Below are 62720 nucleotides of genomic sequence, written 5' to 3' on the forward strand. Positions count from 1 at the left end.
TTATGAGTGACATCACTCCACGCTGATAGAACATCAGACAGAAATATGTTTTCGTTTGCAATTTCATGTAAGATAGTATTGCTGATGTTACATTCAAAGAGTAAGGAGTCACCATATTTTTTTAGGATTTTCTGGTAGAATTATTTCCATTTACTCGTATTGGTATAATCTAGGTATCTTTTAACCCAGCTACATTTGATTGCATTCAAGAATGAGTCAATGTTCGTTAATTGGATACCTCCATTTTCTACAGATTGAATTAACTGAGTTCTTTTTATTTTATCAGGCTTACCGTCCCATATGAAATTAAATATTGCTGATTTTATATCGTTAATAACATCATTTGGTGGATTTGGGAGAACTGTTAATACATATATTAATTTAGGAAGTGCAAACGTTTTTAATACTGTGTTTTTTCCGATTAGTGTAAGTTTACGATGATGCCATGATTTTAAGCAGTTTTTAAAATTCTGTAATTTAGGTAGTATGTTTTTAAGAACTGTATCCTTTTCATTATTTGTGAAAGTAATTCCTAACGTTGTGGCTTCATCGGATGTCCAATTAAATTTCATTTCTTTTTTATATAGAACATTACTTTGTTTTAATTTACCTACTCGTAGCACGGTACATTTACTTTTGTTTAGTTTAAGACCCGATGTCATTCCGTAAAGGGTTAGCGACTCTATTAGGTTATGGAAAGAATCGTAATTGTCGTTTAAAAAGTAGGTGGCGTCGTCAGCAAATAGGGATTGTTTGATTTCTTCGTCAGGCTCTAGTGATATGCCTTTTATGTGTTTATTTGATTGGATGTGATGTGATAGATACTCGATGCAAATAATAAATAGCGATGATGAGAGTGGACATCCTTGTCGAACCCCTCTTTCGATGTTAAAACTGTTTGAAAAGAAGCCATTGTTAATGATTATACTATTAATATCGGTATAGAATAGTTTGACCCATTTAATGAGACTTTCACCAAAGTTCATATTTTCTAAGCAGGAGAACATAAATGAATGATCAAGCGAATCGAATGCCTTTTCAAAGTCTGCAAAGAATATTAGACCAGGACTATTTGAATTGTTGAAATAGTTTATGCATTCTTGGATAAGACGAACGTTTTCACCAATGTAGCGTCCTTTTATGAAACCAGATTGAGATTTTGAAATAATTGATGGTAATATTTTTTTTATTCTGTTTGCTATACTTTTAGTTGCAATTTTATAATCATTGTTAAGTAAACTTATCGGGCGCCAGTTTGATAAGGATTCTAAGTTTTTTCCAGGTTTTGGAATAAGTGATATAATACCTTGTATTTGTAGCGTAGTTAAGTTTTCGTTGTTAAATGAATAGTTAAGTGAATTAATTAGATGTGTTTTTATATCATTCCAGAATATTTTATAAAATTCGATTGTGATGCCATCTGATCCTGGGCTTTTGTTGTTTTGCATTTCTTTTAGGGCTAATCCACATTCATACTCATTAAGTAATCCGTCGCACAGTTGTTTTTCCTCCTGGTTTAAAGCGTGATGTGTATTTTTAAAGAGGGTGTTATTTTCAACATTTTTTCGTTTATAGAGGGTTTCGAAAAATAAACGTTGTTCTTCTAGTATTTGAGTTCTGTTTGTTATATCTTTGCCATTGACTACTAATTTGTGTACAGTTTTTTGTTCACTTCTACGTTTTTCAATGTTTGCGAAATATTTTGTGTTTTTTTCATTGTGTTCAACATGATGAGCACGCGCTCTAAGTATTATTCCATTGAGATGTGTATGATAGATTCCATCTAATATTTGTTTTTTTAATGTTATTTCATTTTCAATGTCGGTGGTATCGTTTGTGTTTGTTTGATGCAATTGTTTTTCAAGTGTTTCAATGGTTTTGATGGTTTCAGTTTCAAGCTTGTGTGTTTCTTTTTGTTTAAATGATGTGTATCTAATTGTTGCGTTACGTATATTTCCTTTAATTACTTCCCATAAGGTGTTTGGGTTTGCATCTTTATTATTTTGAACTGTATTTAATATTTCCTGTTTTATTTGTATTTGATATTGTGTATCTAATAAGACGCTGTTGTTAATTTTAAAGTATCCTGGGCCTCTTTCAGGTTGTATATTGTGCAGTTTAAGTTCAACTAGAGAGTGGTCAGTCATAAATCCTTGTTTTATGTTACATGTGTCAATAATGTTGCAAAGAGATTCAGATATTAAAAAATAGTCTAATCTACAAAATATTGTTGGTTTTGTGTTTGAGTGCCAGGTGAATTTGCTTTCGTTTGGATATATTGTACGCCAGATGTCTATCATATTGTAGTTTTCAATTATGTTATTTAAACTATTTCTATTTTTAGGATGAGTATAAAGGTTTCCATTCTTTTTGTCTAATAATGGGTTAAGAACAGTATTAAAATCACCACCGATTATAATGTTTTTCTCTTGGTTATTAATTATGAAGGATTGTAATGTTTCGTAGAATGTGGAATCATCTATGTTAGGGCCGTAAACATTGATTAATGTTAATTCTGTTTCGTGTATTTTGATATCTATACTTGCTTGTCTGCCAATTATTATTTCGTTAAAGTTATTGACTGTGATCCCTATATTATTTTTTATCAGAAAGGCAATGCCTTGTTTATTAGTATGTTGTCCACTAAGATAGATGTCTCCGTCCCATTCATCTTTTAAGGTTTGTGCTAAAGTATGTGTCAAGTGACATTCTTGTAGTAGGCATATACTATATTTTTTTTCGTCTAACCATTTGAAGATTTTAATGCGTTTGTCTTTATTTTTTAGCCCTTTTACGTTCAGAGTGCATAATTTAATCATTTAAAAAGAGGGAGGGTGTGTAAATGTTATTATGTGGGTTTGTCCAGTAAGTTTCTATTTTCAAGATGTCCATATATACATACAAAAATAGAAAGCAAAAATTAGAGATACAAAAATATGAATATTCTATAGACATGAAGAAGTGAGAAGAAATAATCACAGAAGTGAGAAGAAAACACAATATAAAACTTGTCCCCAGTAGAGACATACAAAAAAGGTCAGTTAAATACAACATGTGAATATACAAAAACAAGCAAATGTGCTAATGCAAGGTAAATTGCCCTTAGTGTAAGAAATAAATTATATGTATCTTATGTTTAATTATATACAATGATTTCTCAGATGCATACGTATAACTAATTTGCAGGATAAATTTTAGCAATTCATTATTTATTTTATGTTGTTTTATTGTATTAGTTATATTTATTATAAATACGTATATACATTCTTATACACACATTTATATATATACTTATATGTGCAATCATTTAAAAAATAATTATTTATTTAAACATTATAATGCTTTTAACTATAAGAGTTGGTTCAGTAAACCGCCTTTTAAAATGACATTACTTTGATGTTACTACCCCGTGTACATTTATTCTCGGGGACCACAGAAAAATTTCGAAGGTAAACAGTATATGTTTTTAAAATAACCACAGTTTCTGTCCTTAATAACATTTGAGATTTTACCTTAAAATCATACATTACACAAAAACGGAATGCTCGTGCAGGAACTACTGCTTGCCGTGAGTGAAACATGGTTTCGTCATTTGTCATGTTTAATATTGCACAAAAACAAAATGGTTGGAAAAGTGTAAGATAAAGATATCGGGTAACTGATGAAAATGCTGATCGAGATCTCTATTTTACGAGCGTTATTTTGCATAATTTACATGATACCATCTTATCATTATCCATTCGTATTATAAGCGAAGACATTTTCGTTGCAACACCATATATATATATAATAGTGTTCTCATTTACTGCAGTCAATACACAATTCATTTGATATTCAACCAAACAAACAGGCATTGAAAATTTAACACAAACATACAATGTAAACAACAACATTTAAAACACCATATATATATATATATATATATATATATATATATATGGTGTTTTAACACCATATATATGGGTTAAAACATATATTTTAACAAAAACATAACAGCAGGTCAAATTAAGAACGATAAATTGCCCTTCATATTAGATAATACGGTGTGGTTGCTTAGCAATTCAATATGTAAAAAAGAAATATATAATTATAAAAAATAAGCAAGTGTAGTAGTAATCATTTTCACTTGTCTGTGTAAAGAAAGTTTTATTCATAAGGTTTTTTAAAACAATTTTACTTTCAGAGGCTATTGAATAACAACAGAATGCTAATATTGGTATAAAATTTTACAAACACAAAAACAAAAAAACTTTTCACCATTGCTTTAATAGCTGTGAATATGAAGTAGCACTCCTTTAATCAATTTAAAACTAACAACAAGTACAAATTAGCTGTGTAAAACAAGAGCAGCAATGTTTTGAGACAGAAAAATATGTACTATTGATTTTGACTTGCAGAAACGAAAAAAAACTACGAGTTGAGTGTGTTTTATCATCCGAATTGATACAGATATATATGTACACTTAATTTTAGCTCGTCAAAATAGTCTATATGCAAGAGTTGAGCATGTATTTTATGTATTTTATGATTCTGAATAAAAGATACATATTATACCTGGCACACATTTCATGACAATCAAGAAAAGGCCATTCTGTATTTAACAATGCAATAAAATACTGATCAATTAATTATCTGTCATCGGTCTATGCTGTTATAATGATTTGGTACCTTTTAACTATTAGAGTAGGTTCAGTCAACTTTAAAAAAACGACCTATCTTTGATGTTACTACCACGTGTACAGTTTTTCTCGAGGACCACGCTGAATTTTAGGAAGTTAACAGTATATCTGGACAAGAATCACAATTTCTTTCCTTTATACCATTTGGGATTAACACCTAAAAATCATACAGTACATAAAAAGGAAGGCTCGTGCAAAAACTGCTGCGTGCCGTGAATGAAACATGTTTTCATCAGTTGTCATATTTGCTATTGCATAAATCAGAATATATAGAAAAGTGTAAGATATGATACAGGGTAACGAATGAAATGCTGATTCAGATCTCTATTTTTACGAACGTTTTGCATATGTTATATAACCCTTAAACTTGATATTAAAACGTTTGTAAACAAGACTAGTGGTTGCTATATCTATTCTCTAAATCTTAAAAAAATGTTTTTGGTTAATTTCTCAAAAACAAATTACCTTTTTGTTGCTGGGTTATGTTTAAATGTGTTGTCCCATTAAAATGTGCAGGCTTTTATTTCTGATCAATATGCAAACTAAAATAGACATCTTTAAAGCTTTTGCCCGCAACTAAGGTCGCACCTATAATCATATTACTATACATACTTACTTGCATTTTCGTTCAGTTACAAGGGATGTTTAAAAAAAATAAGTGTAAACTTCACTTAAAACATTCTAGAAGTCCATAAATATGATGGTACTTGTTAAAACACTTGATACTTACCATTGTCATTGCACAACCTGACATCGAAGGCACGTATTGAAGGCTTATGTATTTTGGTTTATATTTAATATAAATCAAAATAATATATCAAATGCATTTAGTGTATTTTGAGACCGACATATTTGATGTCCGCATTGGTAAATAGATGTTTTATTCATGTCATGCCTCATACTATTCACATTTGTTGTTAAATGGGTAATAATTTAATTCTACACCGTAAAATTATACAAGCTGGAAATTTAAACGTGATACTTTGAAACACTAACACACGTTAACAAAACGGTCATTGAATATTATTACAAATATATTCACAAACGCACCAACAGGTTTCATAAGGTGATTACTTACATATGTAAACCAAATGTCTTTGGTAAAATGCACAAATTGAGCAAATTTTTACAACTTAGCATTAAATTTCAACCTTACACATTTTTACATCAAAATGAGGTTTATGGATGAGCAGTATCAGGGTGCAGGATCACGTGACTTTATGGGGTAAACAATTAAACATTAATGGATGTACACAAACCGGGTTTTTAGCTCCACTGGCCAAAGGCCAGCGGGGCTTATGTCATGGTCCTGTGTCCGTTGTGTGTGCGTGCGTGCGTCCGTGCGTTTACTTTTTCTTTAAACATCTTCTTCTCCTAAACTACTGGTCCAACTCTGATGAAATTTTCTCAGGAATGTTCCTGTGGTGAACCTCTTTCAAATTTGACCCTGCCCCGGGGGTCAAAAAATTGAAAATTTGCTTAAAATAAGGCCTATTTTATGCAAACTTTAAAAATCTTCTTGTCCATAACCGTATGGCGTAGGGCTACCAAATTTGGTATGTAGTGACATCTTATAGTCCTCTACCAAGTTTGTTCAAATTATGCCCCTGGGGTCAAATTTGACCTTGCCCCGGGGGGTTAAAAAATTGAAAATTTGCTATATAAGGCCTATTTTGTGCAAACATTAAAAATCTTCTTGTCCATAACCATTGGGCCTAGGGCTACCAAATTTGCTATGTAGTGACATCTTATAGTTTTCTACCAAGTTTGTTCAAACTATGCCCCTGGGGTCAAATTTGAACCTGCCCCGGGGGGTTAAAAATTGAAAATTTGCTTACATAAGGCCTATTTTGTGCAAACTTTAAAAATCTTCTTGTCCATAACCATTGGGCCTAGGGCTACCAAATTTTCTATGTAGTGACATCTTATAGTCTTCTACCAAGTTTGTTCAAATTATGCCCCTGGGGTCACATTTGACCCTGCCCCGGGGGGGGGGGGGGGTAAAAAAATTGAACATTTGCTTATATAAGGCCCATTTTGTGAAAACTTTAAAAATCTTCTCGTGCATAACCATTGGGCCAAGGGCTACCAAATTTGGTATGAAGTGACATCTTATTGTCCTCTACCAAGTTTGTTCAAATTAAGCCCCTGGGGTCAAATCTGACCCTGCCCCGGGGGGTCAAAAAATTGAAAATTTGCTTATATAAGGCCTATTTTTTGAAAACTTTAAGAATCTTCTTGTCCATAACCATTGCGCCTAGGGCTACCAAATTTGGTATGTAGTGACATCTAATAGTCCTCTACCAAGTTTGTTCAAATTATGCCCCTGGGGTCAAATTTGACCCCGCCCTGGGGGGTCAAAAAATCGAAAATTTGCTTATATAAGTTCTATTTTGTGCAAACTTTAAAAATCTTCTAGTCCATAACCGTATGGCATAGGGCTATCAAATTTGGTATGTAATGACATCTTATAGTCCTCTACCAAGTTTGTTCAAATTATGCCCCTGGGGTCAAATTTGACCGTTCCCCAGGGGTCACAAAATTGAACATATGCTTATATTGGGCCCATTTTGTGCAAACTATAAAAATCTTCTTGTCCATAACCATTGGGCCTATTTCTATCAAATTTGGTAGGTAGTGACATCTAATAGTTCTCTACTTAGTTTTTTCAAATTATGCCCCTGGGAACAAATTTGACCTTGCCCCAGGGGTCACAAAAATGAACATATGCTTAAATAAGGCCTATTTTGTGCAAACTTCAAAAATCTTCTTGTTCTTAATTATAGAGCCTAGGGCTACTAAATTTGGTATCTAGTGATATCTAATAGTCCTCTACCAAATTTGTTCAAATTATTCCCCTGGGCTCAAATTTGACCCGGCCCTGGGGGTCACAAAACTGAACATATGATGTTTACTAGTGGAGATTACTGCAGCCGCTTGGCTGTGACCAACAACAACATCAGCATCTTGTAAACATGAGATTAAGATTAAACCCTGTCATTTAGTGCCATTTTAGGTCAGATGGTGACTGCTTACAAAGGCGTTGAAGTATGAACATGTATTATGAATGTTTTTCTTATAAACTGAAAAAAGTCGGGTTTTATTTAAATATGTCGAAAGTGACCATATATCCGGATGAAAATATTTTGGATGACATGTTAATTTCATGTCTTTTTTAGCTCCACTGGCCAAAGGCCAGAGGGGCTTATGTCATGGTCCTGTGTCCGTCGTGTGTGCGTCCGTGCGTTAACTTTTCCTTTAAACATCTTCTTTTCCTAAACTACTGGTCTAATTCTGCTGAAATTTCCTATGAATGTTCTTGTGGTGAACTTCTTCCAAATTTGTTCAGATTATGCCCCTGGGGTCAAATTCGACCCTGCCCTGGGGGTCACAAAATTACAATGTCCTTATATAAGGCCTATTTTGTGAAAACTTTCAAAATCCTCTGGTCTATAACCATTGAGCTTAGGGCTATCAAATTTGGTATGTAGAGACATCTTATAGTCCCCTACCAAATTTGTTCAAATTATGTCCCTGGAGTCAAATTTGACCCTGCCCCGGGGATCACAAAAATGAACATATGCTTATATAGGGTCTACTTTGTGCAAACTTTAAAAATCTTCTTGTCCATAACCGTAGGGCCTACGGCTACCAAATTTGGTATGTAGTGACATCTAATAGTTTTCTACTTAGTTTGTTCAAATTATGCCCCTGGGGTTAAATTAGACCCTGTTCCGGGGGTCACAAAAATGAACATACTCTTTATATAACCGTGGCCCGCGAAATCTTTCCGCATTTTACACTGGTAGATTCTGCCTTAGCATTTTTAAAACGAGCGATATAATTGGCTGTAGTTTCTTCCAATCTTCCAATTAAAATCGATTTCTTAAAATGTGTTTGGTATTTCTGAGCTGATTCGTTTTCACGTTGCGAAACGAAAATTAAGATTACTGAATGACAAATAGCAATGGAATTAACGACTGACATCATATAGTTTGATAGGAATAATGAAATGTGTTTTTTGTCAACGAAAAAGATTACGTTTTAGATACAAGATACACATATTGTGTTTAGAAATGTGCAAAGTGAATTTGCGTCACGGAAGTCGGTGTTTGCAAATTGGAGTTCACTCTACTCGCGAAGATAACTAATTTAGAAGAGTATCTTTCGAACTTGGAAATAGACAAACATGATTTGATTTATATGTTAGTGGATCTGTGTTTAATCAGATTCATGTGCATATTCTGCTTTATTATGTTTGTCACGCTGTTCAGTTAACTGGAATAGCATTAAACTGAAGATGTGAAATGCAAGATATTGAAAGGTAAATATATTGTGCCTCGTTTTCATACTTTTGTGTCTCCTGATTGGATTCGTGCTCAATTAAATATGTCATTTTCGCTCTCGCCAAATATTTCACGTGATTCTATTCAAGTAGATCGAGCGTTTACAATTGCTGACTATTTTGTCGAGAAAATGCGATTTAAACAAGAAATATCCCACTCAGATGTAGATATTGCTTAAATTGTGGCAAAAATATCATTGCACCGAGTATTATTGCATTATAGATCGCCAGCACTTAAAGCAAAAAAGTTTGGAAACTGTTTGCAAGTGGCAAAAGTATTTCTTTGGAAGGCCACGCTCTATTTAATTCAGAGCACTGAGAGGTACCCGGCAGGGTATTGTAACTCAATATGCAGGACGCGCGAGACAATTCTGTATCTGTTCAAGTACGTAGAAGGACCACTTTTGGTATGTGTCTACGGGGTAATTATATTTCAATTGACACGTTTGCATGGTTTCGTTGAAAGTAACCATGGTTAAAATTATTTACAGCCCTGCTCTTATTTGGAAATAAATCGTTACCATCATTAAATACACACTCAATGGTGTCTCAGAGGATATTGCAATCTGTTCTTAAAAAATAACTTCCCCACTTGGAGCCCCATTTAGAACGCGGTCAAGCGAGGAGCAATAATCTAATGAGAGTAATCTCGGGATGATGCAGACCGTTGGCCTTTACCTTCACGAGTTAAAAAAAATAGTAAATATGTAAACAAAGGCGATTTTCAGGTGGTTAAATACTGAAATAGTATTTTATTGTGGATATGAAAGTTATACAATGCTAAAAATACTTGTCATTGTATTCGCATGCGCCGTTTGAAAATAATACGCACGTACCTACTTGAAGCGGTTGCATTTTTCCCGCAATTACTGAAAATATTGTCTCAACCCTTATCCCCTCACGTTGTAAGTAATTTAACATTTGTCTTGTTGAAATATGTTCCTGCGTTATAAGCAAATGACCTGTGCAACAAATCCCGGGCTTTTTAGTCTGTTTAGTTAACACCGTAGTAACGTTTTCCATGTATAAAAATGCTCGCCCTTCCAACTTTAAGCGCCCAGTGGGACGAGGGATAAATAGAGAAAGTCACTTGCTTGGGTACATTTCAACCCATGCGCATTGCACGCTTTTTTTCGCACAAAAAAACAGTGGAGCGATACAGGGCCATCATGGCCCTCTTGTTCGAATACCTTTTTAAAACAATTTATCTGAAGAATTTCAACTAGTGCATAATAGACAGAATTTTATACAGCTGATGGCTATGTGAAATACATCAGAATTACTTAGTTTAAGCCTGTGTTCTAGGCCAATAATTCGATTTGTACAGCATTCATGTACACGGGTAGACTGCACGCAACGTGAAATGTTGGCACCGATGCAAAGTAAAGTTCTTATCAGTGTGTTTACATTCTGTCAAGCCCATGTGAACCCCGTTGATCATGCGCCCTGAATATGTCACATTTGCACAAAGTTTAAATTTCAACAGACAAAATATCTGCAATTATTAGCACACATGTAACACGCAATCATTGAACAAATTGTAACCAAATTTTACATTAATGGGAATATATACAATTGTCACCACTGAGCATTGAATTTCATCTGTACAAAATTAAACATCAACATGATGTTTATAAATGATCAATATGTCACATTTGCATCGAGATTCAAATTTCAACAAACAGAATATCAACACTATAAACACACATAAACAAGATTTTTTTTAAATCATGTACATACCACGCGTAAATGTTATTTCTGTCATTTTTGTAACACGCACAAGTTTGGCAAATTGTCGACACTGAACATCAAATTTCAACTGTACACAATTTCACATCAAAATGATGTTAATAGCTGAGCAATATGTCACATTTGCATTAAGATTTGACTGCCAACAAAATCTGAAACTGTAAGCAAAAACACATATTTTATCATCTATTTACATTGAGAAAAATGAGAAGAGAAACTTTCTTTAAATGCAACTCTCAATAATGTTATGACAATAAGACTTTGGATTTACGTAGTTTCATTTTAAGATTCCCTATGTATAACAGTAAATTAAATGCAAATATGCCTCAATATGGGAACCTGTACATTTATTTCGCGTACTTTATTCAAGCTTTATGCATTAACAATTTTCATACACAGTTTTTAAGTACCATTTGTGCGAACATGTTATCAGGAAAAAAGCGTCTTATACCCATTCGTACCAAGGGCCCGTCGTATTAAGTATCGTACAACACACTTAAAAAACAATATTATCAGATAAATACTTGATTAGAAGAAATGTTTGCGATTATTTAAGTTCTGTTCTTGTAAATTGCACCGTTCACATGTTATGAAGTTAGGAACATATTAATTTGCATATTTCTTATTCATTCATATGTAAGTAACCTTGATCTTCATTTAGACACGAAACAAAAGTATAGTCAAAGTCAATAAATTACACTAATTTACAACAAGCGACGTCTTTGAGACCAGGCCGAGGAATCCTTGTTGCATTTGATAACATGTGAATGGAAAACAGACGTTGGGTCTGTTAAACAATAGATGGCAACTTAAACTTCTTTGTAATTTCTAATAAGTGTTCGTCCAAAATGCAATGCCATTTATGTTTCAAACCATAAGGCATGTCTTTTAACCGTTCGTCAATATGGTGTTTAAGTTTGTGAATTAACTCCAACGACCATTCTACATGCGACAACTTAGTTTTGTTTTTGCGCATGCGCTCCAAGACCATAAACAGCTGGTAACACTGCTCCCGAACGTTGCCATGGTGTTCAGTTTCAATCCGTTGAATGGTACATTCATCTACAATGGTAATTTAGAATGTAATAGTCATGTGATCACATTTTGCAAACACAAATTCGCAAATCCATTAAACTAGAAGAAGAAAACATCAAATGTCCGAATCTGTTGTATATTAATAGAAATATGACGCTTTGTGCGTCTGCGACAGATCTGCATAATAATTTTTAAGACGTTAAATGCTCTGTGGATGTTTCAGTGAACGAAAAAAGTTACACTTTTCCGAGAATTAAACGGCATTATATATATTGTTATAATGCAATAGGTACGCAATAAAATACTTTTTTTAAACAGTCATTTTAATAGCATGTACCTATTTCCAACTGCCGGAAGTACATCTTGAATTCTTTCGCTGGTAAGATGTCACTTAGCTCGACATACGCCGCTGCAACTGAATGTACAATTTTTCATAACAATCGACGTAAATAAGCTGCTTGCAAACCTTTTGTGAAAAAGTAAATTAAACGATAGTCTATAAAAAAGTTTATGTAACAATGCTACGTACACACATACACACATATATAACACAAAACGAATGCATGTAGTAAATATTTATCACATATAAGCAATTTACTATAAATATACTCACGAAACATGTTCCTGTGATTTTCTATCCCAGCCCATGAAACAGCTAAAAAGAAAATTTAAAAACGCGATATACGCATTTTATAATCCGTAATTACGTTATAAACAATATCTTAAATGTTCCATTTATAAAAGAAAAAGATGCTTTCCGAATGAATTTTTACAGAAGAAGTATATATTAAATATTGTTCGATCTTCAATTGCTATAAAGTTTAGATTTATTCAAACATACAACAAATAAATTGATAAAAGTGCTAGTAAAACACTGGACGATCGATTTGGGTGGCAATTGTCAACAATTTTCGCTTTATAAAAAAATTAAACAGTTCGATACATTAAATGATTTAGTTAGTTCCAGTCCCAATCTGTAAGTACAGTGTGAGTTGGTTTTTGCAAAATAATATTTTTTTGTAGATTGCATCTAATTATATAGAATGAATAAACATGTCATGTGCTTTCATGCGATTTCAGAGGAGTCTAATGCGGCATAAGAAAAAAAAGGCGAGCTATGCTTGTTTTTGTTAATATAATTAAATGAACATTCAAGTGAAGGCAACTGGAAATAATAAGTATAATATATCTTACGATTTCGGCTTTCTTCGACATCATTGAACATTCCCTGGTTTGCTTTGATTTTATGCACTCGTTCGCAATACTTGTTAACAACGAAGATCAAGATCGACCGATTTGCTCCTTTTGTCTTCTTTCGTCTGCAATACCAACATAAAGCGAAGATTCCAACGACAGTTAGAATCAATGTCAGACCTACACCAAGTCCGAGCATCAATTCATCATGGCCATCCATTGCTACCACTTGTGGAGTCTCTAATGTTGTTATTTCTGGAGTCACTGGTGGTGTCGGAGTGCCAGTGCGATGGTGAAATGAACCCATCAGCATGATAACACAATATCCAGCCCGACACATAATTACACATGCATATGTGGGTTGACAAATTATTTTACAATTATATGTACATACCGTTTGGTGAGAGTTTAACACAAGTAGATGCAATTCAAGAAAATGGTGTGTGTTTAATGATAGCTGTTTATTGGTTTTGTTTTGAAAAATGATAATTTCCTGATGGCGAAAATAATTATAAAAATACAACAAACTATTTGACTATGTAAACCCATTAGTTCAATACGTTTCTTTATTGCAGTTTCAGAGGGAGTGCCTTTTAATACAAGTCGTGTCACCCGATGCGACTTATGACTCCAAAGTGTATGCGTTTAAGAACGACAGAGCAGTATTAACTGAACAAGGAAGTTAACCAAATTAAGCATTATACGTACGTATAGCTATCCTTTCAACATGGCTTGAACTATGAATTAGTTAATATTTCCTCATTATAATATTGAAAACTTAATCCTTAAGAAAATCGAACACATGACCTCCCTTACATATGCCTTAATAATGCCTCTATAAATATTCGTCATATTATACTGTACCCATCGGCTTGCGGTGACTGTACAATGTGCTTTCTTATATACAAAACGATTTTTGACGAATATTTTTTACCAACACTGCATTCCTGCATTTTCTCACGACCAAAAGGTTGTTTTAAATTTTTATCATATCATAAAATTTCAATAGTATTCAAATCAATAAACTTTTTAAATTTGAGATTGGGGATATATATACATATATATATATATATATATATATACATCACAATCCAATTACTAGCATATGTAAGATATTTGTTCATATCAGTGTAAGATCGTTTGTTATTTCTATTATTTTTCTATGATCACGAGTGAAATAACAAACGATCTTTCACTGACATGAACACATTTTCTGTTTCTGTTATGCCCCTTGTTTAAGAAAAAAATTAACAGCTGTTTCCCTTTCGCAAAAAAGTAACCCTTTGTCCCATGGCGTGCCTCAATACATTTCAATACACAAAATGACGTCATTATACCAGCGAAATTCCGGTTAAACTCTTTTACAATGTATATAAACGGTAAAAAAAGCACAAAATGAAAAGAAAATGTTGGATTTGATGGTATATCGTTTTTAATTCACTCGTGATCATACAATATATATAAATCTTGAAGTAAATCTTGATATGATAATCTTAAAAAAGAAAAAGTAGTTCCGATCATTTGTTATTTTCACCGGTGAAATTTGTTTATGTTCACGGCTGTAATTTCACTGCAGAAACGTCATATTTTATCATAAGGTATAAAGAAAAGACGATTATTCGAAAATGGGAATACTCAAGTGGCATATATTTTTTTCTTCAGAATCTCTAAATGTTAAAATGTAAGATGTTTTACGAAATTAGAAGCCATATATACGGATGTTTTCGTTTGTATTAAAGGGGCCTTTGCACAGATTTTGGCATATTTTGAAGTTTGTCATTAAATGCTTTATATTGATAAATGTAAACATTGGATCTTAAAAGCTCCAGTAAAAAATCAAGTATAAAATTTAAAAAAGGAAAAAAAAAGTAGCCGGTACCAGGGCTCGAACCAGTGCCCCCCCAGGAGTCCTTTAGTAAGTCTGAAGTAAAAACGCATTAGCCCTCTCGGCTATTTCGCCGGATATACATAGTTTTAGTATTTTATACATTATATAAGCAATCTTCGTAGTTTCGTAAATTTAAACGACAACAACAGAACTCTCCAAATTATTCAATCGTTTCGCGTTGCAACGCTTTATAATTTTTAGGTTTTCAAATCGTCAAAAGATACATATAATGGTATATTGGACTATGGTAAATGTTCAGTAATACTGTTTCCTTACAAATATCATAACTAAAACGAAAATTTGCGAATCTGAAACATTTTTTTTTCAATTTTGTCAATTTACCAAACCGTGAAAAGATCCCTTTAAGTTTGGTCAGCGCCGCCGATATAGACCGTCTTAACATATTATTGACAAATGTTAAAGAATCACGAATTTTCTCTATAAATGTTCAAAACGTATGTTGAATAAACTAATGAATAAATCAATTTATGAACGGATAAATGAATGGATGAATAAATAAATCAATAATTTATTGAAAGAAAGATTGAATGATTGAATGAATGGAAGTGAGGAACGAACAAATGCACGAAACGACGAACGGACATGCAAAGCTTACCGCTCATTGAGCCCCACTCGACCAAACCAAACAGTGCCCCGACCCCCCTTCCCCTTCGTCCCCATTCATGTTTGGATCTGTCCCTGGGTCAGGTGAACGGTATATAATCGACATCGAATATTTGTAATGTAGTCATTAATAATTAATCAATCATAAGTGATTAAGACTCTTCAAATTAATTTATGTTTGTACGCCTACAGGTGGACAGCAGCTTGAACCATTGAGAAAATGTTGAACATAACCTTCATTTAGCATTTATGCATTCTGTGCATGTATATCTTTTGTTAAGAGCAAATTATGCAAACTAACGAATGTATTGTCATTATTGTCATAATTGACAGATAGGTAAATTGAAACAATAAACATAACCATTTCTATTAAAAACTTTGTTAGTCGATACGAACAATTTCGGATGACCCAAAAGAGGCTAAAACACAATCTTAATCTTTTCACGATAGTTTTCAAGGAAAACAACCACGGAAATTAAAAAATATAGTGAAAATGTTCCTTCTTTAAAATTAAAGTATTTACAACACACATTTTAAGTGTAATAAGTAACTTACTTTAACTTAACCAAATTATTTCACTTTGTTGTCCCAACGTTCCGGAGCTTTCTGTACGCCTGTACTATACGTTCACATCACATTAACCGACTATGCTTGCGTTTATTAATTAAATTCAATAACAATTTATAATCAATCGTCAAAAAATTCATATATATTTAAAATATATCATATATCGTAGGATTACAGTTTGTATATATGTATTGAACTTAAATCTTGAAATTCTTAAGTTTTTTTGTTTATATTAGAACAAATGAGTTATCATCGTTAACGATTTTGATAAATTTTACAATCATTTAAGAAAATTGTCTGTAGAATGTGCGTGTCAAATAAACTGTGAGGCTGGTGTATTAAGAACCACTAAGTTCGCCCATGTGTTTCTTTGCTGTAGTTAACCATAAATCAAGATTACATATATTGCACATAACTTGTATGAAAGAACGCGTAAAAATATATGCAGCATATATATCGAATTAACGCGACAGAAAGTCGCCTTTTTATATAAAAATCACCTTATTTAAATAAATATACTTTTTTAAATATTTATTTTATACTTTCCGGTGATTTATATAGAAATATCAGTGAAATAAAACTTATAATTCACTGTTTTAAACAGTGAACAATAACAGTTAAAATTATCGATAATTTTCACTGTTTTACTGTGAAATGGACCAATTCCAAGTGTTTCCAGCCTCTTGAGCGATGATAGCAACTGCGTCAATGACTCTGCATGCAACTCTCCCCACTCCTTACGGCTCAGAGTCAGACTCTTGATATTCAGACCATGGAGAGCCTCCCACACACAAGGAGTCAATTCATCCAATTCAATAGATAGTTCTTCCAGCTTTGAGAGCGATGATATCGTCTGTGAGAACGACTTTTCAATGTGAAATGTGAAATTCTCTAGTTAAATTATCTTACAATGTAAATAAACGGTGAGGAAAGCATAAAATAAAAAGAGTTTTTGTTGAATTATCGATTTTAATTCACTCGTGATCATATAACACATGTATTTTCTATGATCAATCGTGAATTAGAATCGATAATACACCGAATCCAACAAATATTCTATATTTAATCATATACCTCAATTGCCTCCTTCATATTGAAAACATATAATTAAACTTACACTTACGTGTCAGTTAGGAAATACTCCAAAATTATATTATCCAGTACTTCTTTATATATATTATCTTTATTATTATTTTTGTCTGTTTTTTTCGGTACTAGCACGTCTAGTGCAAAATTGCTCTTTTTTACTTAGTATTCACCCCGAAGTTAAAAAATATGTTCTCACACACGTGATCAAAGACTGGGTTTTATATTTATACAGTTTATCAGTATATACCAGTAAAAAGATAATTATTTGTTTTTTATAATTAATTTATTATCTTTGCTTTAATCATGAGTACTTGAATTTGCTCGCGGTTGCACAATGAAACAAAATGATAACATTTTTATCATTAGTTTCGATTCGAATAGATGATTACTATATTTATTACAATATACATTTAATTCTCGTGGTATATCAACATCAATTAATACTGTACAAATAGAGATCAATTGTACATGTGTATATATACATTGTGTTTGCTGGCTGTCCACTTATGAGCACTTTTTTCTGTCCTCACTTTTTGATACATCCTCAATAATTATCCGAATGTTAAAATATTTTTTCTAGGGTGAACCATGTATTACAAAATGTGTTTGACAAAGAAAGAATATTACTTGCCCTGATTATAAAAACAAAACTTGTGTCTATCGCATACCTAAAGCAAAAAAACAAAAACAGATTGAAGTTGAGATTTTGAACATTCTGAGTGGCTTTTGAGGAAGATGGTTGAAATTTATGTACTTCAACATTAAATTTGAAACCTGAAAAATTCATCAATCTCTTTTAGACTAAGACTTCAAATTCGTCTTTTTATTTTTTACATATTTTTCAAATTAAACCAATTTTAAAAACTGTATTGGTGATGTAACTTTTCTAGTCCAACCATGTTACGTCATGATTGAAAGTAGTGTGCAGTAAGTGCGAACACGAAGATTATTACGTACGAAACAATTTTGTTAAGAATCTGCATTCTTAGAACGTTGACAAGTTGAAAATTGAGACATCTTGAAAGTTGGGTTATGTATGGGGTTCTACTGTGCTACGTTACGAATTTTATGGAAAATCGATTATTCTAAGCAATTGCGCTTTTTAACGTGAACAAACGGGCGCTTATTGTTTGATGTAAGCGGCCGAGATATATTTTTCGCGAGAACAGCAGCCAATTTATTTGACAGGTTTTAATGTTACAATACAAACATGTAACTTCTTAAACTACACATCTGAAAATGAATATAGTATTGTAGTAGTATTACTAATATTGTAGTAATAATAATGAATAATCAGCATCCTCAATATTTTCTAGGTTGTTCGAACGGTTTTAGTAATCTGCTACATTTATTATTTTTTTTTTCTTAAAAGTTTTAGGTTTAAACATTAATTCTGAGTTGAAAATGGAAGTTTGCCCCCATTATCTATTGAACACAGACCACCAGACTCAGCATGGTTAACTTACTGTAGTGTCGCTGATAAACCGGTGACACACCCCAATGCAGAGTTGGCATCAGGCTTGTGGCACGCACATGCTGTCTGGTAATGCTGTCTGATGTGGAGACGTGCGACCAATCGGATGGAAGCTGATGTTTGATGGGAGCGTTCTCGATGACCCCGATCTCTTTCTACCCTGTCCACTGACGTGAGTAGATGTGTTGCCCTAAGGTGAGAATTACCAGGAGGATAAGTATGGACCTATGACCCGGAGCCTGTGACTTCGAGCCTGTGCTTAAGATATTATACGTGTATTTAGTTGTATTTGCCCCCAGGCTCCAATTATTACCATTGTCCTTGACGAGATACGTTTTATGGTAATATGCAATCAAACCACGAAGAGCTTACCAGGGAGCGAACACTTTAATTAATGGTGTCAGTCGTGGGTTGAAGTGGAAATTGTGTTCAACGGTTAGGCTGTTTTTTTTGCGAAAGTCGGCATCCTGGAAAGTAAGTGAACCACGAATCGTATTTAGTTTGTTTATTTATTTAATCCAATTGCAACGTTAAGTGGTCTATGCGAGCTTTTGATACGTACTAGCGGTCTATTTTTAGACGTGTTGCAATGTGACCACGTGGTCGTATTGCTGGGGATTTACCTTTGTTCGCATTCGAGGTCGCTTATGGTAGCAGACTACGGTAGAAACATACTCTCTCGGAGCCGCGGACGCCTTCTTGATCTCGTCCAAGCTCAATCCAGAAAACAACAAACCTGTAATCATAATAACACATTCACTGCACACAAGTAGTCTGAAACTAACATTTTAGATGAAACAAGAAACATTTTTAAAAAAAGATATAGGGCGTTGATTGTGGTTGGAGTTTGTGAAAGGTAAAGAGTTCAATGAATGAGATCAAAGATAGCGAATGTTTTTTTCTGTTCAGTTCATAGCTGCATCACACGCAGTACGGGATGTAACGCGGAGTTTTCGCGGCTTATTTTACATTATTACATATTGCTGGTCATAAACCTATAGATACAAAACAGGAAACCAAAAGAAGAATGGAAGTAAAATTAAAACATGAGTCAACCGGCCAAACGCGAAGTATCCGTACATATTTTAAATATTTATACGCGCGTACTTCGAACAAACCTGTTTTAGTGGTTTGTCGGGCATTGCTTTTTGATTCGATTATTAACAGTATCGAGAATCATCGCGCTCATGCTTAATACATTAGTCAATATGGTGGAATAATTCTTGTTAAATTAATCAAAAATGATATTTATCGTGGTATTGTTGAAAACACATTAAGAATCTATTATTGACATACCATAATTATATCGCTGAATATCTTCATTTAACATATTTCTGGTCTAAAGAAAATTCCAGTTCACCTAGTTCACGCAATTGCGTCTATATTATATAACGATTATTTTACTGTGCGCGAACTGACCATGATACCTTGCGGGTTGGAATGCAATGCATTAAAGTGAGGCCACGCTTCCACTACTGGAACGACGGCTTGTTTAAAACTTTATACTTTTACATGTGCAATGTGCAATTTTGAAAACAATTTAAAATGGTTTGACCAAAACGAATATCAGGATAGTGAAAAACGATACTTTTGTGAACTTAAATATACTAGTACATAGACAGGAATATGGAAGTAATTTCTAAATATGAGAACAGCCTTTAAGTACAAACGCTCTGGCGCTGGCAATCCTCTGAATATAAAAGGTGCGCGCACAAACTGTATTGATGTCAAGAGTTGAGTGTAAAACTGTTCTATCTATCAAGCCTTTTCATTAGAGATAAAATTGTTTCATGCTGAACGCGCCGTAAAACAGTGTTACAAAGACGCGGTCATGTTTCCAATGTTCTGAAGGTATGCTCAAATCAGCCAATGGAAAAAATGAAGTGTATTCATCCGTGTTTAACCGCGGGAAATTTTATTTGAATTTTATTGGAGACTTACAAAGGTCAGGTAAGGTCAAAAGTGACGTTAAACAGCTACGCCGAAAAATATCATATGAAATCTGTACAGGTGATACTGTTGACAAAAATGAAAGAATGGCAAGGTCGCAAACAGGGGCTTCAAAAGCAAATTTTTACCATGTACGAAAGTGACTGGGGACGAATGAAACGTAATGAAAGCCTGCTTTTGGAATGATAATTGTACACGCAAAACATAGCACAACCCATCAAACCATGAATAAATACCATGTTACCTAGTGGTTTTCGCGCAATAATTCACAGCGTGACCCTAATAGCGATTCCAGCTTAAAAGTAACCCCAAATCCAATATGCCTACCACAGTTGTCCTTCCTTGGCTTCCTGAGTAACAAAGAACAAAAGCATGGGAAGAGGTCATGACCCCACAGTTTCGCATTTGAAAATGGTCATATTCTTAGGATTTACTGCAATTTGGGGGTACAATAAGAAGACCTATTACCCTCAAATTTGACATTGAAACCTACCCTTTCCCAATATTTCACTTTTTGAACGGGGCCGATTCGAATATTCTGCTTCCTACCCGGGGCCAATTCGAATATTCTGCTTCCTACCGTGTACTGCTACCTATAATGTAAACAATGTGCCATGAATTTTGGGTTTAAGGGCAAGTTAATTAGTGGCGTAGCTAGAAGTGTGCGGGTCGGGTATTGTTATGATTTTGAGCGGTGTAATAGTTTTGTTGATTTAATTGGTTTATAATAGGCAATTGCATTTTAATTGTTGCACTGAATTAAATTGATTTACGTATTTATTTTAGCTCGACTATTATATATGAAATATATACAGTGGAGCTATCCCCGGCGTCGGCGTCTGCATGAGCGTCTGCGTGAGCGTGAGCGTTGGAATAATAAAGTGTGCGTACCACCTTAAATATTTTCTTTGTCCCTTGACATATTGCTTTTATATTGTGCACACTTCTTTACCAGCATGACCCCTCCTATAAACAAGAGCAGACAACTGTATCGAGCATTTTGTAAGAATTATGGCCCTTTTTCCACCTTGAAATCGCATTTTATTGTTAAATCTATGTAAAAGTTTGCGTACCAACTCAACTATTTTCTATGTCCCTTGACATATTGCTTTCATATTTTGCATACTTCTTTACCAACATTTACCCAATCTATAAAGAAGAGCAGACAACTGTAACAAGCATTTTGTAAGAATTATGGCCCTTTTTCCACTAAAAATATGCATATTATTGATAAATCTATGTTAAAGTTTGCGTACCACCACAATTATTTTCTATGTACCTGTCATATTGCTTTTATATTTTGCATACTTCTTTACCAACATTAACCCAATCTATAAACAAGAGCAGACAACTGTATCAAGTATTTTGTAAGAATTATGTTCCCTTTTAATACTTAGAAAATTGAATTATTTGTTAAGTTTTGTGTTTAGGCTCCTTTTATTCATTAAGTATCAAAGCTACTGCTTTCATACTTGCAACACTTGCTAACTATCATAAGTGAACTGTGCAGGCAAAGTAATGTTACTCTGACTGGCATTTTTACAGAATTATGGCCCCTTTTATACCTGATAATTTAACATTTGGTTAAGTTTTGTGTTTTGGTCAATTTTACTCCTAAAGTATCATAGCTATTGCTTTCAGACTTGGAAAACTCGCTAACTATCGTAAAGTGACTGTACAGGGCAAGTTGCATAACTCTGATTGACATTTTAACGGAATTATGGCCCTTTTTTGTCTTAGTAACTTTGAATATTTTGTTAAATTGTGTGTTTTGATCCACTTTACTTCTAAAGTATGAAGGCTATTGCTTTCAAACTTTAAAAACTTTCTTACTTTCATGAGGGTACTGTACCTGGCAAGTTGAATTTGACATTGACCTTTGAATGGCCTTGACTCTCAAGGTCAAATTAATAAATTTTGCTTAAAATGCCATAACTTCTTTATTTATGATCAGATTTGATTCATACTTTGACAAAACAACACTTACCTGACATACCACAATGGACTCCACCCAAACCATCCCCCACGCCCCACCCCAGAGTCCCCCCAATTTTTTTTTCCTTTTTTTTGTTATTTTTGAAAGATCATCTAACAAATAGCCACACCCCCACAATATACCCCCTCTCCACCACCCCAAACCCCCCACTCAAAAAGAATGTTTTTTTTTAAACAAAAAAACCAACAAATAATTTCTATTTTATTTTTGAAGGATCGTCCAACCATCCCACCCAAGCTATTGCTACCAAACTTGAAATAAAATCTTATTAGTTTGTTTTTTGTCTTAACAAATGTTCAATAGATTGTGGAAACTATACCTGAACTCAGAATTGTCTATAAAGTACAACTTCTTTAAAACATAAGCGATCAATATGTTTCAATTATGGTCCCCTTCCACTTAGAATATGACTATATTACCTTGACCTTATTGAATATGAACAATTTTCCAATGATGGCTTACGTTATACTGTCAAGCACTCGAATAGTCGAGCGCGCTTTCTTCTGACAGCTCTTGTTTTGTTCTGCACTGATAAATTTAGAAATTAGTAGCCGAAATATTTCACCTGGTCCTCAGATTGTACGGGCAAATTTCGACCCTCCCCAAACATTGATGTCAATTTCAGGGATTGGGCCCAAATTGGCGACACAAAATGCAACACAAAAAGCAAAAAAACATTTTTTTACTAACATTAAGTGCGCGTGCTCATGACGTCATTATCAACACGTCAAACGACAACAGTCATATTCATTTTCGCAAAAGCTGCAGTTTTTTTAGTATTTTTTAAAATTATTTCTTAAAAATCGGGGACGTAGATGTATGCTTAACAGCAAAATAGGTTGGTGCTTGATTGTTTTGTAATATATTAGGCTCGGCACGAATAAAATAATAGAACAATGTTTGCTTAAAACAACTTTGGGACTTTCCGCGTAGTTCTATTTTCCAATTGTTTTTTTAATTGACAACCAAGAAAATTGATGGCATAAATCGAATACTAGGTCGGTGCCGAATAAAGCGAAGTTTATTTTGCTCGGCCCGAAAATCTGAACCACTCGCCAAGGCTCGTGGTTAAGATTTTCTAAGCCTCGCAAAATAAACTTCGCTGTATTCGGCACCGACCTAGTATTCTCTATATTGTGTGTTTTGTGTACATAATTATATTATTGCCCAATGATTTATACTTTCTAGCCCCTTATTTGGCTTAGTTAGACATAAGGAAATGGTAATTGTTTCCTTATTCAGTGGCGAAACATGAATAAGGGTACAAATAAAAACAAAGTTGTTGAAGTGTAGTATAATGCATATGTATATCATACACATGTAAACTAATTCTTAAGGTTTTAGTTTTTTTTATTTGATATTAGTATTTGAAGAAGAAAATGCCGACTCGGTTTACAAAAAAGTATATTCAAGCGCGAAGACGGAAAATAGGTATTTGTTGCTTTACATAAAGTAAAATTAGTCTTGTTATTTTATTTTGATTTACTTAAGAATGGTATGTATACTGTTCCTTATTACTTATTCGAAGAAGGAATACGGAATTGTGAAAAAGGAACCAACGGACTTACTCTCCATTAGTTTAAGTGTATAAGTATATGGCAAAGTTATGATCGAGAAACGGTAACTTCGCACAGACGAACAGATGGACAGAGCGACTACTCTTTTCCGTCTTCTTAGGAGGAAATAAAAAACAACAATTTACATAACATTGAATTTATCTTCTTTTTTAAATGCCTATTTTAAATATCAACTATATAGTCTCGGTAACATCTTCGTAATTTATTGTGAGTGTTTGTCTAAAATGGAATAACATTGCTGTTTCAAACACTCAGGAATTTCTGTTAACCGCTCGTCAATGTGGTATTTAAGTTTTCGATATTACTCAAACGACCATTCTAGGTGCGACTTCTTAGTTGTGTTTGTGCGCATGTGCTCCCAGACCATAAACAGCTGGTAACACGGCCCCCGAACGTTGTCATGGTGTTCAGTTTCAATCCGTTGAATGGTGCATTCAACTAGAAAAACATATTAAGAATGTAATAGTCATGTTAGAAAATTTTGAAAACGCATTTTCAGAAATTAAAGACACATGCTTAAATAAAAGGCGTCATATTTCCTATCTAAGGTCTATTTATAGCAACATGACATACGTTTGCAAGTGCAAATAATGTACACCCAAACCCGAATAATAACTGTTATAAATGTTGATGTATTAGTTACCGCTACTAAAGTACAGTTGTATTTTTTTATGTGGATATTACGACATGATATATATTTGTATCATACAATTAGTACACAATAAAATACTTTACTGAACAGTCATTTTAATAGCATCTACCTTTTCCCGACTGCCGGAAGTACATCTTGAATTCTTTTGCTGGTAAGATTCGACTCAGCTCGACATAAGCCGCTCAAACTGAATGAAAAGTGTCATATTATACTCTGCAATTGAACTCAATCGTTTTGCAAATAAAACACAAAAAGTGAATTATGAAAAGGATTCTGATTGCAAACATTTTCTGAAGCAATTAACAGAACAATATTTGAAATTTGCCAACATATATTTTAGTACAAATACTATGTTGCAAATTTATATCATAAAAATATAACTGTATTAACGGTAGGTGCGAAATAATTAACTTTCTGCAAAAGGCTGAAAGTAACGAAATATGCACACACACAATGCATATCTATTATTATATCATATTTTTGAAACATACAAACTTACGAAACGGGGTCCTGTTATTTTCAATACTGGCCCTCGCGTTCAGATAAAAAAGAAAATAAATGTAATCGACAGTATCAGTTCAAAGTCCTTTATTTCGTAAAAGAATAATGGTCGACACTTTCCATTTATCCACAAAGTTAACCTTTATCAAATGAATTTTTACAAAAGTATATTTTACATATTGTTTGATCGTCGATTGCTTTTTAAGTATACACTAAATGAAACATTATAACCAAACTGAATGATTTTGGTCGCTATTGTGTCTACCCGTTTAAAATAACAACGGTTAGTTATATAACACGATTTAGTATGTAAAAGCCAGCCCACGTCCCGATCAAAATTATGAAGTGCTCGTTTCAAAAGAAGGGAATTGCGTCGGACTGCATATAAGTTTACAGAATATATGGCGTGTGACTTTTGCTTTCGTGTGATATCAGATGAGTATAATTTGGAGTAGGAAAAAACGATTTTCGCTTGCTGTTTATTTAGTTATATTTACTGGTACGTCAAAGTAAAAGGCAACTGATGAGTAAACTATCGCGCATACTTGCGATTTGGCCTTTCTTTGTCATCATTAATATCGCCTGGTTTGCTTTCCTTGTATTCTGCCGTCTACGATACCGGCACGCAATGCAAACCCCGATGGCAGCAGCTAGAGGCACTGACCGACCTAAACCGAGTCCTAGCCTCAGTTCATCATGGTTGTCCTGTGTTGCCACTTGTGGAGTCACTGTTTGATTCGTTGCTGGTGTAACTGGTAGTGTCGGTTGATCTGTTAAATGTTGAAATGAACCAATCAAAATGTGAACAAATTATATTTGAAGACAATATAATTTGAAATTCAGATGTTTTGGCCGTTTCTTGTGAGTTTTACGCGAATTGGTGTCATTTGAAGATTATTGTGACGTAACAAGTTAAATATTATATTAAATATTAGTATACCAAATATTATACGCATTTGAAAATTATAAACAGCAGAAATTATTTTGGCAAAAATTCCTACATATGCTTTGGAACAGTGTCAATATTGAATCAATACCGATCTAATTATGAAATGGCTAAGCTAATTGATGATACATGTTGGAGAGCAATGCCAGTTGATAATACAGAAGAACACACAAAGTTAATTACTCACTGCTTATCTCAATAATAAGCCATGTCTCGGGTGTTGTATGATTTCATGTACATAGCGGACTACTATCCGTATTTGTCTTTTGCATATCATGTTACTTCGCTACATTTGGGCATGTTGTTGTGCACAAGATCCCGTCGGAAATCGACACGTCAGCATTGGGTGTTCCAATCTATATTTATACACTGTTCGTCAGTAGAGGGAGGTTAGTTAGAGAGCAAGAGACCGCCGAACATTACGGTCGCACAATTTGTTATTGTCATGGGGCCAATAGGCCATTGCATTTAAATCACAGTTTAGAATAGTTTACGAACATTGGAAACGTTGTGTTGAAGTTAAATCAATAGAAATAAATCTTTATGAATATTGAAAAGGACTTGCGTATGTTTATTATATTAAATACTATGTAACAATTATAATAGAAGTAGGAAATGTTTCTGTAAATATTGGAATCTATTTGTTTAAAGAAAAGACTTTGGAATTTGTATATTGGAAGATATATATTTATTTTGCTTTGTAAAATGATAACTGTCTGATGATTAAAATAATTATAAAAACATCGGATATTAAACACTCACATAAACATTAAACGATAAAAATGCAACTATTTAAGCAAGAAGTGTACACTCATGCGGTTAAAAAGGTTCGTCAGAAAGAACACCTTTGAATAACAGAACAAGGCGTTTCGCCTGATGTCACATATGTCCCCGAAATATATGCGTGCCAGGAATTTTGATCTTAACCTTTTACTAAGGAACACGGTTGTTGTGCACGAGGCATCGCCTGGTGATGAGAAATAGCAATTCACAGTAATGTAAAATCTGCCCTATCCATTTTAAAATTACAGAGCGGAAACACAAATGCGCAAGGTTTATCCTTGGCTGTGAACGTGATGTTTCTCCAGAGAAAATGAAATTTGTAAGCAAAATATCATCTGGTCATGAAATAAAATAATCCACGGTTATATTTTTAAAATTAGTCCAATGAATGTTAATCTTACAAAGCTTGATGGACACACTCAACTACAAAGCCGCGTACATACAGACGAACGGGAGCTATAAAAAGTCGGATTCGAGAACCCATTCAGATTTTTTCATTCGTATGGGACATTTGTGATAATATCTTGGTGTAATATGTATAATATTTGTCCAGCTAGCTTCGGTTTTACGATATAAGCCGAATTAACAATGATTAAGATGTTTGACAAACATGTGAAAGCCAATACAAACGTGCCGAACATAGATTAAGAATAAATAAAATAGTTTTAATTATTCATCACAAATAAAAGAAATGTTATGATGTTTGTTTGTTTTTTCGTTCATCTAACACGCGCATTTTAATAAATTAAGACATGCAACATAATATTAAACAAAGACCAAGGAAAACAATATTTCACCAATTAAAAAAATCTAGCCTATTGTGGAAAGTGGGATACATTCCGTGTCTCTGTCAGGTTCACACGCACGTCCGACATACATATGACCGTAACAGTTTATGCAAAGCCAACATGGGTAATTTACACGACTCGCACAAAGTGGCATAGTGACCAGTGGCTGTGGGATACATCACAAAATGCAAGAAACCATGTTAAAAATTAAATGTCTTATTTATTTTTTAAATAAAAAAACATTTACAATTAAAATTACCCCTAATATGTTTGTCAATAATTGCGATTTTTTTCATAAAATAGATCTTCTATGATTGTTTGTACGATAATAAAGTAGAATTTATTTTATATAAACGACAATAAAATGATTTTATATTTTATTAATCACAATTGAGAAAAACCAATGAAACCCTAACCAAGAAAACCTTTGTAATATACCTTGTGTTGTCCACACTACTTGGCTGGTCGACAGATGCCGCGGTCTCCAATCTCTCGCCAGAATCCGGGCCTACACTCGCACACAATGTCTGAAGTACTTGTGCAGTTGGCCGTCTTTATTTCCCGCTGATTGTACAGCGACTCATAGTTAGAATTTCGGCACGTGACGAAACACGGTTGACAGTAGCGGGCCTGCGTGTGGATAGGGGTGTATGTTCCCTCTGTACAAGGGTTGCAGACGGCATTTTAATATGGTTAAATCTGTGAATCAGTAAAAATAACATTAATTTATGCATTTTTCTCATAGAATGTTTTTAACTTGAAACTATTTCTCAAAGGATTAAAACACATGCCATCCCGGACATACGCCCCGTTTATAGAACCTTTTTCAACCCGACCCACCTGTGCGCCTCAATCCTTTCCCCCATGGCAATCTTGCCTGGATCCGTCCCTTGTTCGCGTGTAAAGTATAATGTCGCCATAGCTACGTGTAGCACCTCACTTTTAAATCGGGACTCAATAAATGTTTTAAATGTAGTCATTTAAATAATAGATCACTAAACTCATTCAATTGAATTATTTTTTGAACGACGCCTACAGGTCGATTTCAGCTAGATCCAGTTAGACAATGTTAAACTCGACCTTACTTAAGAATTAACGAAATATGTTGTTAAGCAAATAGGTTTCGCCTTCTCAAATAAACAATGTATATTTAATGAACGATAATACGTTCCGTTATCGGTCTTCTGAAACAATAAACCTATTAATACCTGTTTAAACTGTGTATGTCGATAGGAACAACTACTAATAACCCTAAAACAGTAAAAAATCAACATAAATTTCATACTTGTCTTTTAGCATTACAACCTCATTTATTTACATGATATCGAACTATTTTCTTCTGAGAAATTGAAGTTGTTTACAACAAGCGTTACGTGTATAATAAGTAACTTACTTATAGATCAAAGATGTTCACCTTGTGATGTTTTTCGTCCCTTTTCTGGAACAGTTATTATTTCACAAATGTTGGGAAACCAATTATTATTTACTCGCAATTTTATATATTAACAAGTTAATGTTTATTAAAATATTACACACACATTTAATCACATCGCGTCACCTCTTTTATTATCGTAATAATCACTTGCACTGGACTGAATAACACACATACATTTTAAACAATGTGTGTGCGTTTTAATTTAAAGTCACTGACACTAAGCACACCCTTTCGACGCCTTTCAATACTAATACGCTTTTCAGACACTAATAGACATTAATACATTCTATATATATCTATATATATATATATATCTATCTATCTATATATATATATATATATATATATATATATATATATATAGGGAGAAAGGTGTGTAAACAACCAGATACACAGACATACAAACAGACATACATAATCCCATTTGAGACTTCGGCGTGTGCGCCTAGCTACGGTGCAGAACGAGACATACATACTATGAAATCCCCATCCCCAGAAAAGGATGGTTCATTCACAGTTATATATCTCGCACTTACACCGCAACACATCTCGACGTGGGAACAATTTTTACATACACAGAATGGACAATGTTACATACATAGACACTTATTTACAAACATGAATATATATATATATATATATATATATATATATATATATATATATATATATATAAATGCATGATTGCAGATACTGGGTGTACATACTTGTCTTATCGATAATGATAACTTATATGTGCGCTCGTTTTATTATGCAGTACTTCCACGTATGACACATGTTTTAATCCTACACCGTTGAGCGGGAGGGGAGTTATTCCAATGCTCTTCATCCGCCCATCCGTCTGCTCTTAAAGGGGCCTTTTCACGTTTTGGTAAATTGACGAAATTAAAAAAAAATGCTTCAGATTCTCAAATTTTCGTTGTAGTTATGATATTTGTGAGGAAACAGTAATTCTAAACATTTACCATGCTCTAAAATATCCATTATATGCCTCTTTTGACGATTTAAAAACCTGAAAATTATAAAGCGTTGCAACGCGAAACGATTGAATAATTTTGAGAGTTCTTTTGTTGTCGTTATGTTTTGTGACAGTACCATGATTGCTTATATAAAGTATATAAAACATCATTCATTGTATGAGCACGGATGGACGAGTTGTCTAAGCGATAGACTTTTACTCAAGGGGTCAGTGGTTCGAGCCCAGATGAAGATTACTTTTTTCTTTCTTTAATTTTGTTCTTGCTTTTTTACTGGAGCTGTTTAGATAGAATGTGCAATTTATCAATATAAAACATTTAATGACAAACTTCAATACATGCCAAAATGTGAAAAGGCCCCTTTAACGCATATTGAAATCTCATATTCCTGTATGAAACCTGGCAAATATCTTTCGCTAATCGCGACCTATGCAGAAGTTAAAAGCCAGTCACGCAAATTAAGAAAAATCTGATGATATTTCAACAGTATAAGTCAGTCGCGGAGACTCAAAATTCATGTTCAAATTTTAGGTCTTGTCAAGTCCGGTCAATATTTCATTTACATTTTCAATCAGTTTTATTAAAAAGACATTCAAACTAACTTTATTTTGAAATAATGTGTCGTTTTATGTTTATAAAATTGTGAACTTATTCATTTCAGACGAATGCCAGGTTTCGTACATTTTTTTCATTAAAATGTTCTATTTTGATTAACAAGACAATCTCATGTAAATGTATTCTTTATCTAAAAATAACATTCTAGTCAGACAATATATACCGACGGGTCCCCTATTCAGAGCGTCCCGTAATTGTAATATTGGCAGGTTGTTTTGTCGTATGGATGTATTAAATGACATATGATAAACGTTTTCGCGACTAAGTCACACAATATTACACATGTGCAATCGATAATCTGTTATTTTGATCGTAATAAATTACGATATTTGTTGGATTGAGTGGATTTAAGATTTTAATTCACGAGTTATCATAGAAAATATATCCTTTTTATGATCACGAGTAAATAAAAATCGATATTTCATCGAATCCAACCAATTTATATTTTATTTTAATGGCTTTTTACCGATTTTTTACATATACAAAAGTTTAACTGGAGAATTTCGCTGGAATAATGATGTCATTTCGTAAAAAAGATGTCATTTCACAGGAAAACAGTGAAAATTATCGTTACTTTTCAAAGTTTATTTTCACTGTTTGACACAGTGAATTATCAGTTCAATTCACTGATTTTTCTCTATAAACCACCGGAAAAGCATAACATTATTACGAGTATTTTCATTAACAGCATACTCATCAACATTTGCAGGATTATCGTCCTCACAGTCTCGTCGTTACCATGATAGTTATAGTGACAATTACATAATATATAGGTTGTTGAAAGATGATTGTGACTTTGAGAATCTGATGATGATGACTATCTGATGATATTGTGTTAATAGATTTTTTCCTTGATATTTCAGTGTAATAAAAACGCAACTCTTTCTGTACTGACATATGTAGGAATACAATTTTAATGTATAATTTTGTATGAAATGACCGATTTTCTTAACGGCTTTTCGATGACAGGGGCACTCTAAATAATACCAAATAACTAATTCTTTTAAACGAGATTTCGATTGTTGTCACGCCCCACTCAGTGTCGTAGCAGCTGTAAAACCAACGTTGATTGGGTAAATTGAGAAAAATATTTGTCACTCGGATCGAGCAATAAACATCCGGTTGGTACTATATTGCGTCAGTTACAAGGCTATAGCAAGGCTAAATATTACTATATTGCGTCGGTTACAAGGCTATAGCAACAGTTTAAACTTCAGATGACGATCTATAATTAAAGTTAAATTTAATACATTATTTGGCTTAGTCAAGTGTTTCCGACCTGCTGCGTTTTATACATCCCTAAGCGATCGACCTGTGACCGTATTTGTTTAATTGCTGACATGCATTTATTTCCAAATTGTTTTTGTTTTATGTGAACAAATATACCAAATGATTACTTCATTAGGTGATATTAATTATTATTAAGAGCAAATGTTAATGATACTATTGCATAGTTATGTGTGTGAATTATAGTATTCCCTTTTTTTAGTAACCTAACTCGTGGCTTGAATAAATCTCCTCTATAATACAAATTCCTAATTTGTTGTATTTCACTCTCTATTATTTTGAACACAATTGTAAAAGTTATCAAGCTTATTGTGTTTTATTTTTGTAAAAATATAAATGCTATTTCATGACATATTTTGTGAACAAACTATGTACATCAGCTTATATAACATAAGTATTAAATGCAATGTAACAGAGAGGAATACTATTCTTTTCATTTGATGTTTCTAATATCATGTATTTTCATTTTTGAAAATTTCTACACGAACATTAATATTCTCAGCAAATTATCAATTGCATACTACTTGAAATTATATTGAGCAATCAGATTATTGATGTTTTAAACATAACACAACATTACGTCAAATATTCAAATATGTTTACAAATATATATACATTCAATAGCAGGATTTAAAACAATTATTCGATATCATTTTAATAATGACAATTTCTAAGATATTGCTTGTTTGTAATTACATTTATGGTTTTTCGATAACACTGAGGCAACAGAATGCAGTCGTGTTGCTTCAGAATTCACGTTGATGGAAATGGAATATTGAAAACAGGCGGGTTGGTTCAACAATACATGACATAAAACAACTGAAATAATTAAAAATAAAAAATACTATTGCCAAGTCCCCGACCTAGGCAGGATTCACTATTTTCAACAATATTTGTAGTTTATTTGTTGCAATAGCAACCAGAATTCTTGACGTAGGAACAACACTGAAATGACGTGCATAATCTCCATATTGCCATCAATCCATGTTTCAAGTTTCATGAACAAAAAATGTGAAGAACTTTAAAAGTTATATCAGGATCCACCATTTTCAGCAATATTTCTAGTCCTTTTGTTGCCATAGCAACCATAATTCTTGTCAAAGGAACAAAATAAAATGACGTGAATATTGTTCATATTGCAATCTGTCCATATTTCAAGTTTCATGAAAAAATATGAACAACTTAAAAAGTTATCGCAGGATCCAGAAAAGTGTGACAGACTGACATACTGTCAGACTGACAGACACACAGAGCGCAAACCATTTTTCCCGGGAGGGGACTAAACCGGTTTCACTGGGAGGGGACTAAAAACAAGACATGTGTCCATAGGACATGGATGCCCCTTCATTCAACTGTTGTCTCAAATCTTTTGGCAAAATGTGATATTTTCTTTTGAATGTGACCTAGATCTTTAATGTAATGAAATGGGTGATAAACTACGCACTCAGTCTAATTATGGTAAAACTTTGTGGTAAGTTATCTTAAAAATTGCATGATGAATGACAAAATTAATAGCCCGAACAAGTTGTTTTATGGCTAAATTTGACAGTTGACGTCAAATTGTGACCTTGACCTCTGGAGTAGAAAGGTTTTACATGGATATAAATAGTGTTAAAGTATATATAAATAGCATGATGAATGACAAAGTTCAGGCAATCAGTTTTATGGCCAAATATGACATTTGAACTAATAGACTTTTGAGTTCACACCTATACCTGTGAGCACGACGATTTTTTTTATTTGTTGTAAGTTATCTTAAAATCCTTCTATATCTGACGCAGTAATGTTGGAGACAGAACTGTTTAATATGTTAATTTGCCATCTGACCTCTAAGTGTTATATTACCCTTTGAAGTATGGAGGCGGTTGTAACACGCAACACGTCGTCATATGATGGTTTACTTGTGTACCAAGTTATTTTAAAACACATAAATATATTGCAAAGTTAGGGCTTATACAGGAAGTTTCATGCTCGTGTAAGGCATTTTCGACCTTTGACCTCTAAGTGTGACCTTTACATTTGCAGTAAGGAAATACTTATGAAAGTGGTCATTATGCCAAATTATTTCGAAATCCATCAATATTTGGCAACGCGAAGGCTGACACCTCGAAGTGTGATATTAATCTTTTAACTAGGAGGATTGGGGTAACACATGACTATTCGTCCTATCGCTGTAGACATTGTTTCAAGTAATTCTAAAATGTATTAATATTACGCAAAGTTATGGCTAAGAAGGGAAACTACGCACAGACGGACATACGTACAGATGGACAATGCGACTGCTTTATTCCGTCTTCGTAGAATCGAACAATTGACATCACACTGAATGTATGTGAAATGATCGGTAGTAATTTTTAAATACTTATTTTGACCATCAACTATTTAGTCTTGGTAACTTCTCCGCCATTTCTAGGGAATGTTCATCCAAAATGGAATGACATTGCTGTTTTAAACCATCAGGCATGGCTTTTAACCGCTCGTCAATATGGTATTTCAGTTTTCGAATTAACTCCAACGACCATTCTATTTGCGACAACTTAGTTTTGTTTGTGCGCATGCGCTCCCAGACCATTAACAGCTGGTAACACTGCTCTCGAACGTTTCCATGGTGTTCAGTTTCAATCCGTTGAATGGTGCATTCATCTAGAAAAACATATATAGAGTGTAAAAGTCATGTTAGAACATTTTGAAAACACATATTCAGAAATTAAAGAAACATGCAAAAAGAAAAGGCGTCATATTTCCCATCTGAGGTCTATTTACAGAAACGTGTCATCCGTTTGCAAGTGCAAATAATGTAGCCCAGAACCCGAATAATAAATGTTAATAAATAAGGACATTGCTCTGTTGATGTATCAGTTCACGCTACTTAAGTACAGTTGTATTTGTCTGTGGATATTACGACATGATATACATTTTTTATTATACAATTACTACACAATAAAATACTTTACTGAACAGTCATTGTAAAAGCATATACCTATTCCCAACTGCCGAAAGTACATCTTAAATTCTTTTGCTGGGAAGATTCGACTAAGCTCGACATAAGCCGCTCCAACTGAATGAAAAATGCCATATTATACTCTGCATTTGAACTCAATTGTTTTGCAAATAAACACTAAAAGTGAATTATAAAAAGGGAAGCTGATTGCAAACATTTTCTTAAGCAATAAATATAACGATAATTGATATTCTCCTAAATATATTTTAGTACAAACACTATGTTGCAAATTTATTTCATAAAAAATAAAACTTTATTAACGATATAACGATAACGAAATAATTAACTTTTCGCAAAAAATGTTAAATATAACAAAATATGCCGACATATATTGCATATATATTTTTATATATTTGTCAAACATAAAAACTTACGAAACGTGGTCCTGTGATTTTTAATACCGGCCGCGCGGTCAGCTAAAGAAGAAAATAAATATTATCAACAGTATCAGTTCAAAGTTCTTTATTTCGTAAAAGAATAATGGTAGCATGAGCCAACAAGGGAGGCAACTCGTGACGTTACATTTCGGGTAGCGAACAAAAAGTGGTTGTTTATTACTTCGCTTAGGTCTAAATTACGTTTAAGAGCTCTTTTCTGGATGGATTAGACAGTCCGAAATCGCCCAATCAAAATAATCGAAACACTAATCTGACAGAATATTCCACAGGTGGTTAGCGTGTGGCTATGATATTAATTAGTAATAACATCATTTTGAATGAAAAATAATCAAATTATAACGTAAAACCAACTTCTCTGAAAAAAATAATTCACTTTCAAATATAATATATATATAACAAGGTATTCATCTCAAAATGACCCCAAAACAGGGTGCATCGCTTTTAACAGCAATGAATTCATAAATTGTGCAGCGATTTCCATGAACTCGGTCTTATTCAACGCAGAAATAAATTTCCTTTCTGGAAATATATTATCTTGTAATATTTTTTACAAATGGTGGGTCAAATTTTAAGAAATAACACGATTCACAACTCGCGTGACCTACTCGTCATCGATCTACTCGATTCAAGCATGAAATCTTCAGGAGTAAAGACGCACCTTCGCGTTGGACCAATGAAATCACTCGTGTGTTTAAAATGTCGGACAGTTGAAATGTATGTAAACAAAGGTTTTAAATGGATCGGGACAGTTAGTGTTGATGCATAATGTAACGGAAAAACGAACATAATGTTTTTCATACGTTTTATTGAAGTATGGTTCCATGGTCCGTGAACTTTGCAGGGAAAATGCCCTTTACCCCATAAAGATTTTAGTCTAAGATCGCGTCAGATCGGTGACGAGTAGGTCACGCAAGTTGTGCATCGTGTTTGTTTTTTTTTTTTACTCTGCTTTAACTTGAAAATCAAATATGACACATATTTGATTATTCCTGAGTTATTTCTTTGTATTTAAGAAATTCTATAACACAATTTAGCAACATTATATTAAACACATAAAAAGCAAAACAATATTTGACGAATGAAGAAAAATCTAGCCTGTTGTGGAAAGCGGGATACACTCCGTGTCTCTGTCCGCTTCACACGCACGCCCGACGGACATATGACCATCACAATGTGTGCAAGGCCAACATGGGTCATAAGCCGAGGTCGTGTTTGAAAACGTCTCCCCGGCTTTACAAGGCTCGCAAAAAGTGTCAGAGTGACCAGTGGCTGTGGGATACATTACAAAATGCCAACAAACATGTTCGGAATATGTCTTATTTATTTATTTATTTGTAAAAAAGAACATTTACGATTAAAAATACCTGTTATATATTCGTCAAAATTATATATAATTGCGATTTTTTCATGAGGTAGATTTTCTATGATTGTTTGTACGATAATAAAGTATAATTTATTTGATATAAACGACAATAAAATGAGTATATATTTTTTAATAACTATCGAGAAAAGCCACTGAAACCCTAACCAAGAAGACCTTTGCAATTTACATTGTGTTGAGTGAATATAAAACAACCAATGAAATTGCGACTTGTGCCCGTTAAATTGTCAAAAGCCATACAATTTATTTCCCAATGTGTTTCTATTACTAAATTGTTAAAGGTTTGCAGCTCACTTACCAAAAGAAGTTGGATAGCCCTCACTCCAAATCGAATCATTAAGATCAGGTAAATAGGTAGATGTACTCCAAACATGTTGTCCGTTGAAGGTATGAATGCTTGCAACATTGGAAGTTGGTCGAATATGCAATGTTTCTATATGTGTGATGTTTGAAGAACTAAGCTGACCATCAGGAACAGTTTTGGCAGCTATGAGAACAAATAAAAACTACAAATGTCACCTTCGTGTATGCCGCTATATCGAAGGGCATAGGCAGTTCAGGTTCAAAAATTGGTTTTGAAACAATTCAAGTTTCATTCTTATGAGGTTTCGCATTGTAACCTCATATACTAGTCGAGATTTGCACAGGCCAACACTTTTCAGCACAATAAATCACAAGAGCAATAACATGATGAAATTATGAAAGAATGAGTTATGGTTCTTGTTCACTTCCTGTCAATGAGAGTTATCTACCTATGAACTGTCAATATAAGATCAATTTTAAATTTCAAGATATTTTACATTGAAATGTATGTGAAATAAATTAAAAAATGGCAATAACTCTCAAATTTAAAAGCACTGAACATCACATCAAAGACATCTACATGCCGTTTAAGTTACAAGATGACATCACTTTCATGTTCGAGATATGCTGAGGACAAAACTTAAGGGGTGTTGCGGCAGTTTATTTAACGGAGAATATATTTATAGCAACACCGATGGTGCTATTATCACAACTCAATAATTTTGTTATCAGTATCATCATAAATGACCGAATTGGTTTATAAATCAATTGTCAGTGGTTCGATCCCAGATGGGGTTAACCTTTTTTACTTCTTTTTTATTTCTTTAATTTCATTCTTGTTTTATACTGGAGCTTTTTAGTCATTTCGTTTAAATTTATCAATTTAAAGCATTTAATCACAAACTTCAAAACAAGCCGAAATCCGTGAACAAGTACATGTAAGTTATTAATGATTAAGGTCGAGTTTGATACTGTATGGTATTATGTTTGTGATTAAATATTGTTTTTTATTTATGTCTTTTGGTAAGCTGTTGTGATCCCAGTTAAGATTCAAAACAATTTCTAATGTTTATGCATATTTCTTACAATCTATGTACCGGTACTTGGGTTTTGCCTAATTGATGTATTTTATAAAATTTGACGTAGACGGTAGGGATAGTTAAAACAAAAAATCTCTGTTAAAAGTGCGGTGACCCCCTTTTTTTATTTTTGTTTCATGATAACCATACATAGATGAACATATTTGAGAAGTTTCGCAAAAAGTTATTAGATAGAACTTTTTTAAATTCCATTTTTGTGGTAAAAATAGTAAAAAAAAGACGTTTTTTGGGTGACATAAAAATTATGAAAATTAAATTTCTTAAAATTTAACTTGTGTTCTCCATTTTTTGGGTTGTTTGTGGTTTACTTAAATGGTATATGATATATATTAGCTTATATAATCTCTACATGTTTCCAATTTCATAGGTTATTAATCATTATTATGAAATTAGAGATTTTTCAGTTTTAATGGAAAAGTACATTTTATATAATGGTGAATAAAATCCAAACAAAGCCGGTGACCCTATGTTTTTATTGCATTTTTCATTTAGCATTTGTATGTAGTACTTGAATAAAAATTTTGAGCAAAAGTTATTAGATGGAAAAAAATCATAAAAACTGCAGCAACACCCCTTAAGCGCAAAAATAACACTTGGCTATAACTCTACAATATGGGAGCAAATGAAATGGTTGTTGTATACTGAGATACCCTCAGTAAGATCGTAATACCTATTGAGTTACAAGTTGATACCTCTTTTAGTTTTCAAAGTATTTTCCGTGCATGCGCGGTAGGTTAATAATAGAAAAATAACTATTTTCGCTTTGGACAGCAGTATTCTATATATAAAATGTTGGCAATTCAGAATTATCAACGATATTTTTATACTGAACAAAAATAAAGCAATCTTATTAAATTAAATCCAAATAATTATAAGGATGTTTTTGTTATTTCTATACGTCTATTCCAAATGCTTATACAAGTATTGAATAATCAATGTCGAATTGTTTATTTTGTTAATGTTGTGTAAAATATTTCACTGAAATGTAATTAATGAGATTACTGTAATTAGTGGGTTTATCTAAAAGATAAGCATGTACGCCTATCTTTTGTTATGAATTAATTCATTCAACATGGTTTATTATTGTATGCATCATTTGTAACGGATCAATAGTTTCGATAAATGCTCTTTTACATTAAGTTACCTTGATTAACATATTAAATGAGCAGTTTAATATAATTAAGAACCATCGTTTATAAATACTAAAAATATATTAGTTAATTGTGCTTATATAAAAAATTACCGTCCTTTTTCTTTAATTCAGTCATGTCGGGGATCAGAATTGGCGTATCACCATGCACTGACCTGATGCAGCGCATTTGCCTTATGCATGGTTAAAACGAACACAGAGCAGACGACTTGTGGATACGAAAAACAACAATAGTGGACAGAAGTTTTGATAAAAAGATGTGATAAATAAGCTCGTTCTTTCAAATTGATTTGTAGTTGATTAAAACTATACATACGAATGTTTTGTTGTCTTTTAGTTCGTTTCCTTCTGATAAAACAGAAGACGAGGATCAATCCACAGGCCACAAGCACAGGAATCCCAACGCCTAGTCCTAGACCTTGTTGTAACTCCCGGCTTGCGTCTTTTCGCGTTGTAAACTCTGTTAAATACAAACAAATACTCTGCTTATTTCAAGATTTAACCTACAATATTTTCTTTGGATATTTGTAAACGAGTAAGTTTCACGCGAAAGTAAACGTTTATCAAATGGCAAACTCATAAAAAGGCCATTTTCATCAGACGGCCCATTAGATTGTTTCTATTGTATAATCATCCCTTGACTATTTATCATTCATTTAAAGAGACTTAAATTTCGTTATTGAATAAGACCTCCTGAACACCTGAACGAATCGATCTTATCATCAAATCTTAATGTGATATAAGAGTACAATATCACACGGACAAGCCCTTGTTTTCGGACTGTTTGTTCAATTTGCAAGCAGTTATTGCCATTTCATAACACTTTTATTATAAAAAAATATTTGACTGTAAAATAAAAGGATTATGATCCTAAATGACTTGCCTTTCAATGAAAATGTATCATTTGAATATAAAGCATATGCGTTGGTGAATGAAGTAATTAAGTAAAAACAAATATCAAACCTGTTGTTGTTAGCAAAATACATTCAGTGTCTCTGTCCGTCCTACAATCGTTTCTGATGTACGTATGATCGTAGCATTTTGAACAAGGCAGACACGCATCAGTTGCAGACGTTGTGTTGGAGAATGTTTGACCTGTTTCGCATGCCTCGCAGATGGTGTCAGAATAACCAGTGGCTGAAAGTATAGTAGAAGTGTTTCGATGGTTTATGTTTGTTTTTATATAAGCCATACATAAATCAAGCGAAACAAGTATTTTGGGCTGATGAAATAATTTTGTCAACAACTTCCCCCAAACATGCATTGTAACAGTATTTAAAAAATCAATTTAAAGAAGCATATTGTTATTCATAGTCATAAATTTATGACGGCTGTCCTATTTTGCAACTGTTGGAAAATATTGTCGGAAAATATTATTATCGCAGATACATTGATGAAAATAACCATAGTGAAACGTTTTACCATTGCTTAATATGGAACCGATATAACCATTTAACTGCCATAAAGTCTATATATTTATTACATGCTGTTGTACGCATATTTGTACTAATACGGTACGGCATACGCTAGACAATCCTTAAACTTGGCATGTAAGGTTGTGACTATGTCATTGAATAATGACAATATTCAACATTATAAACATTCAAGTCGTACTTAAATTTGTCTCGTTCGGATCATATGTAATAGATTTTAGTAATAAAAGAAATTCATAAATCATCAAATATGAGGATGATACAATGAGCGGTTAACCCATAAATGTTATCTTTGTATAAGACATAAATGATCGTAGAAAATTATGATGAGTAATTGAGATAGAAAACTATTTGTTTTATCTTGTGTGAAGGTTTAACTTTAGTGATTTGATTACGGTTCTTTAATTTAACAATCGAGAATTGAATTAGAATGAAATATATAAAAAATTTCAAAGAATAAACATTGTATGTAAATGTTTTTTCATTTTTAGAGAATCACTTATAATAACAAGCAAATTCATTGAATTGATATCCTCAGCAAAAAAGTTTGTTTATGGATGGGTGCAAATCCCCAAATATGGTATAATCTTAAAAAATATATTTAAGTGTAGGGTAATTGTTTTTATGCATTGCACTTCTCCTTGATATCTATACATCCAGCAAGTTTCATATTGGAATCGGGTAGCGTATCTGAGATAAAGTCATAAAAAGTTACACAATACAAAAACAACAAAGGGTAATAACTCTTATTAAAAAAAGTGTAGGGTTATGGTTCTTAGGCATGGCACTTCTCATCATTGATATCAATACACCCATGAAGTTTCATGTTGAAGAATTGTACTGTCTCTAAGATATAGCCCTGAAAAGTTACATTGTGACAGGGTGGATTTCCCATCATAATATAAATATAGTCGTATGTAACCTTTTTGTGTGGTTACGTCTTTTGTGTAAGGAACGGTATTGTTTTACTAGCTCGCGCGCCAGAACCAACACGTCAAGAGACGGGTGAACATCTGTTGACTTCATATTATTTATACATTTAATTTTTATTAAGTATCATTATACACTTGGCATGTACAAATGGGTATATAAGTAAATACTCATTGTAAAGCTGTTGCACATGCTTGATAGCCATAATGATTTATTTAAGATCAGCAATTTAACGTATTCATAAGATTTGCAATTCTCCTATGGCTCAAGGCGGTTTCTATTTAAAATAATATATTTATATGTCTGCACTTTTTAACAATTTGCACTGTAACATCACTTGCAGTCACTGATTTGGAAGAAGCGCTGCAACGCCAGATTCCATCGATTTGTGAGTATATGTGTGTTGTACTGTGTATATGTATGTATGTGTTTCACATATGTATTTGTGTTTTGAGATATGTATTGGGATGTCTAGGTCAGCCAGGCCGTCTGGTCGCCAAAACATTATTCTTGATGGAAAGATAATATATTCTGTAATTAATCTTATGTTGTAATTAGAACTGATGCGCCAAATGATTGTTTCATCATTTGTAAATATATTTATCTATATATTGTTGTTATATTTGTTGAAATTAATAATTTGTATATATATCATATTATTTTACAGCAAGACAGCAATATTTATAATAATTTGTTATATGTGTGTTATTGTTTATTTTCAGGACGTCTATCGTTTTTTTCTTCTGATCGGAATCAGTGTCTTCCTGAATTTATATTATGACACTGGACTGTACCAAAGTAATTAGTAAAAAAGAACTTACGACTTATTGTTTTCCTTTCACCAAATAACCATTTGGAGGAAAAGTTCATAAAGTTACAAACTCATAAAAGACAACACAGGGCAATGACTCTTATCAAAGAACGTGTAGGGTTATGACTCATTTGCATGACACCTCTCCGCATTGACATCTATACACCCATGTTGATATCTTATATAGTTTCTGAGATATAGCCATGAACAGTTTTATGAAAGACGGACGTACAGACTGACGGAATGACAGACTGATGGACGGACTGACGGACAAGTCCAGTTCTATATTCCTTCGCCTGTGGTGGTGATAATAATTCTAATACATAATAATAATGACAACACTTAAAATGATAATACAATTTCTTTTTCTATTTCCCGCATAAAGTTAAAAAAGACAACATATTAAAAAGATTGACAGTTATTATTACCAATGAAATGATGGTAATATTATTTTCAAAAGTATTTTTATTACACATTGAGTAATATTGTACTTCATTATGTATATATTAAAATGAAATTGATCTATTTTAAATTTGATATATTTGTACTTGAGATCATGTTAATAGCTTATTATTCAGCTAAATTTTAACCCTTTCTTACCACATCGTTTGCTACCAGTAGAAAAGAAATATCAACATATCAAATTGAAAAAAAAACACATTTCAATTTAACTGCGGTTACCTTGTGCTGAAACGCCATATCCTTCTTTGCACTTCTTTGCTCTTCGACACATGCCACGATATCCACTCTCGCGCCAGAATTCAAGCTTACACTCGCAGACAATATCCGAGATACTCGTGCAATTAGCCGTGATAATTTCCGGTTGATCATCGAATGATTCGTAGTTTGTGTTTGGACATACTGTCGAGCACGGTTGGCATTTATAGGCTTGATTGTTGAATCCTATGTAATGTCCATTCGGACATGGGCTGCAAACAGCACTATCATAGTCCAGTGAACAGTCCCGTACAAAGAACTTTCCTGGAGGGCATAGGTAGCATATTACCCCTTTGTCTGTTCTATATGTGTCCGTCGGGACGCCATAGGCGCTGTTCAGATACGCAATCAAAATCAAAGGTAAGGCCATTTTTAGTGTCATTATTTTCCAGTTTATTTGTTATCATATAATTAAATGTAATACAAATTTTGGAGAGACATGATTCAAATGGCTTTTTAATGGCCTCTACTCACTGATAGTAGCATCTAAGGCTGAAACATACACACATTCAAATGAAAACAGTAATCACACTGAATGACATTTCGCGTAATGAACCAGCAAACAGAAATTGTCCAGTGTATTTCGAAGCGTTTGCAGTAAAAAAAACAACCAATATACATACGCCAACACTTACTAACTTTTAAACGTTCATGTGTATCAATTTCGTGCTAAATATGCCTTAAATTACTAATTGATCATATAATCTAACAACGTGAGAATGAACAGCTCCGGTCACGTTTGTGTAACGCATGTTTGCATATTACGTTATTTAATTAGAAGTTTTACATTGACGATCAAAGGGGTTCTGTGATCTTAATTATTATTTAAATAAAAAAAAATCACCTTGTTACTGCACTTTTGGAGTTGATTGTTAGCAAATTATTCGTGATAGACTTAAATACTCATGGTCATTAACATTCGATATTCTAAATATAAACACAAGAAACGTTAGATTGGGAAACAAAAGATAGTTGTGTATAAGAACTGCGCCCCAAGCAAATACGTTTTGATCAGTGAACAATGATAATGTATACAATGAGGAGAGGTCTGATTCATAATCATTTTACAAACAAAAAGCTATTTACTGCTGTAGTAAAAATCTGTTAAAATCGTGTACGATATACCGCCAGCTATTTCGAAACTTTAGGCTGTGTTAGTAATTGTATTCGTTGTTTTGTCAGAATTTTAAAATGTCTGATATGAAACTGTTCTTTCAAAGTTCCCGAGATCGATATTATGCAGTTCCCTAATTGGTCCCTAATTCAATAAGTTTATTCTAAATCAATGTATGCCATGGCCTTTATATTTCCGGTTTTAATAAAATAAACCAAAATATTGATCAGGATTTTGTTCGACTCATACTGCATAAATTAATAGACAATTTAAATATTTATACATACAGAACACATAATATAACGTACGTTTAGTAATAAATCTTTGTTGATGTTCGTTTTGCCAGATTGCATTACACACTTATATTGAATACAAGCTAAAACGTCGTCGCCATTACATTATAAAATAATTAACACTTGCATATTCAGTATCACCTACAGTTAACCTTATTACATCGCCCTATTCCGTAAGATGCACAATTTGCATAATGATACACATATCCTTGTGCAAAACTGCTTTTAAATAAAAGTATGAAATCCGTAAGTTACTTCGCATATTAACTAAAATTAATTATTTTTTAGTCTGTCAACACAACTTTGTGCTTTGTGCTTTGCGCTCCGATACGCTTCAATAATGAATCATTACTTATATAATTATCTTTGATATTGTTAAATACCCACCTAAGATCTTTTATTTGACACCGCACCTTAGGTATGTTACACGCGAACGATCGCTTTATAACAGATTATACACTTCGCTATTACCGTATTTACACCTCTCAGATTGAGTTTAAATCTTTATTTAGTTCGTATTGAAAAATGTGTTTGACTTAATAACAATATATATTTAATTCGTTTGTGACTCTTCTTATATTGACTCTTTTTATGAAAAGCACTGCATATATTATATCATTATATGATTAAACTATTAATATACTTTAGTTATTTATAACAGTTTGGATGTTAAAAGCGAGCTTGTACTATATTTCGTTATGTTTTCACAGCATTTTTTGTACTGTCACCTTCATAAAATTATGATTTAAAATATACAGGCATCGTGAGTAACAACGGTTATTTTTCGTACATTATGAATATCTTCGACAACGCTCCTATTTTTGTATTTTCTTAACGACTTTCGACTTTTATGTCAGTGGTGTAGTTTCACATTTTAAAACACCTTAAACAATCGCATGCTATAATTATAAGCGCATACACAATTCACCACTTTTCGACACTGGGAAAATGTGATCCATATTATCGGTAAAAACTTTTTAGCAAGTATAAATAAATATGCTAATGTTTAATGCCAAAATTGAAAACGAAGCTACATGCATTTCCGGACATACGTGACAGTCTATGACGACATTATTTTGAGTGTTTGCTTAAAAAACAAGTATTTTTTTTATAAAAACAAACAAACAAATTTAATATACACGTTTTTGAAAAAAGCTTCATAATTAATTTAAAAATGTAAGTACATATATATTTCATTCAATTTCAGAAATGCTTAAAAATGTACTTTATTGTTTTGAAGTGGATGTTAATATGTAATAAGAGTAACAAAATGGCTGAATATAGGGGAAAATCTTTAAAAAATAGTAAACAAGGCAAGTAATGCACTTTGTGTTGACTTTGAAAAAAAAACCGATTAAAGAAAAAGCGAATGTAGTTGTGGTCTTTCAACATTTATGAATATCAATATGAACTTTGCAAAATATTTAAAAGGTATTTCAGTGATAAAATACTAAATATGAAATATGTGGCACATAAGTTGGAGTTTGTGTTAAAGGGGTATTCTAAGTTTCTATTAAACAGCATCAGTGTTTTGTCATACGACTTCTCACATCAAAATTTAACCAAATTTTTTACGCGAAAGCGAGACTATACGATTTTTAGGTTTAAAATTGTAATATATTGATACAAATATGTTACAATATACAATACCAATACGAGTAAATGGAAATTATTCTACCGGAAAATCCTAAAAAAATATGGTGACTCCTTACTCTTTGAATGTAACATCAGCAATACTATCTTACATGAAATTGCAAACGAAAACATATTTCTGTCTGATGTTCTATCAGCGTGGAGTGATGTCACTCATAACTTAGAAACCCAAACCAGCAGTAAAACAATTTTATGGAACAATAAAGAAATAACTTCAAACAATAAGACGTTTTTCTATAAAGACTGGTTTGAACGAAGCATTAAATATGTCGACCAATTATATGACTACAGAATTAAGGATTTCTACTCTTTTGATAATATATGCTACATATATGGAATACCTTCAAATAATTTTCTGAAATACTACACACTTATCAAAAGAATACCCATACATATAAAATCTGAAATCAATACAAATAATACACCATGTACTCAAACAACATTTGTAGAAAACATACTTGGAAGAAAAAACAAAAAAAAAAAAATATTTTACACACTACAAATTAAAAACCCTACAGAAAACTCCAAAATCCAAAATAAATGGCAAGTCCTTTTTGGAGAAAATGAACTTAATTGGAAACACATATTTACCATGCCATATAAAGCAACTATTGAAAGCACACTGAGAAATTTTCAATACAAATACATCCATAGAATTATAGCTACAAATAAATATCTCTTTAAATGCAAATTATCTAACTCAAATCTGTGTGACTTCTGCAGTGAAAACATTGAAACTATAGAACATCTTTTTTGGGAGTGCAAACACATCCAGCCTATTTGGAATCAATTAATATCTTTTCTTGAACAACATCAACTAAACGTTAAACTATCTTTCTTAAATGTAAGTTTCGGAATTAACTCATTGAAATCAATAGACTGTAATAATATTGTGAATTTTATGGTTATATTGATGAAATATTTTATCTTAAACATGAAGTACAAAAAACAAGTACCAAATTTTAATTGTTTTGTCCACAGTCTTAAACTAAAAATCCAGATTGAGAAAGAAATAGCCCTCAGTAAAGACACATTACAAATCTTTGAACAAAAATGGAATCGGATTAAATTCTCATAATGTTTTGTCCACTTATATACATTTCACTCTAATGTTAGTTTATCTCTCTAAAATAGTTTTGTTTATTTATTTTTTTTTATTTTTATTTTTCAATCTGACAAGATCATTGTGAATACACAACAGAACACACAAGTCCAGTATGCTTTCTCCCGACTTTATACAACTCATCATTTTTCATAACTATTCCTCTGTTGTTCTTTTCTTTTCTCTCATTTTTTTTAAATATATTAGCATATCTTGTATAACATGTCTGAACTTTATTGCTTTGTACAATCACTATGTTGTATGATCATATACATGTTTACATTGTATGTATGATATTGAATAAAATAAAAAAAAAAAAAAAAAAAAAAAAAAAAATGTTACAATAACACAAAATAGGCAAGAAAAATTATACATTGAAGACGAATTTCATAAAATGCAGCAAAGACAAATTAGCGCCCCGAGCCGATTGTGACGAAGATATTTCGTACATATTTTCCTACAAAACCCGGAGCATTCGTCTTTTTATTAGGATCGGAGTTAGTGTTCGTGTGTCGTATGAATAGATATCGTTGCAGGAATTAAAAATGAACCCTTAAACTAAATTTAGATTCACATCGTACATGCATGATATACATGCTGGCAAATTCGACTGTACTGACATTTTCGATTTCAGAATGAAATATCTGGCTTAAATCGCATTTTTCGACACATGTTCTTCTTAACTTTTATTTTAATTTATATTGAAATATATGTATAATAACTTTTTTTACACATTTTATATCAATTCATATATATTTGACAAATTATTATCGTATAATCGTATGTCACGTTAACGATTTTGCAATACGTATTTCCCGCACAACCCATTCATAACACAAGCACAAAGAATGGTTTACCACTGTTAGCAAATGGTTCAAACATGAGGAACCGAAGCAGTTTTAAAATGTGAATCTTGTGTCCGTACCCTACGTTCGGATTCAAGATATTACATCAAGGAAAACGAAACTTCTGCCAATGTCGCGTATGAACAAATGTACACACACATGGGGATTTCCCAACAGTATACATGTCTTGTTTACACGAAATAGTGTTCTGCTGTAGAACAGAACATTCTTTGTTATTGAAACTATTTTATCGTTTATTTTCTGGCACTACTTTTTCTGCACTTGTAGTACAGTTGTTAATTCATCAACATTTTCTCTCTGTGTCAAAAAAAGATCGTATATACTCGCTTTAAATCGAGGTATTGATGGCTGACTAAACACGTCACATGAACATGACTCTTTCGTGCTTCTTTTGATTGTCCTTGACAAATAATGTAAATTTAAATTTCGTTATGCGTTTTACACATTCAAGAACAATTTTTGTCCAGAGCTAACCAGTTCCTTGTAATTTGATATTGAGTACTACTCGGTAGTTCAAAACACTTCAATTGTTGGTCATCATAAATTATCATTTTAAATGTAAGTCAGATGACATTATGGTTTTCTAGCCTGTGTGAAAAAATTGATACTCGACGTGTATTCATTGTTATGTATGATAGGGTGCAACATGGTTTGAATTAGAGTCTTGTATACTAATGTTATAGTCATGGGGAAAGAGAAACAATACACAAGTGTTGTACCATTTACAGCTTGTACAATGCATACAATTGCCAGCGTGATTTTAAACATCCAGAATAAATAATTCTTCCTCTTAACATTGAATTTATCAAACAGGTATGATTGACCGCGCGTGGTAAATACTTTTCAACTTGAGATTTGTTATAAAGACTATAATCACACAACTTGAAATTACTTGTCCTGTATTTATTTACAATATTTCAAAATAAAGATACATGCTGTACATTATTTTATTCACACATACATTCATATATAGCACATATGTCAAGAAAGAACGTACTAGTTAGGACCCCTGTCGTGATGAAGCAATTTAAACGCACTTTTCCGAAAGCCGATGTGTGGGAGATACATGTACATACTAAATAATGTTACTAGTTAATATCATAGATCTGAAACTAAAACTGACAAGACACACATTCCATTAAAAATTCCGCTGTATATATTTTTGTTTAAAATCTGTGTATATGAAATCAAATGCAAAAATCAGACTTGCCATTCCATCGAAAGCTTTTAAATACGAGTAACTAGTGTTATCCATATACAATTCAATTGGTTTGATTGTTTATGTCCAATTGCCTTAATACCAAAACATTTCAATAACATTTCGTACTTTTTATTTACTCTTAGCACACTCTTAGAACGACACAAATTCTATTCAAAATATAATTTAAAATGTTAACGATGGTTACTGATTAAACGCCGTCTTGTTTAACAGCGTAATAAGACACGCCTATTAATACTACGATAACCGCTCTGATCTATGTACACTTGCACACCTACCCGGCCTGATCAAATGAAAACAATCTCGCACACAAAGCCTTAACATATTCACATGTCACTGTCTAGTGTACTTGCAGTCGTTATCACTATACTCAAACCACATTATTAAATGTCACATGAAAATCAACATGAAGTCTTAATGTACAAAAGAAAAATATGCAGAAACATTTAAGTTCCTTGATTATGACTGATTGTTTGCATGAAAGGGCTATTATACCGTATATCATAGCTTTAAGGACAGCTTCTAAGCTCACATGTACAATGTATAGGGTCTGCATTTGGAACCCCCCTTATTCGTTGTGCGTCGTCAGTTGTCCGTCGACGTTTTGATCACACTACACCTCCCCATTAACCTCAGGGTAGATTTTAACGAATCTTAATTTGTATGACCCATAGGTGACCGTTTTTCAATTGTTTTTAAATGATGCCGCTGCACATGTAGGTTTAAAGAGCTGTAATTAGATTTTGAAAATAAAATATTTATTTTTCTATGTAACGACAAACTAACTTATAATATTTGGTGCGTAATATTCTCTATATATTTTTTTTTTCAAATCATGCGCATGTGGTCTAAACTAGACATGCAATTTTTGTATCATGATAATATAATGACTAAAAAAGCAAATAACTATATACCTTCTCTGAACAGAAAAGGTCAGTTATCAAACATTTGGTGTGTAACATCGTTACAAGTGGTCGTCATACGAGGTATTTTACACCTATATTTAAACGTTCATGTGTATCATTTTGAGGTAAATTATATATTTAATTGCTTAATAATTAAAAAAACTGTACGGCAGTGATATATATTAAACATTTTCGAAGTGTGAACATAAACATGTATACTAAAAAAAAATTAAACAAATACTAGGTTCATATTGACTATACGATGTAAAGAGTTTTAAACATATAGCATTTACGTTAAGTTATGAATTTTAGTTGGTGTTCGTTTCTCCTTGATTGAAATACACAGGCTTATATGGATACATGTTCACGTTCAATATCCTTGATAAAATAATTTTCAATTTTATACTCAGTATCAGATTAGCTTTACACAATCACATAGAACTATTTCGTACAGTGTACAATGCACATACAGATTCATTTATCCTTGTCTAACAGGCTTTTAATTAGAAATTAAAATCCAATAACTTACTTAACTTGAATAAATTAGTCTCAAATATATCAATACAACTAGGTGGTTTGCTTTCCAATTGCTTTTTAATTATGGGACATTCGATTTGTGCTATTTATATATCTTTATTATCGTTTAACAACCACCTTAGATCTGTGTTATCTGACACTACGCCTTATATTTGATACGCGTGAAGTCGTTTTGTATAAGGTAATAGAGTTCTTATCTATCTTACGTAACCCTGTCAGAGATAGTTTACATTTAACACGATTTATTTTGTTACCCGCGATAATTAAATACGCCAATTATTGTTATTTGTGGTTTTATGAATACGCTCTACCAAGGTCCGATGAACTGCAAAACCCTTTCATAACAAAGGTACAACGAATGTTTAACAAATCTTAACGGTTCAAACATGCAGTACATAACTATATTCAATACACCTATACATTCATGGATAACACAGTTGCAAAGTACTAACGTGCTAGAAATGACCCCTGTCGTGATGAATATAAGCAAAACATAATTTTCCAAAAGCCGTTTTGTGACATGATATTGCTAAAAATTATAACTACCGGTATTTAATATACTTAATCTCAAACTTACACTTACAAGACATTATAGCATGTTCCACCAGATATAGTTTTGAAATCACATTGAAAAATCACAGTGGTCGTTTCTTCGCAAGCATTTTAATGTACATTACTATGTTAATCCTTAAAAGATTTAATTCACTTAACTTTAAATGCCCGATCGCCCTAATATCCAAAAATTTAAATTAAGTTTCGTACTTACATTAACTCATAAAACACTCCCAGCGCGAAACTAAATCTATTTAATAAACATGTAATATTCAAAAGCAAGTTGGTTTATAATTAAACGACGGTACGTATTAATTGCGAAATATGACACAAGTATAAACTTACCGATAACCGCGTAGGTCTTTCTACATACGCACACCTATCCTAATTAGATGCAAACGATATCATACGCCATTCATTAAAAAGTGTCTTGATTATGTGGTTACCGCTATGCCACACAATGAAATGTCACATGACATTCAAGTTTAAGTCTGAATTTTTTAAAGATACAGAAACATCAGCGTTGCTAAATGATGACAGTTTGTTTACATATTTTTTTTTACACCGTATGCTTTATGTTCTAGTACAGCTTAAACTCGCCTATTTAATTCACAGGTTGGGCTTTTGGGACCACCTTTTTTCCGTCTTGTGTCAACTTTTCATTCATCGCAGCCACAATGCCTTTCATATTGCGACATTCAGTTATATTGCTAGCCGACATAGGGCTAGATGCGCCACACAAATGTAATGAAACCCGATAACAGATGACGGATACATGAGGCAGGGACTGTCATCTATCGCACAATAGCCTGGCTATCATATATCCGTCTTATCTGGCCGTCGCGCAGAGTCTACAGGCTCATTCGGCGGTACTCTCGGTATCAATTACATGCGACGATGGAAACAAGACAAGATGGTTAATTCGGTGGAGTTCTGTTCTACTAGGAGTTTGACAACAAACATCAAACGCTGCTGTACAACGTGAACGTAGTCGCTTCCCATCGTCTGTCAATTTTAATGAACAAGCCCTAATCTATTGGTGTACAATTAGAGTATTTAATACATTATCTATTGATGATGATTGAATAAATATTTGCGTTTGCCAAATGCTGTAACAATAACGCTTGATTCAATTGGTTTTAGTAATGTGTGGTTGCAAAAGTATCACACAATCAATTCTATTTATATGCTGAAATGAAGAGTCCGAGACGTTTACATTCAAATTAATGTAAAACGTCTACAAGTAAGTTTTAATATAATATCACACATCTAAAAGAGAATTTGGTTGTGAAAAGTACTCGAAATGTATAGATAATTAAAAGCGTAGAATTGCATTGAATAGATTCCGATTGTGTTCGCATCATTAAGAAATATAGAGAGGAAAATTAAATAATATGAACGTCAATGATCGTTTTCACATGGCGGATCCCCCGTCAGTCGCGCAGTCTGCCAGCCAGTGATTTCTCGGCTGGCACTGCATACAAGTCATGTTATTGTGGCGTGTCGTCGGTTCCGTAAGCGAATACATGGGTGTAAAAGATGACGAGTTCGAGGACCATCGATAACGAAAGGCGAGTATTAAGTAGTGTATGCATAATAATTCCGGCTTTGATGTATCTTTCAAGTACTGAAAAACACACAAATCTGAAACTATGCGCACTAACAAATCATTTACATGTATGTTTATTTGCTGATAAGTAATCAAATACATGCGTGCGCATATTCAAGTAATAACGATGTGTTCAAAATGTAATTATGGTACGTTCATTTGTTAACAGAACAGTCAATTATTGACTCGTATAGCATCTATATGCATAACTGATACAAACACAACTACAGCGCACTTATGAGCATCATAAGATTAAGTCATGACACTGGGTTGTAAAAATGATCATTATAAAGTACAAAGTACAGTACAGTATAAAATACCATAATTAATACGAGTGTCGTTGTCGTTGAGAAGGGCTTATTAATAAGTGTAATTATGATTTGGTGTGAACTTAAGATTATTGAAATAAACTGTTAATGTATTATTGTGTTTAAGATAAAATTGAATAACAGTAAAAGCTATCAATCGAAACGGATATATTTGTTATCTTTTTAATATCGTACGTAGTTCAACAAACAATAAATACGCACTAAATATTCTAAAAAATGTGTAGATTGGTATTGTGCAATCAGCTGGAAAGTTTTAGAGGTTTGTTGAAGGCATTCATTCAGAAAATCAAATGAGTAAGTATAATTTAAATTATTTTAAAATGTACACAGATATAACAATGACTTTTTTGTAACTGCATTCAAATATAATATAATTCTAAATAATGTTGCTACCGCTTACTTGAATTTTTGAAATGAAATCCAAAGACATAAACATTCCATTATGTCGATAAAGTTACACAACCTTTTTTAAAAAAAAACTGCATGTAAATAGTCGAATGAACTTGTGGAAACCAACTAAAGTAAATTCTTACACATTATTGTACAGATTAAAAAAAGTTGTGCAATGGATGATATATTCAAGATGACAATATTCTTCAATATAAATTTAAATATTGGCTTTAACTACTTTAAGGAAAACAGTTTATAGAGGAAAAGAGCCAATTCTCATCTGAATTGTTTAGACTTAAGACGATATGCATTATTTTACTTTAAGAAATGAACTTTCTGACTTTGATTCCCTAAAAAGAAGTTAACCAAAATTTAAAACTGGAATATTTAATATTTAAATCCACATGTAAAGCAAAATTATTTATAAAAGATGTAACAAACTCATCCATAATAATAAAAAATCGATGAAGTCAAATTACATGGAATGGGCTTTTGAATCCTATAGATGCGAGGACTACACACATGTTTTAAATCTTGAGGAAACGTGAATTCACCTGTCCTAGGAATGCGCAAACAATTGTTAACAATATAAAAAGTATTTTTTATCACACCAGCTTGTCTACAATTTGTTAAGACATGCTTAGTGGAATAACTAGCGAAATTTTATTATAGTAAACAGATTCATTCTAACAAACTTCAATATACATTTGTATGTGTAAAAACCCGACTATAGTATTGGAAATCCAAAAACCAACTATTTACGAGCACAACGGAATTTTCAATTGGTAATTGATAATAGTCTCTTGATACTATTAACCCAAAAGTATGCAATTTAATTTTTTAAATATAGACTTAACAGATTTAATAGTACAATTTGTAAAAATTGATTCTGTTTCGTTTTATGTCTAATTTGTAAATTTTTATAGTATTACAGTTTAATATGTGGCGTTCCCGTCATCGATTGTATAAATCATCTACTAAGAAAGTGTTGTGTTATATAAAAACATTGATAATATAAATGTTGTGTATATCTTGACCGTTAATAAACAAATGTTGATATCACATGAAAATGCAACCAAAACACAATCTTGGTACGGTATGGACGAGAATGACGTCGACCTGCACATGGGTAGGTTTAATAAAGTTGTTCTATGAACCAAAATTGTATCATATAGCTAGTTTCATTATCATGGATTATTCTTTTTTTTTTCAGCCATTAAAACTGATATAAATATAAAATGCCAAGTGCAACTTTGCGACGAATACCATATGAAACGGTATTTAGGTAAATATCAAATCTATCTTTATGACTAGATTCAAGCTGGTTCGTTCAGTTCATAACCAAAATTCTACTAAGTTCTTTGATTATAACGGCTAGGTGATTTGGATCTGATATAAACCGCAGAAACACAAATATATTTATCACGCTTGGTCGGCATGTTACGGACTACAGTTAGGGCCATCGTGGTTACACATTAAAATCCAGAGGGCGACAATGCGATAGTGCAAAAGAACGATTGTGACATTGCGTTAGTACGATGGCGACAATGCGATAGTACGATGACGACAATACGATAGTACGATGGCGACAATGCGATAGTACGATGGCGACAGTGCGATAGTACGATGGCGAAAATGAGACAATGCGATGGTGCGATAATACGATGAGGACAGTGCGACAATACGATGGCGACAATGCAATAATACGATGACGACAGTGCGACAATACGATGGCGACAGTGCGACAGTACGATGGCGATAATGCGACAGTGCGATAATACGATAACGACAGTGCGACAATACGATGGCGACAAATTCGATAGTACGATGGCGACAATTCGATGATACAATGGTGACAGTACGATATGACTATCGCATTGTCGCCAGCGTACTATCGCGTTGTCGCCATAGCACTATCGCATTGTCGCCAACGTACTATCGCACTATCGCATTGTCGTCCTCTGGACTTTAATGTGTAACCATGATGGCACTAACGGTATTCCGTAGCAAGTTTACTACCGCCTTAAGTGTTTATACAGCGGAAATCAGTCGCCTATTTTTAGAAACGCAATGACTGTTGAAAGGTCATTTAAGTTCTAGTTTTTAACTATGGTTCGAGGATGGGTTCAAACGTAACGTTATATTTCTTCTTCGGATGAGAATGTTAATAATTATGTTATTTAGCATCTTTTAAAAGTGTTGTATGTGAAACGTTGTTGACTTTATTATGTGTTCGAACTATGGTAATTTTTACAAGGTTTAAAAAACAATATTTTAGGGTCGTTTTATAAGAAGACTATGAAACAGCAAAATATTTATTTGAAAACGACTACTATCATTTGAGACACCGTGTATATCAAAAAAGCAACTGCATCAATTGTAGACTTATGTACAGGTGTATACCTTGTTTTCCAGACCCGTGAACATATTATGTTACCTCAGACTGAATTTCTCTGTTAACACGTCTTCAAAACAGTATTCTCTTCAACATAATTAGTATATAATCGTATCACGTATTTTTTAATGGAATGCGAACTATGTAAACACGCAACAAGTGACCTAAGTATGAAATATTAACATGGTCGATCTGAAAATCATAAAGACCTCTGCGGTATTAAATTGATTCAATACAATATTAAGTTTCGTGTCGTGTATGTGATTTACTACTTAGGGTGTCAAGCTTAAGTAATGCCAACTTTGTCGTTGTTAAATTTTTGAAATTTTAATATACGTCGGTTCTTTTGAACTTATTTAACGATCAAACTGAACAAACTGATTAAGTCTAGTACAAATTGACTAATTTAAACACAAATTGCGCAAGTCTTGTAAAACTGGACCACAATTTTTGCTTTTGTGTTTTACAAAGGTAACAACGAAAACTGCTATATCGGATAATAATTGATAAGCTGGCTGGTAAGTGTCAATAGTAAAATATACAAAGGAATAGGACAGGTGCTATTTCCGATGCCAAAAATATTGTATAATTTCAATATTATCTTTACAGGTATTATTGTATACATCAAGGTAAAGTGGAGCAAATGTGGGTTTGTTCAGAAAAAATCTGAAACAAGGATATCTTCATTTCAAAGCCCAAGTCCTTCTATGGAGGGTAAGGAGGACAAATGCGATGATTCATTTATATAATCTTTTTATACAATTCAACACGTGAATCTTAATATTTGTAAAGAATTTATTATTGACTCAATACCATCGCATATATTGTTCTTTTGGTTTAAGACGAAGAGTTTCAACGGTGCTTGCCAGGTTACGAAAAGATGTGTTTCATGCATGCCAATAACCCAACATCATCTATTAGTAATGTAACTAACATGAAATCATCTAAAGGGTGTTAGTACTGCTAACTAGTAAACATCTAGCTATCAAGTAGAGATGAGATAGTAAGTAGTTTGTACCACTACCCTACTTTGTATCATGATCTTATCTAGCTGTAAATTACGGAAAAGAAGGTATTTAACTTTTACCCAACAACGTCTCTATCTTTTTAATAAAGTAGATATTTATTTTACTTTTACGAAGTAATTTATTTAACTTTCAAGTAAAGAAAAGAAACATTTTGTTAATATTAACAATCTGTAAAGTATTGAGAAGAGCGGGTTTGTACAGTGGAACGTGAACAACTACAGCCAGTTAATGGTACTAAAATTGTTATGTATAGGACAGAGGAGGTGATGCAATCACACGTGTGTTTGAGACACATGTCTATAAACAACTATATATCTGAAGACACACAATTGGAGTGTTTGAAGTCTTAACAAGCGCGTTGACATATTTCATATGTCTAAAAGAGCTATGTATATTTTAAATTATAACAATTGTCTCACGCACAATATATGCATTATTAATAATAAGTCATTATGGTGTTTTGTCATAGTTACAATATAATTAAACTAGTATTATAATAAAACGATTATAACGTAACATTAATTTGCTCAATACGTTTTCTTACAAGTGCCATTACATTGATTAAACTTGAAACTCAATGGTAAGGCGGTCTGTGTTAATGCTAAATACATTTACAACTCATGAGGAATCGTCGCATGTTAAGACTTCAAACCAAAATTTAAATCCCAAAGGTCGCCATTTGAAGTGTGTAGCCTTTTACAGGCGATGAATTTAATTAGGGAGCGAATCCCTGTGGGCTCTGCTTTACAATACCGCGTTAAAATTATGTAAATGGTTACTAAAAGATTCTTAAACCATTTACCAAAAATATCAAAATGAATATCGTTTGCATTTTACACGTCTGTACATTATTTTTATGAACACTGCGATATAATAATTTACGAAATGAAACAAGAGCATAAGTACACACAATGCATATTGGTAGCAGTGATCACGTTTATGTCAGTGAGCAAGTTTTTGTTAACTTTAGACAATGTGATAGGCACGTCAATTGGTCGTTACCAGTACATCTTATAAAACGATGCCCTATGTATAAGGGCATATTTAAGAAACATGGCATAAACATATAATTAAATCGAACATTCGCAATGAAACGTAATTATTTTATTTAAAATGTTACAAGCAACAAACATTTTATATAAACAGGTATCTAAATCAGAACAAATAATAAACAAGATGTGTTTGTGAAACACTATGTCCCACCACATATTTTACCGTTGACCTTGAAATATGGCCTTTACCTTTCAACAATCAAAATGTGCAGCTCCATGAGATACACATGCATGCCAAATATCAAGTTGCTATCTTCAATATTGCAAAAGTTATGGCCAGTGTTAAAGTTTGACGCAAACAAACCAACAAACAAACCAACAAACAAACAAACAGGGCAAAAACAATTTGTCCCCCAGTATAGACTGGGGGACATAAAAAGTGAGAAGTCACTATGTGCGCGTATTTTTATGTCTGCATTTTCGACATTACGCTTTTTGCATAACGTTCTAATATATCCAGGCATGTACGTTAACTATTCATGTTAGTGTCTTCCCGAAACATTGACGTCAATCTTCTGATAAGTTCCAATGGGATTTCCATGGCTGATAGGTCACGGACATCGCTATCGGTCTGATTGTTTTCCCAAGCACGAAAGAGTTTGTAGCACTGCTCACGCACTCGCTTCTCTTCCTCCTCGATTGTTGATATAGCATTAAAACATTTGCAGAACACCTGCAAATATTTGACCTTTAAAATTGTGTTGACATTTTAATGGGATACAGAACGAGTTAACTGAAATTAACAAAAATAATTTTAAAAACCACATAGAGGACTGCAGTAGAAAATAAGTGATTAAATACGTTTTACCAAAACAAAAGATTTGGCAAACGAGAAACAAAATATTTACGTATTCCATTTTTACGAAAAAACATCCTGAAATTGCCATCCATCTCCTCAGACAGGTCGCAATAGACTTTCTGCACTGAATAAACATAAATGAGCACGAACTGAACATTAAATCATTTGGATTACACTGTTGTTTTTTTTATAAAACTATTCACAATTAAATTATGATTATACGAAAATTGCACGACAAGGTTTACTATTCCTGTGTTTAAGAAGAAATCATATATTGCAAGTATTTAACGCAATTATTTATAAACAACATCTATTCTCATTTTTAGTATGTTCTTGTGACTCCATAAACCTCTATGATTCATTGTTAAATCATTAGTTTACGTTTACATGGAGTAGACGTTTCAAGTCTATTTGACGCAAAACAAAGGTACTATGTATCCTGTAGGTGGAACTTACTAAACAGCTCTGGGTTTGTTTCATCGGATGGGTTGTCTGAAAGCAGGAAAAAACAACAACATAAGTACAGGTTATTTGCTTTCAATATTTAAAACAAACTCGTATAAATATCTTTTGATGGATTCCTTTTATATAAAAAGCGATTCCACAGGTAAAGTATTTGATTTCAATTTCATTAGATATATTTCACAGGTTCGATATATAAGGAAAATACTTGTCATGTAAACGTCTATTTTTGAAAGTGCACAATCCATTTTATCCCATTTTCAACGCGACATTGACGGTATAACACCTTTTGGAATATACTAGCCTGTATTCAACACTGTGGGATATACCTGTCACGTGCCCTGTCACGTGCACGGACTACTTTTTACTTTACCAATGAATGATTTTTCATTATTAATAAAGTCGAGAAAACTTTTGCTTCAAACTTATACGACCTTCAACCTTTAAATCTAGTCATATGACATAAATTTTTGCCATCCGTATAATGAATCAGCTGATTGATGGCGTCATAAAATGACACTTATTGCGTCATTTTCCCCCCAAAACTTGACGATTTATTATAAACGCGACTTATTTCACATGTACATGTACTGTATATCGACATACGGTATTTGAATTGTCAATTAATCACATTTTCCTTATTTCGTGTAATGTGCATTGTTTATAATCCATGCATATACTTTTGACATTTAAGAATGTACAACAAGCCATACAAATATCGCACAATTCATAAATAATCTGCAATATTTGCTATCCGATTTAATTCACGTTGAGCATAGAGCTTTGTAAAGTATAAGATGATAAAAACACCACACACTGGAATTCGGAACGTTCCATTTTGTACACGGGTAAATCCACTGATTTATATGTTGTGTAATGGAATTTTTTCCATTCTTTGTGTATTTATATATTAAATTATTTTCTTGTACACAATAAGGGCATTTGACAAATAAAATTGTGCAAGTTTAAACATAATTATGTTTGTATGCAGAAATCTGCAAATGCATCCGAGTTTACCAACGGCTATTATTTGATAAACTGCTCTTGTTCATTATAACAGCAGTAATGTTCATAGAGTACATGACGTAGCGTGTGACGAATTAGTCCAAATAATTAGACGTAAGCTACCCCGCTTACGTCTAAACGGCTACCGTCGTTTTCCTATAGCAAATTGAGTTCAACTAAAACTTCAGTTTTTCTCGTTAAATCTTTGCTAATGCATAAAATTATCATTAATTAGACATATATGTGAGCGATTACCTCTTAAATGTGTAAAAATTGTGCTTTTAAACCACTTATGTACATTTTTAAAAATAAACATACACAACACACTTCGTGTGTTTGTCGTTTATAGAATTACATTGAATTATCTTGAACGAAATTATTTTTTGAATAGGTTACACATAACCAATTGTTGTTGTACAACAAACCACATCACTTTTTAGCTTTCTGTACTCTTAAATTAAATGGAACCTATATGTGTGTGTTAAAACTACCAGTTGTATCACGGAGTGTATATTGTTAGGAGATGAATCGAGTATTTGACCCTTACTGTAGTAAATTCAATCTTATGCAAAAACTATTCATCCGATTTTATTGGTTTATACGTTATCTTGTTGCTTATTAATTCCTCTTTCAAAAATATACGTTTTAGTATATTCCCGTTGTTATTAATGGATTTATAGCGAGATAAACACAAGAAATACACATTTTATGTTTTACCACCGCGCGTTTTGCCGTATTGTGGCTATCGATTTTGTACAATTAGCGTACAGCGAAGCGCCGAGGTTATACATTTTGATGTACCCACTCACGTCTTTTGTTGAATTATAGTTTCATTTCTCGGCCGATTTTGACAAATTATATATCATTAGAAAGCTTACGTTACGTAGTAAACAGATATATAAATATATATTAAGTTTTTCTTCTGATTTCGACAGCCTGGCGAGTTATAACTTTAACTTTTTCAAATATCATACCGTTTTGGAGTTTTAGAATCTAGATTTACGGTTGACATGTTCGTACTTAATACCAATTTGTAGCGTTCTTCTGATTTCGACAGCCCGGCGAGTTATAACTTTAACTTTTGCAAATATCATACCGTTTTGGAGTTTTAGAATCTAGATTTACGGTTGACATGTTCGTACTTAATACCAATTTGTAGCGTTCTTCTGATTTCGACAGCCCGGTGAGTTATAACTTTAACTTTTGCAAACATCATACCGTTTTGGAGTTTTAGAATCTAGATTTACGGTTGACATGTTCGTACTTAATACCAATTTGTAGCGTTTATATTTGGAGTTCAGTTTTAAAAATTACATCTTGCTTAGGAGAATAGAATTCTGTATACGATAGAAAAAAATTGTTTAAAAACGAAAGTAATTAAGGAATGAAGGCGGAAGAAAGTAGCGCGAGTTCCTAACGCACTGAACTGATGCTACGGTCTTGGCGATTATGCTTTTGTTTAGAAACCGGCCATTGAATTTCCTTTGCCATGATTATTATATTTTTTATGATATATTGTAGTATTTTGTTCACGAAACATATCAATAAAGCTTATTATAAATAAATCTTAATAAATTAACTATTTCAGCTCTTGTTTATAACACAGCAAGGGTGTTAAATTTATGATGAAACAGCGTATATAGCGGACCCTCTCGATTTTATTCGGCTTTGCATGCATACTTGAAATAAAATGGGTGTCAAAAACATTCATCGTTTGCTGTTAATTATCATCGAGGGAATTATGTATAATTATATGAAATCTTATTTACCTTAAATTATCAATTTATTAAAGATTCTTGAAAATCACGGTCGGTGTTACGCGGGTCATTTCGTATTTTGACATTAGGGCATCATGTTCAACTATTCAAAATCAGATTTTTTTTCACTGGGACGATGACGGCTTTGATTTAGACAGGCAGACAGATAGTTTATTCAGACTTATACAACAGTACATCGTCTTCAACTCAAATATATAAATTATTTTTAGACGAATTGTTAGGTGATTACACATATAGCAGTGATGATTCTGAGAATG

At 32.8% G+C, this 62720-nt stretch overlaps 1 protein-coding gene and 1 long non-coding RNA gene across 2 annotated transcripts; both read right to left on the reverse strand.

The window, feature by feature from the left end:
* Window positions 1-10984: 10984 nt before the first annotated feature.
* On the reverse strand, window positions 10985-35558 carry LOC127845075 (uncharacterized). Its single transcript, XR_008033042.1, has 3 exons — window positions 35527-35558; window positions 12146-12223; window positions 10985-11835 (listed from the first exon to the last, which is right to left on the reverse strand). It is a non-coding gene; the product is annotated as an uncharacterized LOC127845075 (long non-coding RNA).
* Window positions 35559-36640: 1082 nt separating this feature from the next.
* On the reverse strand, window positions 36641-45108 carry LOC127846315 (tumor necrosis factor receptor superfamily member 5-like). The gene is made up of 6 exons (XM_052377483.1): window positions 44928-45108; window positions 43340-43867; window positions 40448-40621; window positions 39801-39944; window positions 37230-37418; window positions 36641-36819 (listed from the first exon to the last, which is right to left on the reverse strand). Exons 2-6 carry the CDS (start codon window positions 43755-43757, stop codon window positions 36641-36643), a joined length of 1104 nt encoding a protein of 367 aa, XP_052233443.1. The 5' UTR covers window positions 43758-43867; window positions 44928-45108.
* Window positions 45109-62720: the final 17612 nt, after the last annotated feature.

This window comes from Dreissena polymorpha, chromosome 9, assembly GCF_020536995.1.
Source record: "Dreissena polymorpha isolate Duluth1 chromosome 9, UMN_Dpol_1.0, whole genome shotgun sequence".
NCBI classification, from domain to species: Eukaryota; Metazoa; Mollusca; class Bivalvia; order Myida; family Dreissenidae; genus Dreissena; species Dreissena polymorpha.

Bases quoted from the DNA above. Each gene is read 5' to 3' on its own strand.
- LOC127846315 (XM_052377483.1), bottom strand. From the start codon at position 43,757: ATGACACTAAAAATGGCCTTACCTTTGATTTTGATTGCGTATCTGAAC. The intron at 40,622-43,339 runs GTAACCGCAGTT...CTATACTTTCAG, and splicing joins ATATGGCGTTTCAGCACAAG to CCACTGGTTATTCTGACACC. The intron at 36,820-37,229 runs GTAAGTGAGCTG...TGTATCCCACAG, and splicing joins GGGCTATCCAACTTCTTTTG to CCACTGGTCACTCTGACACT.